This window comes from Coregonus clupeaformis, unplaced genomic scaffold, assembly GCF_020615455.1.
Source record: "Coregonus clupeaformis isolate EN_2021a unplaced genomic scaffold, ASM2061545v1 scaf1325, whole genome shotgun sequence".
Classification (NCBI taxonomy): Eukaryota; Metazoa; Chordata; class Actinopteri; order Salmoniformes; family Salmonidae; genus Coregonus; species Coregonus clupeaformis.
The window spans coordinates 80,669-152,757 of NW_025534779.1; the positions used below are offsets into that span (position 1 = coordinate 80,669).

At 44.7% G+C, this 72,089-nt stretch overlaps 3 pseudogenes; 2 read left to right on the forward strand and 1 right to left on the reverse strand.

The window, feature by feature from the left end:
• The first annotated feature begins 5,862 nt into the window (after positions 1 to 5,862).
• Positions 5,863 to 18,689, forward strand: LOC123486826 (annotated as a pseudogene).
• A 609-nt stretch (positions 18,690 to 19,298) lies between these two features.
• On the reverse strand, positions 19,299 to 24,578 carry LOC123486824 (annotated as a pseudogene).
• Positions 24,579 to 65,385: 40,807 nt separating this feature from the next.
• LOC123486825 lies at positions 65,386 to 66,333 on the forward strand (annotated as a pseudogene).
• The last annotated feature ends 5,756 nt before the right edge of the window (positions 66,334 to 72,089 follow it).

The following is a 72,089-nucleotide window of genomic DNA, read 5'->3' on the forward strand; positions in this document are numbered from 1 at the left end:
AAAGGTGCTTCAACAAAGTACTGAGTAAAGGGTCTGAATACTTATGTAAATGTTATATTTCAGTTGTTTTATTTTATTTACAGAACATTTGCAAACAATTCAAAAACAGTTTTTGAATTGTCATAATGGGGTATTGTGTAGATTGATGAGGGGGGAAACAATTTAATACATTTTAGAATAAGGCTGTAACATAACAAAATGTGGAAAAAGTCAAGGGGGTCTGAATACTTTCCAAATGAACTGTATGCATTGATCCCCCAGGTGGTTCAGGTTACGATTGGAGTACACAGTAATCTGATCCTAGATCTGTGGTTAGGGGCAAATTGTAAGACAGAATCCTTTTTTTTTTTTTAAACACTCAGTGTCCCCAAATTAAGGACAAAGTGCCATTTACTGGTTCTAAAGCCGACCAATCAGCTTGCTGCTGGCTCTTAACAAACCTTTGGAAAAATTGTGTTTGACCAGATACAATGCTACTTCAATGTGACCAATTGAACAACAGACTTTCAGCATGCTTATATGTATTTGTATTTATTATGGATCCCCATTATCTGCTGCCAAGGCAGCAACTACTCTTCCTGGGGTCCAGCAAAAATGAAGGCAGTAGTATACAGTTGAAATCAGAAGTTTACATTCACTTTAGTCAAATACATTTAAACTCAGTTTTTCACAATTCCTGACATTTAATCCTAGTACAATTTCCCTGTCTTAGGTCAGTTATGATCACCACTTTATTTTAAGAATGTGAAATGTCAGAATAATAGTAGAGATAATGATTTATTTCAGCTTGTATTTCTTTCATCACATTCCCAGTGGGTCAGAAGTTTACTACACTCAATTAGTATTTGGTAGCGTTGCCTTTAAATTATTTAACTTGGGTCAAACATTTTGGGTAGCCTTCCACAAGCTTCCACAATAAGTTGGGTGAATTTTGTCCCATTCCGCCTGACAGAGCTGGTGTAACTGAGCGTCTTGAATTTGTAGGCCTCCTTCTCGCACACGCTTTTTTTCATTTCTGCCCAAATAGGATTCTATAGGATTGAGGTCAGGGCTTTGTGATGGCCACTCCAATTCCTTGCTTTTGTTGTCCTTAAGCCATTTTGCCACAACTTTGGAAGTATGCTTGGGGTCATTGTCCATTTGGAAGACCCATTTGCACCAAGCTTTAACTTCCTGACTGATGTCTTGAGATGTTGCTTCAATATATCCACATAATTTTCCTTCCTCGTGATGCCATCTATTTTGTGAAGTGCACCAGTCCCTCCTGCAGCAAAGCACCCCCAAAGCATGATGCTGCCACCCCCGTGCTTCACGGTTGGGATGGTGTTCTTCGGTTTGCAAGGCGAACCACCTTTTTCCTCCAAACATAACGATGGTCATTATGGCCAAACAGTTCTATTTTTGTTTCATCAGACCAGAGGACATTTCTCCAAAAAGTTTGATCTTTGTCCCCATGTGCAGTTGCAAACCGTAGTCTGGCTTTTTTCATTGTGGTTTTGGAGCAGTGGCTTCTTCCTTGCTGAGCGGTCTTTCAGGTTATCGATATAGGACTTGTTTTACTGTGAATATAGATACTTGTGTACCTGTTTCCTCCAGCATCTTCACAAGGTCCTTTGCTGTTGTTCTGGGATTGATTTGCACTTTTTGCACCAAAGTATGTTCATCTCTAGGAGACAGAACGCTTCTCCTTTCTGAGCGGTATGACGGCAGCGTGGTCCCATGGTGTTTATACTTGCGTACTATTGTTTGTACAGATGAACGTGGTACCTTCAGGCGTTTGGAAATTGCTCCCCAAGGATGAACTAGACTTGTGGAGGTCTACAATTTTTTATCTGAGTCTTGGCTGATTTATTTTGATTTTCCTCCCATGATGTCAAGCAAAGAGGCACTGAGTTTGAAGGTAGGCCTTGAAATACATCCACATGGTACACCTCCAATTGACTCAAAGTATGTCAATTCGAGCCTATCAGAAGCTTCTAATGCCATGACATCATTTTGTGGAATTTTCCAAGCTGTTTAAAGGCACAGTCAACTTAGCGTGTATGTAAACTTCTGATGCACTGGAATTGTGATACAGTGAATTATAAGTGAAATAATCTGTCTGTAAACAATTGTTGGAAAAATGACTTGTGTCATGCACAAAGTAGATGTCTCTAACCGACTTGCCGAAAACTATAGTTTGTTAACAAGACATTTGTGGGAGTGGTTGAAAAAACGAGGTTTTAATGACTCCAACCTAAGTGTATGTAAACCTCCGACTTCAACTGTACATTATAATACCATTTTTAAACATTAAAATACATTTTACAACGGATTTCACAATACATTAACTGTGTGCCCTCCGGCCACTACTCTATTACAATACAGGGCACTCAACATGAGAAGGGCACTCAACGTGTACTGCACTGACACAAATGACTGATGATCTCCTGAAAGAAATTGTCATGGCTTTACATCTACCATATCATGGGTTGAGAGCTATCTATCCAATATAACACAGAGGGGCTTCTTTAATGGAAGCTTCTCTAATGTAAAACATGTAGTGTGGTATTCAAGGCAGCTGTCTTGTTCCTTTTACTGTTCTCTATATTTACTAATGGCATTAAACAAAACCTGTGGGTCTATGTATGCTGATGATTTCAACATTATATTGTCAGCAACCACAGCTAGTGAAATCACTGCAACCTAAACAAAGAGTTAGACTGTAAATTGTCAATGTCAAGGCATATTGATTCAATTGTTGTAAAGATGTGGAGAGGTATGTCTGTGATAAAGAGATGATCAGCATTTTCAACACCACAGTCGACCAAACAAGTTCTGCAGCCTCTAGTTTGATTTAATCGTGACTATTGCCCAGTGAGATGGTCAAATGCTGCAAAGAAGGACCTAGAAAAGCTGCAGCTGGCCCAGAACAGAGCAACACGTCATGCCCTTCAATGTACCCAGATGTCAATGTCAACAGTATGCATGTCGGTCTCTCTTGGCTCAAAGCAGAGGAGAGATTCTTTTTTTCTCATATAGCGCAACTGAACAGCAAACCTGATTTCAAAAAACAAATAAAGCAACTCCCTCACATCACAACACCACTCCCCATGTGACCAAATGTTTATGTGTATGTACTGACATGTATGTATAACTGATAGACAAACGCACACTTTAGTTGTCGTTTTTTAAATATTTATTTATTTATAAGTCTGTAATGTCTATGTTCATGTTTTAAATATATGTAAATTGTAAAGTATTTTTGTCTGTAATGTCTTTTTTTGTTATGTGTCAGACCCCAGGAAGACTAGCTGTCGCCATTGGCGTCGCCTAATGGGGATCCTAATAAAAATCATAAATCATAAAGGGAAGCCAACAGAGATGCTAATCAGATACCTCCGTCTATTCTCTGGGGGTAGAGCTGTGCACTGTGTGTGTGAGTGTACTTTTAGACTGTTGGAGGAGCATCTAAAATAGGTAGTCTATTTATACTCAGCTGCTATCTATGTTAAGAGCTGTCCAGCACTGAAATGGAGTGCATTACGTCCCTCTCTTCTCTTCCTCTTTTTTGTCCTTTCCTCTGCACTGTTAACCCTGACAAATACCTCTTCTTTCTTTCTTACCATACCTCCTCTTCTGTGGACTGTACCCAGCCAGAGACAACACACCCTGCTCTGGCTTGTACTCACCTCTAGTCTCTTGCATTTGGTTCTGGAACACACACACACACACACACACACACACACACACACACACACACACACACACACACACACACACACACACCAGCTAATTAATTAAACCTCCTGCTTTAATTAGGGTTTTAATCAGTTGCCTGGGGAACCTTGGCCCTTAGAATCTAAAGTCAGACTAAGTACACACACATGTACACACGTACGCACGCACACACAAGCACACGCAGGCAGAGAGACAAATATAATATAAATAAATAGCATAGAATTACATAGAGTAGAATAGAGTAGGCTGTATTTTTTAAAAGTATTGTTGAATCCTCCTGGCCTGGTCCTGCATTAAACAGACTGAAGTCTGTGGTTTCATTAGTCATTATCAGGATATTCAGCACATTATCTATTAGTCTTCAGTCTGTTCAGGAGAATGAGAGTGTAATCTGTGTCTCTGGAAAACGGCCCAAAAGCAAGGTCATGTCTTAAGCAGTCACTCATTAAACTGTAAGCCTACAGACCATCAACAGACAAGCTCTATCAATATCTGCCCTGTAGTCGCCTACCCCTAGCGGCTAAACACTACCTCTGGAAGGTTTGGAATTTAGGAAGCAATTCAATAGAACGTATCACTTGTATTCTACTGTATCTTCTGCATCACAATGTACAGTAGCCTATCTCAAGCCTATCCATGGACAAGCCAACAATGATGTAACTACCTCGATGTTGTTTTTATTACGGTGCAATGAATGAGTGCGAAAAATATAAACTCATTATGGATTGCTGTAGCGCAGGACTGTGGTAAGTGTTCGGTCCTTCCAGACAACTTTGGCGACATTTTCCATTTGGTTGTTGCTGGTAGTGCTACAGTACTTGTTAGTTACAACGTAGAACAAACAGTCGCGTGTTGCTGCACAATGTAACCACAATGTGAAGAGTAGAGAAGTTCCCACATGTCGCGTATTTCTGCCCAATCACGATGGTTCAAAGTTCCCGTAATCACGCCCCTGGGTGTGTCTGCCTTTTCGGAGCAATCAAATATTGTAATGTTGAAATGCTCTTAGTTTTCGACGAATCAAGGCGCTCCTTATTGCAAAAGGATCACCTACGGGAAACATTAGGTGCCCCCCTGATTACAAGAAGCAAGGTATGGAAACATCGCCGGGGCCAACGCTATTTCTTTAGCTGTCAAATTTGACCAAGCATACGTGTCATTTCTAGGACATAGAGCCAATTTGAAGTATACGTTTGAGTAGAAGTTGGGCGGGGTTTTGACACGTATTTTGTGAGTCGCTAGCCTAGAAACGTTAAGGCTTTTTGATAGACGTTGTCGGTCGATCATGGGAAGTAGCCTGTAGCCTGCCAGCTGTGTGTTACTGTATCTTACATTTTATTGCCATTTTGTAACCGATGTCTCGCTTGCTGTAGTTTGCTACTAGCCGGTATAAGTTGTCTGACTTGCAGTGCTGACTGAGCCTATATAAAGCCCGCAGTGAGTCGAGCGGGGAAGGTGTGTGTAAGGCACTGGGGGACAGTTTTTTTTTTTTTTTGTGACACACAGCTGAATACGGGCGAACAAACCAGGCAGGCGTTGGGTGAATAGGATGTATTGTCGCCTCATCCCTCCCCTCTCACCCTCCCTCTCTATCTCCCTCTGCTTGGGCGTGAACTGGTCATTGCATCTGTTGACTGGCATGATCATAAGATTTTGACAGCTGAGTCAAACGAATAAATAGATGTTTGCTTCACAGAGTCTTACTTTCAATCACTGTCATTTATTGCACTTCTTGACAGACATGTCATTAAAATAAAATATTCGCAGGGTAGCCTGGCTTAAGCAATCCTTTTAAATTAATTTAAATCCAGCCCATCACCATTGCTGTCCTTAGAGTGACGCGCTGTGTCACAGTGTTGGCCAGTAGAGCAGGGCTATTCAGCTCCAGACTTGCAGGGCCCAAAGCCCTTTGGTTGTCATCCTTCCCTGCCAATCAGGGACTGAGTCAGACCTGGCACACAAGGTGAGTGGACTCTGTCCAATCAGTCACATGAATCAGTCAATTAACTTCCAAGCAGAGAAGAGTCCCTCTAGACCTGGAGTTGAATAACCTGTCTATAGAGTAGGCCTATTGGTTTCCCAGTGTCCCATTCACCGTGGCTCGTGTTGTCGCCCACAGTACCAGAGTGTCATCGCGTCAGAATGCCACAGACCAACAAGTCCAGAAGTGCCTCGGCCAGTGGCTCTAATACCGGACCGGGCCGAGGGGAGGAAAGAGGAGGAGAAAGAGAGGCTGAGCAAGAGCCAAGGGTCCAAGTACAGGAAGCAGGGGATGGAGGAGGAGAGGAGAACACTGGAGACCCAGAGATCATCAAGTCCCCTAGTGACCCCAAACAGTACAGGTAACATCAAAGTTTACCTTACACACCAACGTGTGTGTGTGAGAGAGACTGTGTGTGTGTGTGAGACTGTGTTTGTCTTTCTGGCTCTCTTTCCATCTGAATTTCTGTCTGTCTGTGAGACTCTGCGGGGTGTCTCGTGGCGTAACAGGTCACATGTAGGCCAAGGAGCGGTGTAAACAGGACATCCTGCTGTCATTTAAAACCAACTGAAGCACACAGTAAACAGTAAACAGCTGGAGGGCCAAACTGTGTGTGTGTGGTTGTGTCAGCATCTTAGAATAAGAGAATAGTGTTTACCTCTGTCTAACCCCTCCCACAGGTACATCGAGCTGACCAATGGGCTTCGAGTTCTGCTCATTTCAGATTTCACTGGTCCCGCCTCCTCTGGAGATGACGAATCAGAGGAAGAGGAGGAGGAGGAACTGGGGGAGGAGGAAGAGGAGGAAGAAGACTCAGGAGAGGGAACAGAGGAAGAGTCTGACGAAGAGGAGGATGACAAGGACAGTGACTTTGAGGATGACGAGGATGGAGGGAAGAGGAAGAAGGGACACTCAGAGAAACAGGTGAGAGGGAGAGCTGGAGATTAGGGCCCAGAGTGACCTGAACAGGAAATAATAGCGCATTAGCAGCAATAGTAATAAGGATATTGATTATTGTTTGATTGTTTGTTTATGTGTGTGTGTGTGTGTGTGTGTCAGTCTGCAGCAGCGCTGTGTGTGGGTGTTGGCAGCTTCAGTGACCCCAATGACCTCCCAGGCCTTGCCCACTTCCTGGAACACAGTGAGTATGATGACCCCTGACCCTTAAGGATGAGATTGTTTGTTTTGTTGTGATAAATCTGATGCAATGCTGTGTTTGTGACACGAGGGGATATCAAAATACTTTCCTCTCCTCCCTCTCTCCTCTCCTCCTCCTGTAGTGGTGTTCATGGGCAGTGAGAAGTACCCATCAGAGAATGGTTTCGATGCCTTCCTGGAAGAAACATGGGGGCAGCGACAACGCCTCCACGGACTGTGAGAGAACCGTCTTCAGTTCGACGTCCAGAGAAAGAAATTCAGAGAGGCTCTGGACAGGTCAGCAACACACCATCATTATAGTCTCTGTGTCTTGTCTCTTGATTCGGATTGGTCTATCTGATTCTATCCATGTCTCTGATTGGTCCCTCTGTCTCTGTACCTGTCTGTGATTGGCTTTCTCCAGATGGGCCCAGTTCTTCATCTGTCCTCTGATGATCCGAGATGCCATCGACAGGGAGGTGGAAGCTGTCGACTCCGGTGAGAAGCATTCTGGGAAATTGTTGCTGTTGTTGTTGACCTTATTCAGACCTTATGCACTGGTTATGTAGTATCCTGTTCCCTTCTCACTTTCTCAGAGTACCAACTGGCCAAGCCGTCTGACTCTCACAGGAAAGAGATGTTGTTTGGGAGTCTAGCGAAACCAGGTCACCCCATGGGGAAGTTCTGCTGGGGTGAGGACAGACACATACACACAATTTCATATGTTTGTCTTTGTTTACCTTCTGTTAATTAGAGGCTCCTGGTTAGTCTGGAGAGCCGTCCCTGTGTTGTAGTTTAGAGATGTGATCAATCTATACAACGCTCTGTAGGACTACAAGTCGTTTACTGTGGTTGAGATATCGGCAGTAAGAGACAGGGTGTGTAGAACTGGAGAAGAGAGAATGAGACAATGGAATATTGAGGGGAGAGGATTGAGGAGAGGAGGAGAGAGAATGATCAGAAAGAGGCAGAAGGGCTAGGGAGGAACAGAGAAGGGGGGCTGTAGAGTCGTAACATTCAGGTTGCATCCTCTGTGTTGTTATGTTACTGCACCTGTTGGACTAGTTCACTACCTGTTGGACTAGTTCACTACCTGTTGGACTAGTTCACTACCTGTTGGACTAGTTCACTACCTGTTGGACTAGTTCACTACCTGTTGGACTAGTTCACTACCCAGAGAGAGAGAGCTTTTGGGTTGCATCTTCTGTGTTGTGTTGAAATATATTGTAAGTATTACTATACTGGCAGGACTAGTTTAGACTCCTGACAAACCCCTTTCAGCCCTGGCCTTCTGGAGACAATAGCACTGTGAGGAGAGGCACACACACACCACACAAATACACACACATACACACAGACTAACTACTCTGACTACTGTGTTGCCATGTGTAAACGAGACAGATGTTGTGTTATGGTGGTATGTGACTGAGCTGTTGTCATGGTTTCCCCAGGTAACGCCCAGACTCTGAAGACAGAGCCCAGGAAAAAGAAGATCAATGTTTACAAGAGGCTCCGCTCCTTCTGGAAGAGACATTACTCTGCCCACTACATGACCCTGGCTGTGCAGTCTAAAGGTGACACACACACACACACACACACACACACACACACACACACACACACACACACACACACACACACGACCCGGCCGTGCAGTCACACATGTAACTCTGTTGTCCTCTGTCGGTTTGTGTGTGTGTGTAGAGAAGCTGGACACTCTGGAGGAGTGGGTGAGGGAGATCTTCAGTGGAGTGCCCAACAAGTGAGTCTCAGCTGTACATAAATCCCTCACCATTCAACCATTCATATTATAATATGGCCATTTAGCAAACACTTACTGAACCCTGTTCCTCAGTGCTCAGCCCAAGCCGGACTTCTCTGAATTGCTGGATCCCTTTGATACTCAGCCTTCAACAAGCTCTACAGAGGTAGGAACACCTGCTCCATTGAGCTGACTTGTACAGAATTATCTCCTGATCTCCATTAGCACCGTACAGCTTCAGTTCAATTCATCTCAATGCTGTGTGTGTGTGTGTTTCAGTGGTTCCTGTGAGGAAGGTCCATGCTCTGACCATCACCTGGTCCCTGCCTCCTCAGGAGAAACACTACAGGTAAGAAACACAGCTACAGATAACAGCTACTACAGATAGTACAGCTACTACATATAACACAGCTACTAAATATAATACAGCTACTACAGATAATACAGCTACTACAGATAATACAGCTACTACAGATAATACAGCTACTACAGATAATACAGCTACTACAGATAATACAGCTACTACAGATAATACAGCTACTACAGATAATACAGCTACTACAGATAATACATCTACTACAGATAATACAGATAATACAGATAATATAGCTACTACAGATAATACATCTACTACAGATAATACAGCTATATAATACAGCTACTACAGATAATACAGCTATGTAATATAGCTACTACAGATAATACAGCTATGTAATATAGCTACTACAGATAATACAGCTATGTAATATAGCTACTACAGATAATACAGCTATTACAGATAATATAGCTACTACATATAATACAGCTACTACAGATAATACAGCTACTACATATAATACAGCTACTACAGATAATACAGCTACTGATAATACAGCTACTGCAGATAATACAGCTACTGATAATACAGCTACTACAGATAATACAGCTACTACAGATAATACAGCTACTACATATAATACAGCTATGTAATACAGCTACTACAGATAATACAGCTACTGATAATACAGCTACTGCAGATAATACAGCTATTACAGATAATACAGCTACAACAGATAATACAGCTACTACAGATAATACAGCTACTACAGATAATACAGCTATTACAGATAATATAGCTACTACACATAATACAGCTACTACAGATAATACAGCTACAGATAATACATCTACTACAGATAACTAGGTTCTAAATACTCTAGGTACCACATATACACTGCTACAGGTTGTTAACCCTCAGCTGCTACATCCACAGGAACTACAGTTGAGAGATACTACAGTTGATGATGCACCTCTCTCTCAGCCTCTCTGTCTCTGCCTCTCTCCGTCTCTCTCTCTCTCTGCCCCACCACATCCCGCTCTCTCTCTGTCTCTGTCTCTCTCAGGGTGAAGCCTCTCCACTACATCTCTTGGCTGATTGGTCATGAGGGCACAGGCAGCATCCTATCAATTCTCAGGAGGAAGTGAGTCAGAACTACAGTAGACAGGACTACATAACCCATAATGCACCGCTTTACAGCTATGTTTATGTGGTAACTGTACTTAGGTGTGCTGAGCTGTGTGTGCGTGTGTGTAGGTGCTGGGCCATGGCTCTGTTTGGAGGGAACAGTGAAACAGGCTTTGACCAGAACTCTACCTACTCCATCTTCTCCATCTCCATCACACTCACTGACGAAGGATTCCAAAACTTCTACCAGGTTGGTACACGCAAACACACACACACACACACAGCTATGTCTTACTATACTTGTGAGTATATCTTTTTGGGGACCAACAATTGATTCCCATTCAACATCCTATTTTTCCTAAACCTAACCCTTACCCTAATTATAACCCTAACCCTAATTATAAACCTAAGCCTAAAGTAGTATTTTTACAAGTGAGTACTGGCAAAATGTCCTCACTTCTCTGAATTTTAGTTGGCTTACTATTCTTGTGAGCACTTTTGGTACTCACAAGTATAGTAAAACGTACACACACATTATCTGTGTTTCTCTACAGGTGGCTCACCTGGTCTTCCAGTACCTCAAGATGCTGCAGAGCCTGGGCCCCCAACAAAGGTACATTTTACATTTTAGTCATTTAGCAGACGCTCTTATCCAGAGCGACTTACATCTTTTTTCATTTTTTTTTCATACTGGCCCCCCGTGGGAATCAAACCCACAACCCTGGCGTTGCAAGCGCCATGCTCTACCAACTGAGCTACACGGGTCTGTGTGTTTAGGGCTTCACTATAGGCATGTGAAATGCAGAATATGTTGTCTATTTATACAGTATATGAGTATCTCTCTCTCTCTCTCTCTCTCTCGCTCTCCCTCCCTCTCTCTGCCTCTATGCCTATCACTCTCTCTCGCTCTATGTTTGTAGGATCTACGAGGAGATTCAAAAGATTGAAGCCAATGAGTTTCACTACCAGGAACAGGTAAATACTAGGTTCTATAGGTCCTCTGTTTTTAATGCATTCTCCTCCTATCTACAAGTACAGGAATGAATGCACCCAACCAACCGATGCACTCCTGTGTGTTTCAGACTGACCCTATAGAGTACGTGGAGGATATCTGTGAGAACATGCAGCTGTTTCCTAAAGAAGACTTCCTCACCGGAGACCAGCTCATGTTCCAGTATTCACCTGAGGTACGGTGTGTGTGTGTTTAGGTGATCGTTGCGGCCCTTAACCTTGCTTACTAAGCTAACCTGGTGTGTGTGTGTGTGCTGTTTAGAGAAGGTGCTTTCTGTGTCCTTAAGTGTCCATGCACACAAAGACCTTTGAAATGTTTGAATCCTTCTTGAATGTAATGTGATTTGTTGATTCAAATAAAGTATTTATAGTGTGTGTTCAAATAAAGTATTTATAGTGTGTGTGTGTGTGTGTGTAGGTGATCAGTGCGGCCCTGTCCTTGCTGACTCCAGACAGATCCAACCTGTTGCTGCTCTCTCCAGACCATGAAGGCCACTGTCCCCTCAGGGAGAAATGGTTTGGGACACACTATAGCGTAGAGGGTGAGACACACACACACACACACTTACACGGGCCTACTACAGTGGCTTCAGAAAGTATTCATACCCCTTGACTTATTCCACATTTTGTTGTGTTACAGCCTGAATTCAAAATGGATTAAATACATAAAACATCTCTCACCCATCTACACACAATACCCCATAATGACAAACTGAAAACATGTTTTTAGAAATTTTAGAAATGTATTGAAAATGAAGTACAGAAATATCTAATTTACAGAAGTATTCACACCCCTGAGTCAATACATGTTAGAATCAATTCTAGCAGCGATTACAGCTGTGAGTCTTTCTGGGTAAGTCTCTAAGAGCTTTGTACACGTGGATTGTACAATATTTGCACATTATTCTTTTTTAAATTCTTCAAGCTCTGTCAAGTTGTTTGTTGATCATTGCTAGACAGCCATTTTCAAGTCTTGCCACAGATTTTCAAGCCGATTTAAGTCAAAACTGTAACTAGGCCACTCAGGAACATTCAATGTCGTCTTGGTAAGCAACTCCAGTGTATATTTGGCCTTGTGTTTTAGGTTATTGTCCTCCTGAAAGGTGTCTCTAGGATTTTGCCTGTGCTTAGCTCTATTCCGTTACTTTTTATCCTAGTCATGCCGATGACAAGCATACCAATAACATGTTGCAGCCACCACCATGCTTGAAAATATGAAGAGTGGTACTCAGTGATGTGTTGGATTCGGCCCAAACATAACACTTTGTATTCAGGACATAACGTTTATTTCATTGCCACATTGCAGTTTTACTTTAATGCCTTACTGGAAACAGGATGCATGTTTTAGAATATTCTGTATTCTGTACAGGCTTCCTTCTTTTCACTCTGTCATTTAGGTTAGTATTGTGGAGTAACTACAATGTTGTTGATCCATCCTCAGTTTTCTCCTATCACAGCCATTAAACTCTGTTTATTTTTTATTTTTAACCAATGGTGCCCTTCTTTGCGAGGCATTGGAAAACCATCCTGGGCTTTGTGGTTGAATCTGTGCTTGAAATGTACTGCTCGACTGAGGGACCTTACAGATACAGTTGAAGTTGGAAGTTTACATACACTTAGGTTGGAGTCATTAAAACTTGTGTTTCAACCACTCCAGAAATGTCTTGTTAAAAAACTATAGTTTTGGCAAGTCGGTTAGAACATCTACTTTGTGCATGACACAAGTAATTACTTAGAATTCACTATATCACAATTCCAGTGGGTCAGAAGTTTACATACACTAAGTTGACTGTGCCTTTAAACAGCTTGGAAAATTCCAGAAAATGATGTCATGGCTTTAGAAGCTTCTGATAGGCTAATTGACATAATTTGAGTCAATTGGAGGTGTACCTGTGGATGTATTTCAAGGCCTACCTTCAAACTCAGTGCCTCTTTGCTTGACATCATGGGAAAATCAAAATAAATCATCAAACATTATTAAAGTGACTAGTGTTCCATTTATGAAAGTGGCCAGTGATTTTGAAGTCTGTATGTAGGCAGCATCCTCTCTGTGCTAGTGATGGCTGTTTAACAGTCTGATGGCCTTGAGATATAAGCTGTTTTTCAGTCTCTCGGTCCCAGCTTTGATGCACCTGTACTGACCTCGCCTTCTGGATGATAGTGGGGTGAACAGGTCGTGGCTCGGGTGGTAGTTGTTCTTGATTATCTTTTTGGCCTTCCTGTGACATCGGGTGCTGTAGGTGTCCTGGAGGGCAGGGAGTTTGCCCCCGGTGATGCGTTGTGCAGACCGCACCACCCTCTGGAGAGCCCTGCGGTTGTGGGCGGTGCAGTTGCCGTACCAGGTGGTGATACAGCCCGACAGGATGCTCTCAATTGTGAATCTGTAAAAGTTTGTGAGGGTTTTAGGTGACAGGCCAAATTTCTTCAGCCTCCTGAGGTTGAAGAGACGCTGTTGCGCCTTCTTCACCACACTGTCTGAGTGGGTGGACCATTTCAGATTGTCAGTGATATGTACGCCGAGGAACTTCAAACGTTCCACCTTCTCCACTGCTGTCCCGTCGATGTGGATAGGGGGGTACTCCCTCTGCTGTTTCTATACTTTCTGAAGGCACTGTTTGTGTTTGCATTATTTGAGGACCAGATCATATCAACATGGTCCCAACATGTAGAGAAAGAGAGTGTCCTGATAGGTGTCTACTCTCTGTCCAGAAATCCAGCAGGAGTGGAGAGAGCGCTGGAACAGAGACTTTGAGCACAACTCTGACCTGCACCTCCCTGTTGAGAACAAGTTCATCGGTGAGTGTGTGTGTATGTATGTGTGTGTATGTGTGTGTGTGTGTGTGTTGTGAACATTCCTAATGTGTTTATTTTGTGTGTCTTCCTTCCAGCGACTGATTTCAGCCTGAAGCAGTCTGACTGTCCTGATACTGAGTTGCCAGTCAGAGTAGCTGCCAGTGACCGAGGATGTCTCTGGTACAAGAAGGACAACAAGTTCAACATACCCAAAGGTGTGTGTGTGTTAGGGCTGTGACGGTCATGGAATTTTGGATGACGGTAATTGGCCAGCCAAATGACACAGTCTCTGTAATAATTGTTGGAATAGTATTTTTTTTTTAATAGAATGGGTGTCCCCATTCAAGTCACTGATGGCATAATGGGTGGACTGGCAGCCATTGCGAGAGTACCCACAGGAGCAAAGCAGGAATTAAAAGCAGGAACAACTTTATATCAGAGTTGTGCCTGTTGTTCACACACGTACCTGCCCTCTCATTGGCTAGAATGGTCCCACCTGAACGCCTTCCAACTTTGAGGACATGTATTTCTATTGTTAGAGCGGTCACTCCACTATCTTGTCAATATAATCAAAAATCTTTGATTCAACTCAACTGACATTACAAAAAAATAAATGTCATTACAAGAGCCACATCAGTTATCATTTGAATCAACATTCTACATTACCATGGACATTATTACATCACAATACAGCCATTGCGAATGTACCCATGAGTTTACCAGTCAAATTGCCAGAGTTAGAGGTTCCAAGTATAGAGATCCTATAAAATTATTATTCTAATTCATAATTCTATGGTTCCAAGCCCGTTCTATTCATGTGTCCTGCTGCTGCCTAGGCAACCGAAGACTCATTTGCTACAACCAACACCTTGCTTGTTTCAACTAGGAGCAACAAAGTTTCATCATGTTGTTTAGAGTACATGTTACCGCAGAAATGGACTCAACCGCACAAATTCCAGGCCGTCCCTTCTTCAGTCAGCTGTTCGTTCCCCAAAAACAAAATGTATCACGGTTATTTTATTTTCGTGATGGTTTTCATCCATATGGTAATTGTGCCAGCCCTAGTGTGTGTGTGTGTGTGTTATAAAGTAGTTAGTTTTTTAAACAATCTTGCCTCAATGTCCACATGTTCTCTTAAAGGAAAATTCCACCCCAAAACGTTTTTTTGGTATTTGTTTCATTAGTCCATTGTTGATATAGTTCAAAATGTTTTCCATGTCAGCAGTTTATAGCTTTCAAAATAGAGAAATACAGCAGGCAAAATGCATCATACCGGCTGTATTTCTGTATTTTGATTATATATCTTGAAAACATGATTGCTGACATGCAAAACATTTTGGGACTATATCGACAAAGGACTAATGAAACAAATACCAGAAGATAGTTTTTGGGTTGAGTTTTGCTTTAACAGTGAACAATTTAAATGGTCAATAGCTATACTATTACATTGATCTTTCATTTATTCTCTCTCTCCTCCATTGATCTGTCGTTTCTACTCTCTCTCCGTTGATCTGATGTCTCCTCTCTCTCCGTTGATCTGACGTCTCCTCTCTCTCCTTCAGCGTACATCCGCTTCCATCTCATCTCTCCGGTCATCCAGCAGTCAGCCAAGAAGTAAGTCCAGGGTATAGTTAGCCATTAGCCAACAATTGTTTCACAGGTAGAGATTGTGCTAAAATCGTTAGCCTCTCGAGAATGCAGCCATAGCTAGGAACAGTTTTTCACAGTATTTGAATCCTGTTTCTCTCTGCTTATCTCTCTCTCTCTCCACTCTCTCTCATCCCCAACCCCCCTTCCCCCCTCTCTCACTCCCTCCCACCCCTCTCTCTTTCACCCCTCCCTCTCTCTCTCTCTCTCTCTCCCCTCCCTAGCCTGGTGTTATTTGACCTGCTAGTGAACATACTAGGTCATAACCTAGCAGAGCCAGCCTACGAGGCTGACGTGGCCCAGCTGGAGTACAAGCTGTCAGTAGGAGAACACGGACTGGTTATCAAGGTCAAAGGCTTCAACCACAAACTGCCTGTGAGTTAGACACAGACACACTGCACCGCACGCCACACCACACACACTGCACCACACTCACACGATGATGATGATGGTGGTGTTGGTATCTTCCTCCTCTGTAGCTCCTGTTCCATCTGATCCTGGACCATCTAGCTGACTTCTCTGCCTGTCAAGATGTCTTCAGTATGTTCTCTGAGCAGCTCAAAAAGACCTACTTCAACATCCTCATACGACCTGAGAAACTGGGCAAGTACGTCACGTGTGTGTGCAGCGGGGGTGGGGGGGTCTGTTTGTATGTGTGTGTCCCAACTCATCATTTTCTTCTCTCTCCACCCCCCCCACCCCCCTCCCTCCTCTCTCTCTCTCTCTCTCCCCCCTCCCTCCCTCCTCTCTCTCTCTCTCCCTCTCTCTCCCTCTCTCTCTCTCCCCCCTCTCCTATCTCCGTCTCCCTCCTCCCCCTCCCCCCTCCCTCCCCTCCCTCTCTCCCCTTTCCCTCTCTCTCCCTCTCTCACACTAAACACACACTCTCAGGGACGTGCGGTTGTTGGTCCTGGAGCATGGTCGCTGGTCCATGGTAGAGAAGTACCAGGCGCTGACAGACGGTGGTTTGACTGTAGAAGAACTGATGGAGTTCAGCAGAACCTTCAAGACCCAGCTCTATGCAGAGGGACTGGTGCAGGGGAACTTCACTAGCCAGGTGACTGGACCATGAACACACACACATTACACACCCTTTCCACCAAACCCTCTTGTATAATTTCTGATGTTGTGATCTGTTTTCTCTACAGGAGTCAATCCAGTTCCTGCAGTACGTCACTGAGTAAGTTTATACACACATGCATGCACGTGCAGGCACACACACACACACACACACACACACACACACACACACACACACACACACACACACAACTATCTTTATTGTAATCTCTCCCTGTCCTCTGTCTGTCTGTCAGTAAGCTGCAGTTCTCCAAGCTGCCAGCAAAGGTCCCTGTGTTGTTCAGAGTGGTAGAGCTGCCTCTGAAACAGCACCTCTGTAAGGTCAAAGCACTGAACAAGGGAGACGCCAACTCCGAGGTCACAGTCTACTACCAGGTACACACAGTCACACACTGGTACAATTCATCTGTTCATGACTCGCCTGTCATTCATTCACTCTATTCTCTCTCTCTCTCTTTCTCCAGTCTGGTGCTAAGAACCTCAGAGAACACACACTGATGGAGCTGTTGGTGGTGAGTACACCAACAACCATTCATCCTTTCATCCCCTAACCCCTCATCCCTTCTTCCTCTGACCTCTGTGTTGTTGATATTGTTGTCGTTCCAGATGCACATGGAGGAGCCCTGCTTTGACTTCCTCAGGACCAAAGAGACTCTAGGGTCAGTGTCTGTCTTTCACTCCTCTCTCTCTCTCTGGTGACTAAATAGCCCATGGAACCTATGGAAAGAGTAGGAGTGTTAACCCCCTTCCTCAGTGTCTCAACCTTCCTCAGTGTCCCAACCTTCGTCAGTGTCCCAACCTTCCTCAGTGTCCCAACCTTCCCAGTGGCCCAACCTTCCTCGGTGTCCCAGTGTCTCAACCCTCTCCAGCTTCCAATTGGCTCTGTCAACTTAACCCTCTCTCTCCTTCTCTCTCCTCCAGGTATCATGTTTATCCAACCTGCAGAAACACGTCTGGAGTCCTGGGCTTCTCCGTCACCGTGGAAACACAGGCCACCAAGTTCAAGTGAGATCCTCATACTTACTGTATGCACCAATGACTGCAGTGATTTTGATGTGGCCTTCCTGAGGCTAGAAGTACTATCTCTTAGGACCTGTAAATGCCTTGTCTCTTAAAGCAATGACAGAGGGCTCTCTCTGTCTCTCTCTCTGCCTCTCTCTGTCTCTCTCTCTCTCTCTCTCTCTGTCTCTCTCTCTCTGTCTTTCTCTGTCTCTCTCTCCATCTCTCTCTCTCCATCTCTTTTCTCCATCTCTCTTTCAGTACTGAGCTGGTAGAGTTGAAGATAGAGGAGTTTCTGTCTTCCTTTGGAGAGAAGTTGAGTGCTCTGACTGAGGATGCCTTCAACACACAGGTGTGTGTGTGTGTCTGAGTATATATGTCTTACACAGATGAGTTTACTTGTTAAGCTGAAGGTGTGTGTGTGTACAGGTGACTGCGCTGGTCAAGCTAAAGGAGTGTGAGGACACACACCTGGGAGAGGAGGTGGACAGGAACTGGGCGAGGTGCTAGCACAGCAGTATGTTTTCAACAGGCTTCACAGAGAGGTGAGATACACACACACACCGGACAATTCCGTTTTTCAGTTTTTCTGGTGTGTGCAGAATTTGACATTTTCTGTAGTTGCTGCAGACGTTTCATGTATTTCATGTGTGACTGTGTGTGTGTTTGTGTGCTTATGTGTGTGTGTGTGTGAGTAGATTGAGGCCCTGAAGCAGATGACCAGAGCAGAGCTGGTATCCTGGTATCTGGAGCACCGCGGACACAACTGCAGAAAACTCAGTGTACATGTAAGTGTGTGTGTGTGTGTGTGTGTGTGTGTGTGTGTGTGTGTGTGAGCAATGTAATCCATGTTTAAGAGCTGTGTGTGTGTGTACTCTAACATCGACCTAGGTGGTGGGTTTTGGGCCGGAGGAGGGCGACCCCCCTGGAGATGACAAGCAGAGTCGTCATGGCAACGGAGAGAGGGATGAGGAAGAGTGTGGCAGTTCGTCCTACGGAGAAGTGTCCAAACTGACCTTCCTCCCCGCCTCGCCCAAGATGGCCGCTACATCCATCATGGACATTCCTTCATTTACCCAGAGCCTTACCTCTTCCCATACCACAAGATCATCCAATAGACTACCAATATCTATTTTCTCAATATTTCTTTTCAAACTCTCTCTCCTTCATTGCCTGACCATAACATCATCTAATAAACTCAATGAGATACACTATCACTGTCTTTGGGGCTGACCTCTTTATCACACACAGGGGCGCAACTTTACATGTCCCCCACACATTCTGAAATTGCAATATATCACAGCTTCTTGTTCATTACTATAATATCTCATAAGGTTTAAAACTGCACCTCTATAAGGTGCTATGCATGTTTATCAGGCAATGTAACACTTCACAAGTGCATTTAGTAGGGTTACAACACTTTCTATGAATACAGTATGTAGTATACCTCTAATGGAGAATGCTTTAATGGGATGTCCTATCTCTGCATAATGTATAGCTTATGTAGACTTGTTATAAGCATTCATAACAGCTTATTGGCAGTCAGCAACCGGCTCCCTGCAACATTCAGGTAAGGGTCAAACATGGACGTGTCCTGGCCTGTCATATTCAACATGTCTCTCACTGCAGTCACCCTCCTCTCACACAACACACTAGGAATCAAAGATGGTCTACACACAGTTACATTAGATTTGTATTCAGCCAAACAAACTATTTTGTGTTTGGAATGCCACTGGTAAATCAGTTGGTGCTATTGACTCATAGAGTCAGGTGTGAGTACGCTGGTGTTCCTTTAAGTGCCCTGACCGACTGAAACTTCCCACACTGGGAACAGTGATATGGCCTCTCTCCTGTGTGAGTACGCTGGTGTATCTTTAAATGTCCTGACTGACTGAAACTCTTCCCACACTGGGAACAGTGATATGGCCTCTCTCCTGTGTGAGTACGCTTGTGTGTCTTCAAATTACATATCTGTGTGAAACCTTCCCACACTGGGTGCAGTGATATGGCTCTCTCCTGTGTGAGTATGTTGGTGTACCTTTAAGTCCCCTGATGATGAAACTCTTTCCACACTGAGAGCAGTGGTGAAGTCTTGGCTTCCTGTCTCTGTTTCTGGGTGGGAAGTGTGATGGGGGATGTATCTGAAGTTGTTGAACACAGCTGAGAGCCACTGGGTGGTGCTAGTGTTCTGTGATCTAATCCCTCCACTCCTCAGCAGCCTGACGTACTCTTCCCGTGGCATCTCTTTATGTGCTTGTAGAGGGAGATCCCCGAGCCGTGAAGGAGAACAGACAACCAGAGCAGGAAAAGATCTGAGACTGGAACGACTCATCTACACACCTGAAGGAAGAGGGAGGGAGGGAAGGAGAGAAACGGAAGGGGTGTTCAGAGAGGTCAAAGAGAATAGCAAAGCTTGACAGAGAACTGAAGGGGTGTTGAGAGAGGTCAAAGAGAATAGCAAGCTTGATAGAGAACTGAAGCAAATACTGAAAGAAAAAAGAGACTGATGATATCATTATATTCCACTTCACTTGAATAGAGAGATGGCAAGAGAGGGGAAATTGAACAGGTAGTTCTAGAGCAGTGGTAGTCACTAAATTTCTGGGGAGACACCTTTTCGGAAACAAACTCACTGGGTAAGTCGCCATAGCCAACTCATCGGAGAATGGGAGTTGGGGGTCAGCAAAGTCAAATTTATTCATATAAATTACATGCTATTTAGAATACTATTAACATGGACCATGAAGCTATTTGATTCACAATTTCTGTACATTTGGGGGTATCATTATCTCAATAAAAGCACACAAATATGTCAAATCAGATAATGCCAAATTTCAGTCTGAAGGAAGTGATGTTTTGGGGTGATTGAAATGCATCACAAAGGTATTGGAAAGTTCAGGAAAACATTAGGGATGCTCATCAAGCAATCGTGTGTATGGTCTTCTGTGGATAATCCATTTACCTCCACTAGTCATTTCAGTGCAGATAGATTCACATCACTCTGCCTTCCTAAACAAGGCCTGCACAGCCTGTGTGCGTCGTAGATGGAAACAGACATACGTGTTCCTGAGTGTCTTAGCTTTCAGGCATGGGGTCATAGTTGCAATAGCGCCAACCGTTCAAAAGCTAGAGCCACATTTGTCGGGAGAAAACTATTTCAAGACGCGCTAGAAAAACGCACACTCTCCGTTTCTAGCGCTATAGCGGATATCGGAGATTACTCACGTGAACCACGGTTCTATGAAGTAAGTGGTGCATTCAGCTGACTGAGGAAAACACACCTTCAGATTATTGCACAATGAATGTTCTAGAGGGTTGAGGAAAGGGAATAAGCAGAGAGGTAGAGAGAGAAAGCTCAAAAGTACCTCTAGCTGAGCTCTTTTTGTCCCAGAGGAAGTGGAAGATGATGCCCAGGTTCTGGGTACTCCTCTCCGTACCACACCAACATCTCCTCTTCCAACAGCTATATGCTTACAGCAGCGGTACAGAATCCCTCCTCAGTACTGGAAGGCACCAGACTCTGCTCTTCTTCACTACGGGCACAGTTCACATACCTGACAGAGAGAGGAGGAGTGGTAAGAGAGAGGGAAGGTATTTTATTAGGATCCCCATAGCTGTTGCAAAAGCAGCAGCTACTCTTCCTAGGGTCCACACAAAACATTAAACATTACATAATACAGAACATTAATAGACAAGAACAGCTCAAGGACAGAACTACATACATTTTTTTTTAAGTGGGAGAGACAATAAGAATTAAATCAATTTAGGCCAACTCAACATCATCGAACAAGATGAAAACACAGAAGGATAGAAAGATGTAGAGATTGGGAGAAAATAAGATGGGAGAGATGGAGAGAGGGATGGATGGAGAGATGGAGAGAGGGACAGATGTAGAGATGGAGAGAGGAATGGATGGAAAGATGGAGAGAGGGACAGATGGAGAGATGGAGAGAGGGATGGATGGAGTGATGGAGAGAGGGATGGATGGAGTGATGGAGAGAGGGATGGATGGAGAGATGGAGAGAGGGACAGATGGAGAGAGGGAGAGATGGAGAGAGGGACAGATGGAGAGATGGAGAGAGGGACAGATGGAGAGAGGGATGGATGGAGAGATGGAGAGAGGGATGGATGGAGAGATGGAGAGAGGGATGGATGGAGAGATGGCGAGAGGGATGGATGGAGAGATGGAGAGAGGGATGGATGGAGAGATGGATGGAGAGATGGAGAGAGGGACAGATGGAGAGATGGAGAGAGGGACAGATGGAGAGATGGAGAGAGGGATGGATGGAGAGATGGAGAGAGGGAAAGATGGAGAGATGGAGAGAGGGACAGATGGAGAGAGGGATGGATGGAGAGATGGAGAGAGGGAAAGATGGAGAGATGGAGAGAGGGACAGATGGAGAGATGGAGAGAGGGACGGATGGAGAGATGGAGAGAGGGACAGATGGAGAAATGGAGAGAGGGATGGATGGAGAGATGGAGAGAGGGACAGATGGAGAGATGGAGAGAGAGACAGATGGAGAGAGGGACAGATGGAGAGATGGAGAGAGGGATAGATGGAGAGATGGAGAGAGGGATGGATGGAGAGATGGAGAGATGGAGAGAGGGGTGGATAGAGAGATGGAGAGAGGGATGGATGGAGAGATGGAGAGAGGGATGGATGGAGAGAGGGATGGATGGAGAGAGGGAAGGGATGGAGTAGATGGAGAGATGGAGAGAGGGATGGATGGAGAAATGGGAGAGAGGGATGGATGGAGATGGAGAGAGGGATGGATGGAGAGATGGAGAGAGGGATGGATGGAGATATGGAGAAAGGGATGGATGGAGAGATGGAGAGAGGGACAGATGGAGAGATGGAGAGAGGGATGGATGGAGAGAGGGATGGATGGAGAGATGGAGAGAGGGACATATGGAGAGAGGGATGGATGGAGAGTGATTGATGGAGAGATGGAGAGAGGGACAGATGGAGAGATGGAGAGAGGGATGGATGGAGTGATGGAGAGAGGGATGGATGGAGTGATGGAGAGAGGGATGGATGGAGAGATGGAGAGAGGGATGGATGGAGAGATGGAGAGAGGGAAGATGGAGAGAGGGAGAGATGGAGAGAGGGACAGATGGAGAGATGGAGAGAGGGACAGATGGAGAGAGGGATGGATGGAGAGATGGAGAGAGGGATGGATGGAGAGATGGAGAGAGGGATGGATGGAGAGATGGAGAGAGGGATGGATGGAGAGATGGCGAGAGGGATGGATGGAGAGATGGAGAGAGGGAGAGATGGATGGAGAGATGGAGAGAGGGACAGATGGAGAGATGGAGAGAGGGACAGATGGAGAGATGGAGAGAGGGATGGATGGAGAGATGGAGAGAGGGAAAGATGGAGAGATGGAGAGAGGGACAGATGGAGAGAGGGATGGATGGAGAGATGGAGAGAGGGAAAGATGGAGAGATGGAGAGAGGGACAGATGGAGAGATGGAGAGAGGGAGAGGAGGAGGAGAGAGGGAAGATGGAGAAATGGAGAGAGGGATGGATGGAGAGATGGAGAGAGGGAAAGAGTGGAGAGATGGAGAGAGAGACAGATGGAGAGAGGGACAGATGGAGAGATGGAGAGATGGAGAGAGGGAAGAGGAGAGATGGAGAGAGGGATGGATGGAGAGAGGGAGAGATGGAGAGAGGGGGTGGAGGAGAGAGATGGAGAGAGGGATGGATGGAGAGATGGAGAGAGGGATGGATGGAGAGAGGGATGAGATGGAGAGAGGGAGGGATGGAGAGAGATGGAGAGATGGAGAGAGGGATGGATGGAGAAATGGAGAGAGGGATGGATGGAGATGGAGAGAGAGGGATGGATGGAGAGATGGAGAGAGGGATGGATGGGAGAGATGGAGAAAGGGATGGATGGAGAGATGGAGAGAGGGAAGATGGAAGATGGAGAGAGGGATGGATGGAGAGAGGGATGGATGGAGAGATGGAGAGAGGGACATATGGAGAGAGGGATGGATGGAGAGAGTGATTGATGGAGAGATGGAGAGAGGGACAGATGTAGAGATGGAGAGAGGGATGGATGGAGAGATGGAGAGAGGGACGGATGGAGAGATGGAGAGAGGGATGGATGGAGAGAGTGATTGATGGAGAGATGGAGAGAGGGACAGATGGAGAGATGGAGAGAGGGACGGATGGAGAGATGGAGAGAGGGATGGATGGAGAGATAATAATAATAAAATAATATGCCATTTAGCAGACGCTTTTATCCAAAGGACTTACAGTATGCGTGCATAATTTTTTTATGGGTGGTCCCGGGATGAACCCACACCTTGAGGTATAAGAAGTGCTTACCAGCTGAGTAAGAGACCAGAGATGGAGAGAGGGACGGATGGAGAGATGGAGAGAGGGATGGATGGAGAGATGGAGAGAGGGATGGATGGAGAGAGGGACAGATGGAGAGATGGATAGGGAGGGACGGATGGAGAGATGGAGAGAGGGATGGATGGAGAGATGGAGAGAGGGACAGATGGAGAGATGGAGAGAGGGAGATGGAGAGATGGAGAGAGAGGGAGGGGATGGAGAGAGGGACAGATGGAGAGATGGAGAGAGGGATGGATGGAGAGATGGAGAGAGGGAATGGTGAGAAAAGACAGCACCCATCCAGGGGAGGATGTTTTGGCCTCAAGCACGTACCTGTGTTTTTGTAGATCTGAGGACAATTGCATCCAGCAGTTATTTCACCCAGCCAATAGAACTTGGTGTTGCGCTTTAATAGACAGATAGTCAGACAGACAGACACACACACTCCCCTCACCACCCAGGAGTATCACTCGCATGGCCAGCTTTGTCGTTAGCTCTCCTAAAGAAGACCTTGGGGTACGGTGTGTCGGGAGTTGAAGACCAGACCACTCCAGGATGGCTGAGGTCCTGACCTCAGGGGATCAGGGTGAGTAGGCCCTGCTGGGGACTCCCCAGGGGGAGGGGGTGTTGGGATGAAGAGGGGGACCGTGGAGCTCACACTCCACATGAAGAAAGACTTGCACTCTCACAGACTGATAGAGATGAGAAGCAGATTCTAGACAATATAACATAACATTAGTACAGGATTATATGTGTATGCTAACAGTAGATAAAACAAGAATTAGGGGGAATTTAACAAAGATCACAAAAATATGCATCATAAAGACCTAAAATGGGTTATGAAGGTTTACATAGAGAACACTGTATTTAGATTGAGACTCACAGAGGTGATCTCGCCTCTCAGCCCCCCTCTAGTATATGATGGCTGTGGAGTACACCTCGAGGTATTCACCTCTGACATCTGAGCCTAGCCATGCTCTTCATCTGCTCTGAGACACACCCTGGGTCCTGTAAGGACGAGGAGAGGAGGAAAGTTACAGAGTAACAACAGTGGTGTGGCTACACCTGAGTGGGAGTGTATTACTAGATCATGTGTTGAGGATTACTAAATAGGATAGTTCATGGAATTAGACAACATTAATAAAATATCTCTCCCCCGCTCCCGCCTCCTCCCCCCCCACGTTACTCATCTCCGCCCCGCCCCCCCTCTCCCCCACTGTTCCACTCCATCTCCCTCGCTCCCCTCCCCCCCACTCCACTCATCTCCCCGCTCCCGCTCTCCTCCTCCCCCCCACTGTTCCACTCCATCCCCCCCTCGCCTCCCGCCCCCTCCTCTCCCCACTGTCCACTCATCTCCTTCGCTCTCCCTCCTCTCCCCACGTCACACCCCACCCCGCCCCCCCCCCCCCCACTGTCTCCACTCCATCCCCCCTTCCCTCCCCCCTCCCCTCTCTTCCACTCTGACTCATCCCTCCTTCGCCCCCCCTTTCTCTCTCTCCCTCAGGCTGTTTCCTCTCTCCCCCTCTTTCCTCCTTTCTTTGTTTCCGCCCGCCCCTACTCCCCCTCTCCCTCTCAGTAGCTCATCCAGGTGATTGTATTGAAGGTTCTTCCATTTTGTAACGTCCAACATCACATCAGGTGTAAATAGTCACCACTGGTCATGTGGACTGGCGCGAGGGGTAGACCTTATAATATAATATAATATATAATGCCATTTAGCAGATGTTTTATCAAAGATTAAGTATGGAATTTTGGTGTATGGGTGGGGATGAAACCTATAAGTCTACTAGCTGAGGCTACAGAGGACCACCTTGTGGTCACCTGTGTGGCAGTGGGAGTGGCTAAGTTGGGGGTCACCTGTTTGTTAGATGTTCTGGTATTTCTGAGCTAGTCGAGGTTTTAGGTGTGGCTGAGGGGAGAACGTTGGTTTTGGTTGGGGATGAGGTTAGTGGTACAGTAGGGGTAAGGTCTCTGTGTGAGGGTTTTGCTGAGGCTGAGATAGCAGGGAGATACAGGATCGTAGTCACAGATGTTTAGGTGTTCTGGACTGAGGGAGTTTTGATGTGGAGGCTGTAGGAAGGGTTATGGACTGAGGGGGTTTAGGAAGTGGAGGCTGTAGGAAGGTGCCCTCTGGACTGAGGGGGTTTAGAAGTGGAGGCTGTAGAAGGTGTTTGGACTGAGTGGGGCTTAGAAGTGGTTGTGTAGGAAGGTGTTGGACTGAGGGGGTTTAGAAGGGAGGTGTAGAAGGTGTTTGGACTGAGGGGGTTTAGGAGTGGAGGCTGTAGAAGGTGTTCTGGACTGAGGGGGTTTTAGAAGTGGAGGCTGTAGAAGGTGTTTGGACTGAGGGGGTTTAGAATGTGGAGGCTGTAGAAGGGGGAGAGGGGTAGAAGTGGAGGCTGAGAAGGTGTGGACTGAGGGGGTTTAGAAGTGGAGGCTGTAGAAGGTGTTTGGACTGAGGGGGTTTAGAAGTGGAGGCGTAGAAGGTGTTCTGGACTGAGGGGTTTAGAAGTGGAGGTGTAGAAGGTGTTCTGGACTGGGGGGGGTTTAGAAGTGGAGGTGTAGAAGGGTTGGACTGAGGGGGTGTAGGAAGTGGAGGAGTAGAAGGTGTTTTGGACGAGGGGGCTGAGAAGTGGAGGCTGTAGAAGGTGTTCTGGACTTCTCCCTTCTCCTTTGAGTTTTAATCCTGCTGTTGTCTCTATAGGAGTGAGGGGGATCCATTCTTCCTCCTCCTCTTCCTCCACTGTGTCACTAGGTCCTGTTGGGGGTGGCTCCATGCTCTCTCCTTCCCCTCCCGCAACGCCTCAGAAAACACAGGGATCAGCGGCTGCAGACCTGGGGTGTATTCAGAGAGGTGGAACAATGGAACTTTGCACATAGAAATATAACCCAAAGAGCGGTCAGATCCGATTATTATAGACAATTATATTGTTCTACACAACACATTTCTATTGAGGCTAATGTTGAAACAGGCCCCTGAGGAACAACAGAAAGCATCATTCTTCATCACAATAGTCATGGCAAGATATATAGTACTATAGCCAGCATGGCCAAGTGGTTCCTTTCATGTTTCTGTAGAGCTTTTCTCCCATTTAGCCAAACTGGCCCATTCACTGGGAGAAATAACCTTCATGTTTACAGTCATCCAAGAGTTAGCACCAGGGGGCGGCCTGTTAATAGGGCGATAAGGAGGAGCAGCCAAATGGGGAAAAGGAAGGGATTTTTTTTAATAATATATCAAAAGTAGTATCAGTGTGTAAACTACACGCCTGATCCGCCACAGTGCCACACTGCTACCCAAATGCTCGAATCAGGCTAAAGTGTGCTTAAATGGCTCCTTTTTGGGGATCAGTCAGCTGAAAATCGCCCAGAAGTTGTAAGACTCCCATGTAAAATCGAATTTTTTCAAATTCAGATTCAATAAATTAATGGGTGTTGTGGGTTGCACTTACGCAAACGTTAGAACATGAACGTAAGAGAAAAGAGGATTGTTTGAAAGAAGTTTTGTCAGGAAAAAGAAGATAAATTGGCAACGAAACAATTAGGACCTCCCAGACCAAATTTCTAATAATCCAACAGGTTTTTAAAAGGGGAAAAGTCTACACCCGAGGATTTTCCAAAAATTGGTAGAACGAAAAAGACATTGCCACTCATCAACTATGAGGGTAATAGGTGGCACAACGATGAGGAGGGAAATCACAAGTATGGAGAACTGAGACCAAGTAGAGATTTGGACAGGGGATATGGTATAATAAAGGCAGGCTTATTCAGAGTAAAGATATCTGGGAATCGTCACGGACCCGTATAAACCAGGAGCTATAAATAAGCCCCATTACTTACCATATAGATAAGAGAAATTGCTGCAGCTAATATATTTTACATCCTGGCCCTACATAGTTACTATTTGCATCACTTACCAAAATATTACATGTGGTCATATATGCTTGGAAAGTGGAGATGCCATAGAACGTCAAAAAAGTAAACATTGCTGGAGACACATTGCCGTTTTGGAGAAGACATGAGCGAAAGATTTGTTGTGGCAAATGAATGGGAGGGAATTGAGGAACTCACGAGCAAGATATATGCACTCAGCATTGAGTAGTCATGACTCTATAGATTACGATTCGATACTGGATTATTGGACATATGTCGTTGCAGAGGGATCAGAAAGCCATGAGAACGAGGTTGATCAGTCATGGAAATAAAAGTGTTTGAAAACAAATTGGCTCCCAGACGTGAAAAAGATTGAGAACAAGCTATGAAGAACAATAATGGTGTTTTTGGTGCAGGTAAGACAACTAGCGCTAAAATATTGGATATTGTAATACATATATCGTAAAGATACATGTAACCGATTTCTTTCACCCCAATCCCTCAAATTAACGGTAAATAACGAATTGTTTGCCCCACATTTAGCTAAGATGATTAGCTAGCCAGCTAAAATGTTTTATTTAGTTAGCAAGTGGATCTAAATAGTTTACTGTAATAACATGTGCCCAAAAATGACGGGTGTTCAATTGTGTTGACATTTAAATGAGCGATGCGCACTCCATGAGTATCCACTTTCTGTAGTCACTGGTAGAGGCATGGTGCTTGTAACGCCAAGGTAGTGGGTTCGAATTTCCTCGGGACCACCCATACACAAAAATGTATGCACGCATGACTGTAAGTCGCTTTGGATAAAAGTAATGGATATTATTATTATTATTATTATTATCTGAAGATGAGCCCCAAACATTGTGTGAAGAGATTTTATGCAAATAAATGAAGTAGGTTGAATCTAGTAGTTCTGATCTTCTGATTGGTCCTGATGAGTTGGGCGAGGTCTCCAGGCTACTGTCACTGTTGCATTGGCTCTGGGAGTCGGGCTCTCTGTTCAAAGGTCAGCCTAGAGAGAGGGGATTTTGGTGTGTGGTGTGTGTGTGTTTAACAGGGATGATGTGTGTGTGTGTGTGTGTGTGTGTGTGTGGTACAGTGATGATGTGTGTGTGTGTGTGTTTGTGTGTGTGTGTGTCCTCAGAGCAAGAACTCGTGAGTTGGAAGACACTGAGAGGCTATAGGCGTGGGTGTTGTCCTTGGCCACCTGCCGACAAGGCCGACAAGATAGGACTTTGTCATTGTTATTGGATAGGAACAGAACTTAACCATCTGACCTAAATAGATCTTAGCACAACATTTTACTCAACATATATATTCCATATTCAATATAACAAATATATTTTTTACTAGATATTAGCAAGAACCGCCACATCCTCAGCCGGCTAATCCAGTGTGGAAGTTTATCTGGAGGTTTGAGTTAGCTTTGCGAGGCAAAGATGAAACTGAGGGTCCACCAACCCTGGTAAGCCAACACTTGAGATAGGCAAAAATGCTTGATTATTAATTTTAGTTGTTGCTGGACATATTTTTTAAAATGTGTGTAGGTACTCAAATCATCAGAAAAATTGCCCCCTGAGTAATTTTTTCAGGAGCCGCCACTGGTTAGCATTAATACAGACGTGCCCACAGACACACATATGGCAGCATGCCTAGTTAATTTAATTAGCACCAAGACATCCGAGACTTAATAGATGAGAAAACAAATTTTGAGTTGGTGCTACATACTAAGGTTAGGCCTACTGTTGTACTTTGAACCACCATAAAAATCATCTCTCTGCTGGTGCTAGCACGTGTTCGCTTTTTTGTCCTCTGCTGCCTAATAAAGCTAAAAACAAATACAATGTGAAGCTGCTAATTTACCCGTTACACTGAATGCCTAAAATCACGTACAATAAAAGCACACGTAGGCATACTACTGTTGGTCACTGCCCAGCCCAGGCGAGCACTTAGGATTTGTTTTCTACCCGAACGTTCTGAGGATATGAGCCCACACATTTCTGGTAAATAGGCCTGGGACTAGATAACTAGTGCACGCAGTTAGACATTTCGAATTGAAAGTTATCGTTGACTGTCTTTCTGACACTGTAATAAAATACCTTACTAACCTATCATGTTTGGGTCGTGGGTGCCCAGTGATGGTAGGCCAGCAGAAGTTTTCTTAATATTTACTTTTCTTGGCAATACAATTGAGCCCTGCCGGGTTCTGCCTTAAGTGCAAGGTCAGTGACGTAAGCCCAGTTTATGCCATTTAACGCTTTCATAGCGGCCTTTAACCCTACACCATCCTCGGGTATAGGATAGACATGGTTGTTCCTGGAAGCTGATCATAGGCCAGTTTGAAGTTATGGAATGAGAGGTTTGCAAGTTAGAATGAGAGGGTTAGGTAATCTGATTCTAGATACATTCTTAATTCATTCCTTACTTAGATCGGTGTATTGGGTATATGTTGGGAACAGTGTTAGATATTACTTGTTAGAATTATTACTGCACTGTCGGAGCTAGAAGCAGAAGCGCATTTCGATTCACCCACAATAACATCTGCTAAACACGTGTATGTGACAAATAACATTTGATTTGATTTGATTTAGATCAGCAGAATTCACCCAGAGCGCCGTTAGACATCCATACAGTAGCATATCGCAGTCTGTTGCGTTTTCCCCAAAGGGAGTAGCACTACCCGTAACAGTAGCCATTCTCCCAACCCCTAGCGGTGGATGGATAAAGCCTCCCCGACCACACGCGACAATCTCTGCCCGGATCCAATGTCTCGTGTCCCTGCAGACACCATCTGGGGGAGATGCCATGAGCTATCAGGTGGGTTATTTCTCTCACGCCTTCGGCGTCTCAGTACAGGTGAGAGTGTGGAAACAAGGGATAACGGAAAATAAGGATAACATGAGAGTTCGGTTATAGCGCGAATTGACTACAAGCTGCTGGAGCGAATGTGGGGAAACGATTTGTGCTATCGTACGGTGTAATACAGTAGGCTAGATAGTGCACTATTGACCATCTCACCATCACACCGACAGTGTCGCAGGGAATAACCCAACCACAGGTTTGGGAAATACCAGGATACGGGCTTATCTGACAGGTACGTAAAAATAATAATAATACAATAATTGGTCCTGGGGTGTCCCCACGGTGTGTGTGTATGTGTGTGATTACATTAATTATTACTAACTGGTTATTAGTTGTTATTATTCGTAACACCTTACCTATTATTTCACTGTAGCTGATATTATGTTCATGAATAACCCTGGCATCACTGACCCAACTGTCTCAGTTTTGCCCTTAGATGAGTGACACAGAAGTGCTATCAGTTTATAAAAGGTAGTGTAGGTCTATACCAGGAAACTATTCTACATCAGTACATAATGGCATTGTGTGTGGGGTACAATTAATGTTATAGGAAGGGGAAAACGAACAGAAACACTGTTTTGAATGCATCATTAATTCAAAGGCAATGTTTCAAGACTGTTGAAGACAAGTAGTGGTCCAGTATGTTTGTGCTCTCATGTCTCAACCGTTCTGACAATGTTTACATTGACCTGTGTTTTGCTGAAGATGTCATGTTCCTCTTCCCAGGGGGCTGTGCAGTGTCATCCACTCCTGACCTACAGGATGCCATCCCCCTATGCTGATTTTTACCACAGGTGAGATATTTGTGTGTGCGTGTTCATATCACTAAATTGTTGCATATAGCACCTTTAACGCAATAAAAAGTCAACTCCAAACACTGGGACATATAGTTAGAGTCTATTGGCAGCCATACAAGACCTGGTATGAGTGAATTCCCTGTGAGAACTTTCTCTCTTCTCTCCTCCTCTTCTGCCATTGTTCATTTCTGCAGGTGGTGCGGCTGTCCTAGACACACACACACACACACACACACACACACACACACACACACACACAGAGAGAGAGAGAGAGAGAGAGAGAGAGAGAGAGATTAGGAACGAGTGTGTATTCTACTTACACGGAGAGAAGAGTGCTTTCAGAAGAGGGGGAGAAGAGAGGGAGAGGAGAGGAGAGAGGGAGAGTCTCGCCTTGACTACCTGGGCTAAATTGTCCCCTGATGGAAAAATATTGTTGCAGGGAATGGGATTTTTGAATAATTGAACGCTTAGGGCTTTAAAATTGCAGGCTCACCGAGATTTATTCCTGTGAAAAGTTAGAAACCTTTTTGCACACACACACACACACACACACACACACACACACACACACACACACACTCGCAACGAAATATTAATATTCATTATATTTCAAGAGAAGATATAGCGAGGATCTACAATGATATTGCAAGCTCTCTTCTCCCTCTTCTCCTCTCTTCTCTTCTCCTCCTCCTCTCTTCTCTTCTCTTCTCTTCTCTTCTCTTCTCTTCTCTTCTGCTTCTCTTCTCTTCTCTTCTCTTCTCTTCTCTTCTCTTCTCTTCTCTTCTCTTCTCTTCTCTTCTCTTCTCTTCTCTTCTCTTCTCTTCTCTTCTCTTCTCTTCTCTTCTCTTCTCTTCTCTTCTCTTCTCATCTCTTCTCCTCTCTTCTCTTCTCCTCTCATCACCTCTCTTCTCTCCTCTCCTCTCTTCTCCTCTCCTCTCCTCTCCTATAGTGATCCCATTTTTCTCCTCTCCTCCATGGTCTCTCTTTTTCCTCCTGGTTAATAGTTAATGGAGTTTTTGGCAGATCCCTCCTGGGACCACAGGTTCCTTTTAGGTCATACAGTACAGGAGTGTGTGTGTGTGTGTGTGTGTGTGTGTAATCTTCACAGTCAAATCCCACAGCACTTTCTGACACAGTGTGTGCTGTGATGGTCAGAAAGGGTAGAGGGGGTGAATCTTAAACCCTATATTTTATTCCAGGCTTAACTCTCGCTCTTCCTTTTCCTCCCTATCTCTCTCCATTGTAATGAGCCCCTGTTGTGTGATGAACTGCTTGGACATGGTCCATAGAGGAGAAGGAGGTAGAGAGGTAGAGAGAGAAGGAAGGCAATTGGGAGAAGGAGAGAGAGATGGGAAGAGAGAGAGAATAGAAATGGAGACTTCACATTGCTTTTAAGGGCATTAAACTGCCCCGTGCTGAAAGAGATATAATTTAGAGCAGTGGTGACATAGAGGAGGAGCTGTCTGATGGACACAGATCTCTGCACGCGACGCACGCTGATTTGTAGAATGCCCCTTCTATCTCTCTCTCTCTCTCTCTCTCTCTCTTTCTCTCTCTCTTTCTCTCTCTCGCTCCTCTCTCTCTCTCTCTCTCTCTCTCTCTCTCTCTCTCTCTCTCTCTCTCTCTCTCTCTCTCTCTCTCTCTCTCTCTCTGTCTCTCTCTCTCTTTCTCTCTCTCTCGCTCAATTCAATTTCAATTTCAATTTAAGGGCTTTATTGGTATGGGAAACATATGTCGTTACATTGCAAAGCAAGGAAATAGATAATAAACAAAGAAGTAAAATAAACAATCAAAAATGTACAGTAAACATTACACTCAAAAAAGTTCCAAAATAATAAAGACATTTTCAAATGTCATATTATGTGCAATCTCTCTCTCTCTCTTTCTCTCTCACCTGTGATAGGAGGACTGACTGTAGATGGAATTGATGAAGAGATCCATGTTTTATCTTCTAACTCTTCTTCCTGCAGGAGATCCAACCAGAAGAGGTTTGAGGCTGCCACACCCAAGACCTCACAGGACCCCCCCTTCTCTGGCCCCTCCCCCTCTCCACCCTACCTGTCTCCTGATGTGAGTTCTGGGCCTGTATCCACAAAAAGAGTCTCGGAGGAGTGCTTTGTGATCAGGTCAGTTTAGCCTTTTAGTTCATGATAAGATTGTATGGACAGATCCTAGATCAGCACTCCTACCCTTAGGCACATGGTAGATATGGGGCCTGGCCTGAGTTCATTTAGATCATTGTTCTTTCCCAACCAAACTAATTTAGGTCCTTTGATTGTCTTTTGTCTTGCAGGTATATAGAACCCATTGCTGGAACGTAAGTATTACACTCCCTTTAATGCGCTGTCAGGGTTTAGCAGCTAAGAACATACAGTATAACTACTTCTGCATTCCCCCCACCCCCCCCCCCCCCCCCCCCCCCCCCCCCCCCCGTCTCTCTCTCTCTCTCTCTCTCTCTCTCTCTCTTTCTCTCTCTCTCTCTCTCTTTGTCCTCTCTCCTCTCTCTCTCTCTCTCTCTCTCTCTCTCTCTCTCTCTCTCTCTCTCTCTCTCTCTCTCTCTCTCTCTCTCTCTCTCTCTCTCTCTCTCTCTCTCTCTATCTCCCCTCTCTCTTTCTCCAGGGTTTGATGGAGAGTTATAAACTGTTGAATGTCAGCAGGAACAGTAGTAATAAGCGGAGGACTTCTACGCCACAGTCATCCTGCTCTGTGGCATGTAGCAGTGCTGTGCTACTGCAGGCTCCAGGTAACTGTGTGTGTGTGTGTGTGTCTGTCCATGTGACTGTGTGTGGTGTGTGTGCATGTGTTTCCAGTGTGCGCGTGTTTTATCTGCACATTTCTTTCATGAACAATAAATGATCGGAACAAAACCTCACCCCCTTCACTAATTCCAGTACTACTGCTGTAAGAGAAAATGAGTCGGAAGTGGACTTGGCCTCCGTGGCTGGAGGAGATGGGAGGAGGGGAGACTCAATTGGAGGTTAGGCTCACTTTGCCTGCAATGCGTGCAGCACCCCTGCAGGATGGACACCCTGGCTGTCACCCCTCTCTGCCTGGAGCCCCTGGAGGTTAGAGTACAGCACTAACACAAAAACCCTAGACCTAAACCTTGAGCCACAGTAGTAAGTTGATGCCCCACATCGAATTGGAATGACTCATTGTTCAATCATTCTATTTCTATGGTGATTGTGTGTGTGTTCCAGGCCCTCCCCCAGCTACTGCCCCACCTGCTCCCCCTTCACGGCTAGCCTTCGGGACTTAGTGACGAGCTGCACAACGGAACAGAGCGGCTGGGATTCCATACGTATCACTATGACAAACCCGAGTGTGTCAATCACTGCCCCTGTCAGACCACCGCCGCCCAGGCCCCCTTCTTTTGTTGACCAGCCCGGCCAATCCCCTTTGAGCTACTATAGCCCTGTTGACACCCTACCCCTAACACACCCTGCACTAACAGACGCCCTACAGCACACGGTTTGGCTTACACACACACTGGGACGTCACACACACACTCCATACAAACACACTCCTTCTCCAGGGAAAGAGTACCCACGCATCCAGGGGAGAGAGCCACACACTGAACCCACAGACAGAGCCTCCGGATCGGGACAGAACCACGGTCGCGTTTTGTCCCTTGTCTGGTGCAGCGGTGTGGAAGTCTGTAGGCCATCTGGTAACCCTACAGTGGAGGGAGATGTTGTGGTTTTAACTATGGGAGATTAATACAGATGATGTGAGAAGGTAGACTGGAACAGCAACACTGTTGTTTCTCTCTTTCTCTTTCTCAATGTCTTTCTCTCCCTCCTTTTTCCATATTGTTCTCCATCTCTCTCCTCTGCCTGAAACCTGATAATGTGAAAGAGGTGACTGACATGAGGGCTATATGTGTTTTCATTGTAGGTTTGGTTTACGTCTGGAAAGTGTCAATACAAGTACATTCAACGACTAAAGCGCAAATCATGTATTTTTAAAAAGGAGCAGTATGAGTTTAAAAAGGAGCAGTATTTCCCTTGTTTTGCCCCTTTGACCCTTAGGAAAAAAACATGTATCAAATTTGAAGTTTCCACATTTGGATTTTTTCATGTTTTTTTTTTGTAAGGGGATGCATTATGTATCATCCTGGCTACAACAATACAAAAACACACTAACATTTTTACACAATCGAGGGCATCTGTTTGTCCAATTCAATCATGTTTCACTTAGTCGCTTACCTTTCAGTCCTTAAAACAAAAAAACAGAGTTACTGTTACACTTACTAAAAGTTGTTAATTATGACACTGTTGATAATATATAGACTAGTATTGATAAAAGAGATGTTTTACTGTTTTCCACAATGCACTTTCCCTTTTCTCTGAGAAGGATCCCAATGGCACTGTATTCCCTATAGTGCACTCCTGTTTGACCAGGGCCCATAATGGGTCTGGTCAAAATGGAGTGCACTATCTAGGAATAGGGTACCATTGGGTCAAGCCGTAGTCTTCACATCTTAGTCTTCCTCACTTCTCGATCCTTTTGTGATTCTTTGTTAGAGAGTTTATGGGGGAAATGGACATCTATCTGTTCATGTGTGGAGTTTACTGTAAAAGACCACTCAAAGTTTGTGTTCACTGCTATGTAGTCAGATATTCACACAAAGACACTGCTGCCTGTAGTCTGGCAATGAAGATACTTTATATTAAATTCACTAATTCTATAATATACAGTCCCAGTCGGAAGTTTGGACAACCTACTCATTCATGGTTTTTCTTTATTTTTACATTGGCAAAATAATAGTGAAGACATCAAAACTATGAAATAACACATATGGAATCAGTAGTTACCAAAAAAAGTGTTAAACAAATCAAAATATATTTTCTATTTGAGATTCTTCAAAATAGCCAAACCTTTGCCTTGATGACAGCTTTGCACACTTGGCATTCTCTTCAAACAGCTTCATGAGGTAGTGTCACCTGGGAATGCATTTCCAATTAACAGGTGTGCCTTGTTAAAAGATTGTTTTGTGGAATTTCTTTCCTTCTTAATGCGTTTGAGCCAATCAGTTGTGTTGTGACCGAGTGAAGGTGGGGGTATACAGAAGATAGTCCTATTTGGTAAAAGACCAAGTCCATATTATGGCAAGAACAGCTCAAATAAAGCAAAGAGAAACGACAGCCCATTATTACTTTTAAGACATGGTCACTCAAGAACTTTGAACATTTCTTCAAGTGCTGTCGTAAAAACCATCAAGCACTATGATGAGACACATGTCTCACATGAGGACCGCCACAGGAAAGGAAGACCCAGAGTTACCTCTGCTGCAGAGGATAAGTTCATTAGAGTTACCAGCCTCAGAAATTGCAGCCAAAATAAGTAAGCTTCACAGAGTTCAAGTAACAGACACATCTCAACATCATCTGGACTAGAGGAGACTGCGTGAATCAGGCCTTCATGGTCGAATTGCTTAGCAAAGAAACCACTACTAAAGGACACCAATAAGAAGAAGAGACTTGCTTGGGCCAAGAAACACGAGCAATGGACATAAAGGACCGGTGGAAATCTGACCCTTTGGTCTGGAGTCCAAATTGGGAGATTTTGGGTTCCGACCACTGTGTCTTTGCGAGACGCAGTGTAAGTGACTGGATGATCTCCGCATGTGTAGTTCCCACCGAAGGCGGAGAAGGAGGTGTGATGGTGTGGGGGGTGCTTTTGCTGGTGACACATTGTCTGTGATTTTATTTAGAATTCAAGGCACACACTTAACCAGCATGGCTACCACAGCATTCTGCAGTGATACAACCATCCCATCTGGTTTGGGCTTAGTGGGACAATCATTTGTTTTTCAACAGAACAATGACCCAACACACCTCAAGGCATATTGTAAGGGATAATGTTGGACCAAGGAGAGTGATGGAGTGCTGCATCCAGATGACCTGGCCTCTCCACAATCCCCTGATCTCAAGCAATTGAGATGGTTTGGGATGAGTTGGACCGCAGAGTGAAGGAAAAGCAGCCAACAAGTGCTCAGCATATGTGGGAACTCCTTCAAGACTGTTGGAAAAGCATTCCAGGTGAAGCTGGTTGAGAGAATGTCAAGAGTGTGCAAAGCTGTCATCAAGACAAAGGGTGGCTACTTTGAAGAATCTCAAATATAAAATATATTTGGATTTGTTTAACACTTTTTTGGTTTCTACATGATTCCATAAGTGTTATTTCACATAGTTTTGATGTCTTCACCATTATTCTACAATGTAGAAAATAGCATAAAAAATAAAGAAAAAAACCCTTGAATGAGTAGGTGTGTCCAACTTCTGACTGGTACTGTGTATATTTTACTAAAAGTGGACTCTGAAAAGACGACATCATCATACACAGCAGGGCAACTTCCTGCTTACAGACAATTTGCACTGTTCGTTGAGAACATGCCCATATTGGGAAGAGCCAGTGACAGATTAGCATTTTTGCTGTTGATGATGTCTCTAAACAGGAGTTGTGTATTGGGATGACGCCATGTAGCTGGAGTCTACCTTTAAAATGAACTCTCTGAAGAAAAATTCCAACGTTTAACACACAATGTTCCTTTTTGGAAGATAAATAAATATTTATATCAGCCTGAACTGCGTCTGTCTCCTCTTCACCCCAACACCATTATAAACTGGGTGGTTTGAGCCCTGAATGCTGATTGGCTGATAGCCATGGTATATCAGACCGTATACCACTACAGGTATGACAAAAACATTATATTTTTTACTGCTCTAATTGTTTTTGTAACCAGATTATAATAACAATAAGGCACCTCGGGGTTTGTGGTATATGGCCAATATACCACAGTAAGGATAAAATGTCTCCAGGCACTCCGGCTGTTGCGTCAATGCAAAGAACAGTTCTTACGCTTTTGATCACAACGGCAAACGTCATTGCATTTGGTACACCAGAAGTACATTAATTTCCAATGGAACGGCTGCATTTGCCATGCAGCATTACAGTTTGCAGAGGCAGTTGCAGTGCGTTCTGTGTGGTTGCGCAACGGTTGGATTTGCTCGAACGGATGGGTTAAACTGTATCTGACGTAAACGGGTTGACAGAAATGGTAGCAGAAGGTGAATGCTGAACTTTTGTTGCACACATATCTAGATGATGCTGACTATTTTTGTGCAATGACGCAGTCGGTGTGTTGTGCTAGCCGTGGTATAATGGCCATATACCACACCTCTGTTTGCCTATTGCTTAAATATACGCCATTGAGCAGACACTTTTATCCAAAGCGACTTACAAATAGTGTGTGTGTATACATTTATTAATCCCCGGAATCGAACCAACTACTCTGCCGTTGAAAGCACTTTGTACTCTACCAACTGAGCACCACAAATTAAAAGCAGACTCAGAAATAAATCAAATCAAATCAAATTCTATATGGTCACATAGCGCCGAATACAACAGGGTGTAGACCTTACACGTGAAATGTTTCCTTACGAGCCCTTAACCAACAATGCAGTTCCAAGAATAGGAAGTTAAGAAAATATTTACAAATAAACTAAAGTAAAAAAAAAAAACATCTAAAAGTAAATCAATAACTGTACATAACAATAACGAGGCTAATATACAGAAGGGTACCTGCACTGAGTCAATGTGGGGGTACAGGTTAATGAGGTAATTTGTAAAAGTGACCATGCATAGATAATAAACAGCGAGTAACAGCAGTGTAATACACTAATACATAGCGGGTCTTCCAGGACGCATAGCGGATCTTCCTACTTCCTACTCACAGAAATAAACAACAACACAATGCTAATCTAGATGCCAGTAAGTGATCGTTGACAAAACCTGGATATCCTGTAGGGGTTTTCTTTAAAAGTAGTTGTATGGTGTAGTGTCCATGAGTTGTGTGAACAAGACTTGTTCATGATCACCTGTCTCCCTCTGTTGTTGGCAGATGGAATAACAAAGACAGCACTGCAACCTGGAGTCAGACTAGGCAGTTTTAAAACGGTAATAGTAGAACAAATAGGTAGTAACAAAGGATCATAAATGGTCAAAAATAAGTAAAGACAATTTCATATGTTTGTCTTTGTTTTTGCCCTTCTGTGCTAATTAGGAGGCTCCTGGTTATGGTCTGGAGAGCCAGGTCCCTGTGTTGTAGTTTAGAGATGTTGATCAATCTATACAACGCTCTGTTAGGACTACAAGTCGTTTACTGTGGTTGAGATATCGGCAGTAAGACAGGGTGTGTAGAGCTGGAAGAGAGAATGAGACAATGGAATATTGAGGGGAAAGGGAGAGAATTGAGGAGAGGAGGAGAGAGAATGTGATTAGAAAGAGGCAGAAGGGCTAGGGTTGCTTAGAAGTTGTAACATTCAGGCTGCATCCTCTGTGTTGTTGTGTTATGCACCTGTTGGACTTTTCACACCATGTTGGACTAGTTCACTTGCCTGTTGGACTAGTTCACTACCTGTTGGACTAGTTCACCACCTGTTGGACTAGTTCACTACCTGTTGGACTAGTTCAACCCTGCACACTGACAAAAAGGAGAGAGAGAGAGTGAGATAGAAAAGAGAGAGAATTCTGCAAACATCCTCTGTGTACAACGTAAAACACCAAATAATGCATGCAGAGCAGAATTAGGCCAACACCCGCTAATTATCAAAATCCAGAAAAGAGCCGTTAAATTCTATAACCACTTAAAAGGAAGCTTGCCTCAAAACCTTCCATAACAAAGCCATCACCTACAGAGAGATGAGAACTTGGAGAAGGAGTCCCTAAGTATTGTCCTGGGCCTCTGTTCACAAACACAAACAGACCCCACACAGCCCCAGGACAACAACAACAACAACAACAAACAACACAATTAGACCCGAACCAAATCATGAGAAAAAACATAAAGAGAATTACTTGACACATTGGAAAGAACAAACAAAAAAACAGAGCAAACTAAAATGCTATTTGGCCCTAAACAGAGAGCACAGGGCAGAATCCTGACCACTGTGACTGACTTGTTGACTATGTACAGACTCAGTGAGCATAGCCTTGCTACAGAAAGTGTGCCGCCGTAGGCAGACCACGGCTCTCAGAGAGACAGGCTATGTGCACACTACGCCCACAAAATGAGGTGGAAACTGAACTGCACTTCCTAACCTCCCCACAATGCTATGACCACATATTAGAGCATTGGCCACAATTTCCCTCCAGATGTACGCGATCCACAAAGAATTCGAAAACAAACCCCATTTTGATAAACTCCCTTATCTACTGGGTGAAAAACCACAGTGTGCCATCACAAAGCTGCAAAATGTGGTGACCTGTTGCCACAAGAAAAGGGCAACCAGTGAAGAACAAACACCATTGTAAATACAACCCATATTTATAAGTTTATTTTTTTCCATTTGTACTTTTAACTATTTGCACATTGTTACAACACTGTATATACATAATATGACATTTGAAATGTCTTTGTTCTTTTGAAACTTCTGAGGTAATGTTTACTGTTAATATTTATTGTTTATTTCACTTTTGTTTACTATCTACTTTCACTTAGCTTTGGCAATGATAACATACGTTTCCCCATGCCAATAAAGCCCTTAAATTGAAATTGAAATTGAGAGAGAGAGAGAGAGAGAGAGAGAGAGAGAGAGAGAGAGAGAGAGAGAGAGAGAGAGAGAGAGAGAGAGAGAGAGAGAGAGAAGAGAGAGAGAGAGAAGAGAGAGAGAGAAAAGAGAGAGAGAAGAGAGAGAGAAGAGAGATAGAGAGCTTTTGGTTTGCATCTTCTGGTGTTGTGTTGAAATATATTGTAAGTATTACTGTGCCTCTGGCAGGGACCCACAGTTTAGACTCCCGACAAACCCTTTCAGCCCCTGGCCCTGGAGACAATAGCACTGTGAGTGAGAGGCACACCACACACACACACACACACACACACACACACACACACACACACACACACACACACACACACACACACACACACACACACACACACACACACACACACACACACACACACACACACATACACACACAACACGAAAAACACAAAAACACTAAACACTCCAGGGTAAATATCCTAAATACCAGGCATAGAACAGCATGAATCCTCTCAGTTGACAACCACCAGGGCATCGTGAATATGCTGTAAAAGTTTGACTGGGGGGGGGTTTCAGGTTGGAGAAGTGTGAATCTCTTTTAAGGGGAGCCAATAGAGGAGGGACTGAGAGGAGGGTGAGAGAATGAGAGCGGGGAGGACAGAAGTAGGTGTGCCTTCTGTCACACACACCTCATATATAAACCCTGTCAAACCTGTCACTCTTCATATGTGTGTTTCTGTGTGTGTGTAGTCCACTGCTGTACCTGCCTGCTAGCTGGAGTGTGTTTGTGTCTATGTGTGTTTCATACATGTTGGACTATGACCTTGGACTTTAGCTTTGGACTACCTGGGTTTTAGCTTAGCAGACTTTCCCTGTTTCTTACCTGAGGTGGTTTACACAAGCTTTCACCTGTTAAGCCGAAGCTCACCAGGTTTTTCAAAGGTACCGTCTCATACCTGCTGGAGTTAAGCTGTCTCCGGTGTTGACCTGTGTATATCTGACTGACTGGGAGTTACTACCTCCCTCTCATCTGTTGGAATTCACCTGTTAGAGGAGCTCAGCACCTGTTAGAGGGAGCTCTCCAGCACCTGTTAGGGAGAGGGAGCTCAGTACCGTTAGAGGGAGCTTAGGTACCTGGTTAGGAGGAGCTCAGCACCTGTTAGAGGGAGCTCGTACTGTTAGGAGGGAGCTCGAGTACTCTGTTAGGAGGGAGCTCACCTGTTAGAGGGAGCTCATTACCTGTTAGGAGGGAGCTCAGCACCTGTTAGAGGGAGCTCGGGGTACACCGTTAGAGGGAGCTCGGGGTACCTGTTAAGGAGGGAGCTCAGCACCTGTTAGAGGGAGCTCAGTACCTGTTGAGGGAGCTCAGTACCTGTTAGAGGGAGCTCAGTACCTGTTAGGAGGGAGCTCAGTACCTGTTAGAGGAGCTCAGCTGTGTATCAACAAGCGCTTCTCTCTGCTACTGGAGTTACCGTGTGAAGGAGTTTACCTGTCTGACTGGAACACCTGTTGGAATTCCTGACCAACTAATTAATTGGAGCTTCTCTCTCTACGGGGTTCACTTACCTGAGAGTAGAGACCGCATCCTCCAGCTGTGTGTGTGTGTGTGTGTGTGTCAGGATGATGGAAGAAGTGTCTATCAGGGTGGCGTTTGACCTGCCCACATCGTAGACCAGATGGCCGAGGAGGAGATACTCGGCCTGCCTGATGGCCGAGTCTATACCCAAACACACGGTAAGACCACAAGCAGTATACAACCATAACACAACCATAGCCAAACACACACGGTAAGACCACAACCATAATAACAACCATAGCCAAACACATGGTAAGACCACAACCATAACACAACCATAGCCAAACACATGGTAAGACCACAACCATAACACAACCAAACACCAAAACACACGAAAGACCACAAACCATTAAGGTACAACCATAACACAATTGCTGCTGTGTCGAGAGCAGTGGTCATACAACAACAACAACAACAATAGAAGAACAACAATCCTCTACTGCAGTATCTATAGGACAGCCCTCTATTGGCCATGCAGGACTAAACTTTTCTGTACCATCTCCCTGCTCTAAAGGATGACATTCACAACAAGGACCAGGGTTACTAACATTTGCACCAGGTGTAAAAGATTGAACCTGTTGTTATCTTTTTTAGGAGGTGTGACTGTTACATATGAAAATGATTTTCTTCCATGCGTTCTCTCTCTCTCGCTCTTCTCTCTCGCTCTTCTCTCTCTCTCTCTCTTAATTCAATTCAAGGGCCTTTCTTGGCATGGGAAACATATGTTTACATTGCCAAAGCAAGTGAAACGGATGAACAAAAGTGAAATAAACAATAAAAAGTAAATATTACACTCACACAAGTTCCAAAATAACAGAGACATTTTTAAAGGTTGCAATGTCTATATACAGTGTTGGAACAAAGTGCAAATAGTTAAAGTACAAAAGGGAAAATAAATCAACATAAATATGGGTTGTATTTACGATGGACTTTGTTCTTCACTGGTTGCCCTTTTCTTGTGGAAACAGGTCACAAATCTTGCTGCTGTGATTGCACACTGTGTTTTTTACGCAAATAGATATAGGAGTTTATCAAAAATTGGATTTGTTTTCGAATTCTTTTTGTGTGTCTGTGTAATCTGAGGGAAATACGTGTCTCTAATTTGGTCATATATTTGGAAGGAGCTTAGGAAGTAGTCTTCTTCTTCTTCTCAATAGCAAGGCAATGCTCACTGAGTCTGTACATACGTCAAAGATTTCCTTTGGGGTCAGGTATTCTGCCACTCTGTACTCTCTGTTTATGGCCAAATATAATTCTAGTTTGCTCTGTTTTTTGTAAATGATTTCCAATGTGTTCAAGTACATTACATACCAGTCAAAAGTTTGGACACACTCATTCAAGGGTTTTTCTTTATTTTTACATTGTAGAATAATAGTGAAGACATCAAAACTATGAAATAACAATATGGAATCATGTAGTAAACAAAAAAGGGTTAAACAAATCAAAATATATTTTATAATTTGAGATTCTTTAAATAGCCACCCTTTGCCTTGATGATAGCTTTGCACACTCTTGGCATTCTCTTCCTCAACCAGCTTCACCTGGAATGCTTTTCCAACAGTCTTGAAGGAGTTCCCACATATGCTGAGCACTTGTTGTCTGCATTTCCTTCCTCCCGCAGTCCGATATCCCAAACCATCTCAATTGGGTTGAGGTCGGGGGATTGTGAAGGCCATGGTCGTCTGATGCAGCATAAATCCATCACTCTCCTTCTTGGTAAAATAGCCCTTAACAGCCTCCGGGAGGTGTGTTGGGTCATTGTCCTGTTGAAAAACAAATGATTGTCCTACTAAACCCCAAACCAGATGGGATGGGCGATCGCTGCAAATCGCTGTGGTAGCCCATGCTGGTTAAGTGTGCCTTGAATTCTAAATAAATCAGAACACAGTGTCACCAGCAAAGCACCCCCACACCATAACACCTCCTCCTCCATGATTTACAGTGGGAAATACACATGCAGAGATCATCCGTTCACCCACAAAGCGTCTCACAAAGACACCCGTTGGAACCAAAAATCTCAAATTTTAGACACAGACCAAAGGACACATTAACACGGTCTAATGTCCATTGCTCGTTTTTCTTGTCCCATGGCAGTCTCTTCTTCTTATTGGTTTCCTTTAGTAGTGGTTTCTTTGCAGCAATTTGACCATGAAGGCCTGATTCACACAGTCCCCCTCAGAACAGTTGATGTTGAGATGTGTCTGTTACTTGGAACTCTTGAAGCATTTATTTGGGGCTGCAATTTCTGAGGCTGGGTAACTCTAATGAACTTATCCTCTGCATGCAGAGGTAATTCTGGGTCTTCCATTCCTGTATGGCGGTCCTCATGAGAGCCAGTTTCATCATAGTGTGATGGCTTTTGCGACTGCATTAAAGAATCTTTCAAAGTTCTTGAAAGTTTTATATTGACAGACCTTCATGTTGAAAGTAATGATGGACTGTCATTTCTCTTTAGCTTATTTGAGCTGTTCTTGCCATAATATGGACTAGGTCTTTTACCAAATAGGGCTATCTTCCCCCACCTTGTCACAACACAACTGATTGGCTCAAACGCATTAAGAAGTAAAGAAATTCCACAAATTAACTTTTTAACAAGGCACACCTGTTAATTGAAATGGCATTCCAGGTGACTACCTCATGAAGCTGTTGAGAGAATGCCAAGAGTGTGCAAAGCTGTCATCAGAGGCAAAGGGTGGCTACTAAATATATTTTGATTTGTTTAACACTTTTTGGGTTCCCCAAAAGCAATTCATGTGTTATTTCATAGTTTTGATGTCTTCACTATTATTCTACAATTGCAAAAATAGTAAAAATAAAGAAAATCCTTGAATGAGTAGGTGTGTCCAAACTTTTGACTGGTAGGTATATTTGTTTCTCTCTCTCTCTCTCTCTCTCTCTCTCTCTCTCTCTCTCTCTCTCTCTCTCTCTCTCTCTCTCTCTCCCTGTCTGGATCAGTTAGAATTCCTGTCCCACTCAGACTTCATATCACTCCATCTCTGTTTGTGTGATATAACTCTCAATCAAACTTGGTTGCTGACTTATGTATGATGAGCCTGTGGACCTTCTCTCTCAAACTTGACTGTTGCTGTTCTTACAGGTTCGCAGTAAGAAGGCCAAGCTGAGAGAGAACCAGCATAACAACAGAATGACCATGATAGATAGATACCAGGGTAGGACCAAACCGTTAGCACTATGATACGTATTAATTACCTAACCCTCCCCCACCTCTACCCCACCACCCAACAATACACAGATACAGGTACAGCAGAACCCCACCCACCATCACTACTCCCCTCCCCACCTAAACAGGTAGACGTCATAGCCACCCCCCTTACACCCCCAAAACCAGCACTCTCTCTCTTTACCCTCAAATCCTAACCGGACTGTTTGTTCCACATTCTAGAGCAATCTATAAGGGAGAACCTAACTGTGTTCCAAAGTTCCTGTAGCGTTCTATGGAGGTAGAACCTAACTTTGTGTTCTCTGTTCTGTGTGTTCCGCAGAGGGAGAACTGTCAGCTGCAGCTGGCCAGTGTCCCGTCTGGGAGGAGAAGATGTTCCTGGCCCACAAGACTGATCAGCAAAGATCTCCCTGAGGACCCGGAACTGGACCAGGTGACAATCACTCAACTACCCACATCAACCCCACATTAACCCTTAGCCCCCACTTCCAGTCCTCCCCCTAGCCCCATACGTCCTGAAGTCACTCCCCCAGCCCCCCACCTCCTCGGAGGCACTCCCCAGCCCTCTAACTGTAGGCACTTCCCCTAGCCTCCTACCTCATTTGCACTTTCCCCTATGGACAATAACATTTTTCTACACTCTTAGAAAAAGAGTTCCAAAACGTTCTTCAGGCTGCACAGGGAGAACCCTTTTGTTCCAGGTGAAAAAGGGTTTTACATGCGAACGCAAAAGGGTTCTACCTCGACCAAAAATAGTTATTCAAAGGCTTCTCTGTTTAATGTTCTGAGATAGCACCTTTTTCTAAAGAATGTAATCTAATCTAGCTAACTACCTCCTAGATACTCCCTGGCCCCTGTCTCCACCCAGGCACTTGTGTGACAGACAGACAGACAGACAGACAGACAGATGAGACAGACAGACAGACAGACAGACAGGACAGACAGACAGACAGACAGACGGACAGACAGTGGACAGACAGACAGACAGACAGACAGACAGACAGACAGACAGACATGTCTGAGTGTGTTGGTGTACCCACAGGCGGAGGACAGAGTGGATGAGCTGACCAAAGAGGCTGTGCTGAAGACCAGAAAGAGAGATTGAAGGACGCGGAGGTAGAGAAGAGAGGGGAAGGAGGAGGAGGCTGCTCTGGTAATCTCTTCTATTCTATCCATCCGTCCCTGTATGTTTACATACTTCCAAGGTAATTTGGATATGAAGTTATTCTATATTTATGGTAATAATGTAATATTGTATTCTATTTTATGGTAATAATGTAATATTGCATTCTATTTATGGTAATAATGAAGTTTGGGTTAATGTAATATTGTATTCTATTTATGGTAATAATATAATATTGTATTCTTTTGTCTGTTGTCTTTGTGTTGTATTCTATTTATGGGTAATAATGTAATATTGTATTCTATTTATGGTAATAATGTAATATTGTATTCTATTTATGGGTAATAATGAAATATTTAATTTAATTTAATCTATTTACCGTTTCACAGTTGAAGGAGAATGTTAAGGAAAGAGCTGGACAAAGCCGATCCAGAGGTGAAGAGGAGCTCAGGCATCATCTCCAGACTCAAACAGGTACAACACGCACGCAAACACACACACACACACACACACAACACACACAATCCTAATACTGTTTGTTCCCTCCTGTCTGTCAGATCTGTTCCCAGCTGACCAGTCCAGGTGGGAGACAGCAGGCAGCACATCAAGAGGACCTGGACAAACTCGGGGGTGAGATGAATACTGTATGGCACCATCTGATGATGTCACAGTTTGACAATCACACAGTTTAATGATGTAATTTGTTCCCGAATGGATATCACCCCTCACTCCCTGCATGTTCATAATAAAACACTTTTTGAACTCTCTCTTGTCACACCCCTCACCCCTCTCTTCCTCTCTCAGAGAATGCCGTGCTGGCGTGTTCTCGCTGCCGACAGGCTCTAGATTCTCCTATTCACGGAAGTTGCTCCGTTTCCACAGCCCCGGACCAGAGAAGTATCAGCACCAGAGAACCAGACCCAGCAGAGAGATCAGGAACAGAACAAGACCAGCAGACTACTGGTAGCAGGGAACAAGACCAGGAGAAGGTGTGTCTGAGTGGCCAGGTCACAGAGCTGGAGAAGGAGCTGGCCCAGACTAAACTACAGATGGTGGAGGCCAAGTGCAAGATCCAGGTCAGTTTATGGCAGCGCACTACTACACACTTCAGAGTGTACACTACACCACTTCATAGTGTACACACACACTTCATAGTGTAACTAACACTTCAGAGTGTACATTACACACTTCAAAGTGCACACCAACACACTTCGCAGTGCACACTACACACACTTCAGAGTATACATACACTTCATAGGCACACGACACCTTCAGGAGTGTACACTACACACTTCCAGAGTGCACACTACACACTTCAGAGGGTACACTACACACTTCATATTGCACATGTTCATAGTACATACAGTGGGGGGAGAACAAGTTTTTGTTACATTGCCGATTTGCAGGTTTTCCTTACTTAAAAGCATGTGAGAGGTCATTAATTGTTATCATAGGTACACTTCAGACTGTGAGAGACGGAATCTAGAAAAAATCCAGAAAATCACATTGTATGATTTTTAAGTAATTAATTTGCTATTATTGCATGACATAAGTATTTGATCACCTACCAACCAGCAAGAATTCCGGCACTCAAGACCTGTTAGTTTTTCTTTAAGAAGCCCTCCTGTTCTCCACTCATTACCTGTATTAACTGCACCTGTTTGAACTTGTTACCTGTATAAAAGACACCTATCCACACACTCAATCAAACATGACTCCAACCTCTCCACAATGGCCAAGACCAGAGAGGCGTACAGGACATCAGAGATAAAATTGTTGACCTGCAACAAGGCTGGGATGGGCTACAGACAATAGGCAAGCAGCTTGGTGAGAAGGTAACAACTGTTGGCGCAATAATTAGAAAATGGAAGAAGTTCAAGATGACGGTTAATCAACCTCGGTCTGGGGCTCCATGCAAGATCTCACCTCGTGGGGCATCAATGATCATGAGGAAGGTGAGGGATCAGCCCAGAACTACACGGCAGGACCTGGTCAATGACCTGAAGAGAGCTGGGACCACAGTCTCAAAGAAAACCAGCAACACACTACGCCGTCATGGATTAAATCCTGCAGCGCCACGCAAGGTCCCCCCTGCCAAGCCAGCGCATGTCCAGGCCCGTCTGAAGTTTGCCAATGACCATCTGGATGATCCAGAGGAGGAATGGGAGAAGGTCATGTGGTCTGATGAGACAAAAATATAGCTTTTTGGTCTAAACTCCACTCTGTGTTTGGAGGAAGAAGAAGGATGAGTACAACCCCAAGAACACCATCCCAACCGTGAAGCATGGGAGGTGGGAAACATCATTCTTTGGGGATGCTTTTCTGCAAAGGGGACAGGACGACTGCACCGTGATAGAGGGGAGGATGATGGGGCCATGTATCGCGAAAGATCTTGGCCAACAACCTTCTTCCCTCAGTAAGAGCAATTGAAGATGGGTCGTGGGTGGGTCTTCCAGCATGACAACGACCACCGAAACACACAGTCAGGGCAACAAAAGGAGTAAGAAGCATCTCAAGGTCCTGGAGTGGCCTAGCCAGTCTCCCTTGAGACCTGAACCCAATAGAAAATCTTTGGAGGGAGCTGAAGGTCTGTATTGCCCAGCGACAGCCCCAGAAACCTGAAGGATCTGGAGAAGGTATGTGGAGGAGTGGACAAAATCCCTGCTGCAGTGTGTGCAAACCTGGTCAAGAATCCTACAGGAAACGTTATGATCTCTCTGTAATTGCAAACAAAGGTTTCTGTACCAAATATTAAGTTATGCTTTTCTGATGTATCAAATACTTCATGCAATAAAATGCAAATGAATTACTTCAAAATCATAAATGTGATTTTCTGGATTTTGAGTTCATCTACCACAGTTGAAGTGTACCCACGATAAAAATTACAGACCTCTACATGCTTTGTGAAGTAGGAGAACCTGCAAAATCGGCAGTGTATCAAATACTTGTTCTCCCCACTGTGCTTCATGAAGTACATACTCCTTAATGCACAGTACACACTTTTATGTGCACAGTACACACTCCATAGTGAATATGATGTGTTGTGTTGTCCCCGTGTAGGAGCTAGAGCACCAGAAGGGGGTGCTGCAACGTGATCTCCAGACAGCTAGGAACAGCTGGCTCAGTAAGACTGTGAGCGCCATGACGGTCAGCCGGAGGGGGCCTGCAGAGCAGTCCAGCCTGCCCAGGGGAGAGCCTCGGCGATGGGGCGTTCTCTGCCCAAGGCCTTCCCCTCTCAGCCTGGAGTTCCAGGAGACTGTCATGGCCCCCAGGGAGGCCCGGGGGAGACGTCTGACAGAGAGATGGAAGGGAGGAGAGACAGCAAGAGGACAGATTGAGGGTTATTATGATGTTGAGAAGTTCAAGATGCAAGAAATTTACTTCTTAGACATTCTGTGGAGATTTTATACCAAGTATTTATTGGATCATGAGCTCGTAGGTTCATTCTAACAAACGGACATGGCTTTAGCCCTATCGGCCGTTGAACTAACTTGAACAAAGGAAACACTCTACCTTATATACCCTTCCATTACCCCTCTTCCTGGCATACATCTGGTAAGTCTCCATGGGCACTCCCCTGTCTTTGATGTTCATTACTCTTTACCAAGTCACTATCCTGCTCATCGCTCATGCTATCCTAAACATCACTAATCTACCTTGACATAAGGAATCAGACTTAACGACCCCAAACCACTTATCTCGTAACTCTACCTCTGTCCTCACAATACTATGACATGACACATCATTACAAGGGTATACATATAGTATTGGAATGATTATATGCTGTATCTTATGACTGTTTGTTTCTGCATTCTAGTCCCTATTTTGGTTTTTATTTGTTTGTGTCATTTTTTACTTTCAATCTTTTCTTGTACAGGAGTATTATGTGTGTTTTATGTATTACTTTGGCTGCATTGTTGTCTCTTTCATAAAGACGAGTGAATAACTGAATCAATTATCAAACTGTACTTTCCAGTGCTAAACTCCTTTCGTGCACACACATGCAAATGCAAACACACACACCAACTTCCAGACAGACACATGTGAAAAATGTGGTGAATTTTCTAAACTCTTAGAACAAAAACTCCAAACTGTTAACACTTTTAATGCACCCAGTCTTACATTTCAAAACCTTTCCTTTGTAAATACATCTTTTGATTTGATTGTGATTTGATTTGTTACATAATAGTACGTCTCTGATCTTGTCAATATCAGAATTTTTCAATCTTACTGTGAAGTAAAATCATAATAGTATCATCATAGTAGTACGATTCGAGATATATCATACTTTTATGTTTCTACTTTACAGACATAACATTTTCATTAAGTAGTTCTCGAAATCTGCTTAGTAGACAAAAAGTTCACATGTAAAGTCAGCTAGGTCACCCGTGATACAAGTCAGTATTCGACATCCATCCATGTCTGAGGATGTTGTGAGATGACGTGGAAACCGGCCACTAGGGCAACAGGAGCACTGTTGCAACTTCAGGTGAGGTTTCGGTTTTCGTAAGCATCTGCCTCGATTCCAAAGGTTGGAAGTTCAAATCCAGCAATAGAAAGTTGTTTTTGAGATTGTTTCAGCCTATCCCAAACCTTAACCCTATACCTTAACCATTTGGAGTTCATGCCTAACCTTAATATTTCGGAGTTAATGCCTAGTAACAACCTTTTAAATACCTTGAAAATTTGATAAAGTTAAACAACTTGAAATGTGACGTTTAAGAAACATGGATGAACGTCTAAATCTGAAGTGAGACTGTGAGAGCTAGTTTGTGTAAGGACAGGTTTAGCAAACATGTAACTGATCATCAATGATCAGTCTGATTAAGTAATAATAATATAATAATAATAATAAAGAAATAATATCAAGTAATAGTAAAAATGTTGTAACAAAAAGAGAAGAAAATCATATGAGTTAGCATTATATTGTAAAGGCAATTACGTTATACGAACATGTATTGCAATGTCAAAACATATTTCTAGATGAAACACTGATTAAGTTTGGTGAAAATGAGACTGTATGATTTTTGTGTGTTATACTTAGTCAATTGAAAATCTGCTTAAAGTTTTTGAAACAACTGCCTTTTTGATGATCTGTTTTGAGTTTTGTACAAAAGAGTAGTAAAAATGTACCACATTGCCCTACTTGTGAAAATTGCACCAAAGCGATAAATAAACTATGTCCATCTTATAAACAAGGACTTTATTAATCAATAATTTTCTTTGTACTTAGTCAAAATAGACAGAGACAGAATGGAGCACAGATGAAGGGAACAAGTTGAGCTGCGTCTTAAATGACACTCTATTCCTATAAAGTGCAATACTTTTTGACCAGAGCAACGTAGGACTGACACATAGGATTCTGGCCAAACAATATGCATTGAGGAATAGATTGTTATTTGGGGATACTACCTTTATGTTAGACAACAAACCCCCCATTACACAATCACCAGGGTCACGTTCAGGACAGGAGGGCAACATACTGAAAGTAAAGCTGACACGATTCCTATTTACTCTACATGTCCAGATAGAGACATGTTTGTTGTTCATCATACAATACAACGTTCCACAATCTGAATGTGCTCCGCTTCGACAGGAGCAAAAGCTTCTGTTCTCTCTCTCCTATTTCGCTGTTTATCCTTTTCTCCTCTCCTCTTCTTACAACACTTAAGAACATGAAGTTGCAGGTCGTCCACGCGGATAACCCGCACAGCGTTCCGACACGGCAACCCTTGCGAACAGCGCACTGCTTCGCCCGGCGTCACACTGGAAAACAAACAAACAGTAAAAAATTTTATTTGATGATGATGATGATGATGATGATGATGATTGTGGCATCTGTCTCCATACTATTTGATTCTGACTCCACATCTACGCCGGACTTTCAGAACCAGATTAATCCTAGCAACTCCTAAACTATAGATAGAAAAACAGGCAATATAAGGCTAGACTCAATGAAGAAATAAAATGCCTGACACAGATAGGTTAACGCTACTTCAAAAACGGTTGATAATAGGACTTTAACCCACTTTAAAATGGTTGACCATGTCTATTCTTACCGACGGCAGCCAGCCGAGCTTCTTCTCTGATAACGGCATCCGTTTGTTCTTCAGTTTCTCCAGAACCTCTTAAAGCTTCAATCTACATGACAGAAGAACAACAAAAACGATGGGCTGGATATGGATATAGCTAGAAAACAAGTAAAAAGAGAGGATGCATAGGCTAAACTAACACACTGACAAACGCACAAACCAAACAACTTCACAAACATAAAAAAATAAAATTTACCAGATCCTTCTCTTCTTTGTGATTTGTGGGGGGAACTCTAGAGCGCGAGTCTCAAACTCCAACGAGGTGTCGCCTTCAGCGAGACAGAGACACGTGCAGCAGGGGAGGCGGCGAGGAAGAGCAGTACAACGCTGGCCATGGTGCTGAAACAACCAGAAGGGATGAGATACAAAGCGGAGACTCTGCAGGTGGTTAGGCAGGGGCTTGGTGAACACTGGGCGGGTGAAGTGGGCTATAATTCGGGGTGATAGACGCGGGGGCTTGATTTTATAGAGTTTGCTGACATCATACAGCTACTGTAATATGTATGAACACTGTAATATGTATGACCACTGACAGTGAGCCGAGCGGACAGAGGTAACCACTGACCGGAGAGCGTCACACGCACATACACGCGCCAGAGGATGATGTGATGGGGAGGCGTTGTCTGATGAACACCTCTGTTCACCTCTTTCCAATAATCACAGGTCACAGCCCCTGGCTGTTGAGACCAATCTTTAATCAGCATCCAATTTCCTCTTGGGTGTGTGTGTATGCCTAACCTCTCATTTGGTCATTTGGTCCAGGATACCTGTGGTACACATGAGCAGGCCTGAGACTCTACATCACAGGCTAATCTCACCAGACCACTTAAAGAACCCACGTCTCTCTCTCTCTCTCTCTCTCTCTCTCTCTCTGTCTCTCTCGCTCTCTCTCTCTCGACGCACACGCACACGCACACACACAAGACATTTCTCAAGCAAGAATTCTGCTTGGGAGTGGTTTTAAGTGGGGGAGGGGAAAACCGAAACTAGCTGTTATTGGCAGAGAAGTTTGGAACTCTCTTTGTCTATTAATCAATTTACCGCATTGTGATGTCACCATGGAAAGCTGAAACTCCCGCCCATGCAAACCTGCTGATTAGAAGGTCCTGTAGATTATATTTTCAACCAGCAACTATCAGGAAATAACGCTGATCGTTTCATCAGCTGTTGTTGTACAATACAGGGGCGCAACTTTGGTTTTAGAAATGGGGGACATAATAATAATAATTCTTATATTTGTGTTTTTATGCAAGTCTGATAAACACTCCAAACAGCCTACCCGACCGCTCGGAGGCGTCCACATGGTCCTAAAGCACACCCAGCCTCGGTTCTCGTATCACATTCCAATGATAAAACTGGGGGGGGACAGAATGTGGGCAGGACATGTCGTTGTCCCCCCCCATCCCCCAGTGAAAGTTGCACCCATGAGTACAATATGATATAAAACACAGGAAAACTGAATGTTGACTGCACTGGGCCTTTAAAAGTTAACCTTTGATCCATTGTGCAACCGCAGCTGAACCAAAGTAGTCAACACTAGAAAATAAAGATAAGTCAGATATGAAGACAGCTGTGTTGTGTGGGCATTTGTGCATGTGTACTTTTGTGTGTGTGTGTGTGTGTGTGATGTGTGGTGTGTGTTCTAGTTTTGTCTGAACAGGATTCTTTTTCAGATATCAGCACCTGCTAATATCATTGGAACTAATCCAATATTTACTGATGTTCGTTGGTTGTTGGTGGATTTCATTGCCTAATACTTTGAATACATAATTATTGGTGAACTATATTAGCTTATGACCTGAAGTGACTTATTTACCTGATGTCATAAATCCATACTGCCAAGATTTGTCCTGACAGTCACTGGCATGTAGCCTATCCTAATTTATGCTGACAGTGTTGTTGTTTCTCGACAGTGTAAAGACACAGCACATCAGTTGCAACCTTGCAGGTGACTCAGTTTCCAATTCCCGTTACTGTAGGATAGTATTTTGACTCATTTAGTCATTTAGCCTATAAATCCACATCTAGAAGCTTATTTAACTACAGTACTAGGCACAAAAAGTTGAGAATTGGGCCATTTCGCCTCATGGCAAGCTTGAGGTACAGTATGTTCCAGCTTTAGCTTTCGGTCTTTTCTGTCCCAGAACTGGGGCCCAGAGTTTTCTTTCTGTCTTTCTGTCCCCAGAACTGGGGCCCAGAGTACTTTCTTTCTGTCTTTCTGTCTCAGAACTAGGGTTTGAGAGTTTTTCCTCTAGTCTATTTCCAAAGCAGGAGTTTCTCTCTCTGAGGTATGTGGAAAACCAGTAGAATGCTAGCCTTAGTATGCTATTTAGATGCTTGTCTTTCCTACCAGGTGTCTTTCATACCATAGTTCAGGACAGATACCAGGTATGTAGAGGCACAATGCAGACAACCGGTTAAGGAGGACCATTCGTTGTTATCTTTGTTGAATGCAATAAAATGTATCGTTTAGACCAAGCATTCTGATTGGTCAAAGGGCGACCAAGCCATGCCAATGCTGACATTATACCATAACTAGATGGAATCCCACACTACCTGAACTTTGAAATCCTGTGTTGAACAAAGATTTTACCTTTCACGAAAAAAAGACACTTGAGAATGTTCTGATATCAAAGTAGCATTGTTGCTGTTCATTGGTTGCTTGGTGGACTTCATGCCTAATATTTTGAAGACAATTATTGATTAAATATATTAGTTTATGACCTGAAGTGAATGATTTACTTGACACTGTTGTTGTTTGCCTCGGAAACAGAGTAAAGACACAGCACATCAGTTGCAGTCTTACAGGTGTGTCAGTTTCCAATTCCCGCTTAACTGTAGGCTAGTGGTTTTTCTTTACAGTTAGTCGTTTCTGTTACTGCAGGCTAGTGGTTTTCTTTACAGTTAGTCATTTCTGTTACTGTAGGCTAGTGGTTTTTCTTTACAGTTAGTCATTTCTGTTACTGTAGGCTAGTGGTTTTTCTTTACAGTTAGTCATTTTGCCTGGATTAAACATCTAGAAGCCTATTTAACTAGTAGGTGTCACGGTTTCGGCCGAGGCTGCCTCTCTTCCTTGTTCGGGCAGGCTTCGGCATTCGTTGTCTCCGGAATACTAGCTGCCACCGTTGTATGTTTCATGTTCGTTTGCTTTGGTCTGTTTGTTGTGACACCTGTTCTCGTTTAGCGTAATTAGTGTCCTATAAGTTTCCTCGTTGTGTTTGTCTAGTGTTGTGTGTGATTGATTTATTCTCTGTCGTTGTGTCGTGCTTGTATTTGCTGATTCGCTGGTTGAGCTTCACTCCACTTTGTTGGAGCGACGCACATGTTTAGTGCGCCTTTTGTTTGTGTCGCCTCGTGCGTAGTTTCGCCCTTCGGGCAAGTTTTGTTCGTATTTTCCTTGTTGGAATTTGAACTAAAGTCTTTGGACTATACTTCGGTGTCCTGCGTGATTCCACCACTACTTACCCACCTACAGCATTCTTGACAGAATCACACACCATCAAGAATGGAATCAGCAGGAGCCGCAGCAGCCCAGGCGACGCTGGAGGACAAGGTCCGTGAACAAAGTGACCAGGATCCTGCAGATGGGGTCCGCACTGCAGGAGGTGATCACCACCATCCGAGGCTGGGGACTCCTCCACCGCCATCCTCCCTGCCAGCACCATCGGCCAGTCAGCCCATTCCCGTGCTCCGGGAACCCCGAGGAGTTCGACTCTCGGTCCCGAGGGCCTACGATGGGACGCGGCCGGGTGTCAGGGATTTCCCTTCCTCCAGGTGGAGCTGTACCTGGCCACCGTGCACCTGGCGCCCTCGGGACATGAGAGCGTGTCCGCCTGATCTCCTGCCTTTCCGGAAGGCGTTTGGAGATGGGCCAACGCGAGTGAGGAGGATCGACGCGGATACCATCACCTACGACGAGTTCTCCCGCCGCTTCAGGGCGGTGTTTGGACCATCCCCGGAGGGGGGAAAGCGGCGGGGAGCGTCTGGTCTTCCTCCGGCAGGGGAGGAGGAGTGCCCAGGAGTTCGCCCTAGAATTCCGTACTCTAGCGGCAGATGCAGGGTGGAATGAGCGGGCTCTCGTCGATCACTACAGATGTAGTCTGCGAGGACGTCCGTCGGGAGCTGGCCTGTAGGGACACCAGCCTCTCGTTCACCAGTTGGTCGACATGTCCATCAGGCTGGATAACCTGCTAGCTACCCGCCGGACGTTCCGAGGGGGTCCCGTCCATTTCACCCCTCCAGCGCCTCCGAGCCGTGCCCCATGGAGCTCGGGGCGCTGGCCGGCTAGAGAGAGGAGGGGTCGGGCTACGAGGGGGTCCATCTCCTGCACCAACTGTGGTCGGGGAGGACACACGCGGCTAGGTGCTGGGGATGGCCTCCTAGGGGAGAGGACGACAGGTCCCGCACTGGGGATTCCTTCCAGGTGGTAGGCGCCCCACTCACCCAGAGCTCTCTGTTGCACATTTCTGTATACCCGAATGCGTTTCCACAGGTAGCACCTCATTCCCAGCATAAGGCGCTGGTAGATTCAGGCGCGGCTGGGAATTTTGTTGATAAGAAGTTTTGTTTACGCCTTAGGGATTCCCTTCTTCCTGTTGATGTCCCTTTCCCCGTTCATGCCCTAGATAGCCGTCGTTGGGTGCGGGCTTGATCAGGGAGGTCACTGCGCCACTTAGGATGTGTAAGAGGGGGTCATCAGGAGATGATTCAGCTATTTCTGATTGACTCGCCTGCGTATCCGGTGGTGCTGGGCATGCCCTGGTTGAGTACCCATAACCCATCTATTTCGTGGCGAGAGGGCTCTGATGGAGTGGTCTGCCCAGTGTGTGGGTCGATGTTTGGGCGTTTCCGTGGGCTACCTCGGTGGGAGAGTCCAAACCAGGTGCCCGCATTGCACGTTCCCCCTGAGTATGGGGATTTGGCTATTGCGTTTAGTAAGTCGAGGGCGACGCGGTTGCCGCCCCATAGGCAGGGGAGATTGTGCGATAGACCTCCAGGCAGAGCTGCGCTCACGGAGCCAGTGTGTATCCTCTGTCTCAGGAGGAGAAGAAAGCTATGGAGACTTACATAGACGAATCTCTGAGACAAGGATACATACGACCTTCCACTTCCCCTGCGTCCTCGAGTTTCTTTTGTGAAGAAAAAGGATGGTGGTTTACGCGTGCATCGATTACCGTGGTCTCAATCAGATCACGGGTGAAGTACAGTTATCCACTCCCGCTGATTGCGACCATGACTGAGTCAGTTGCATGGGGCGCGTTTCTTCACTAAATTAGATCTCAGGAGCGCGTACAACTTGGTGCGCATCAGGGGGCGATGAATGGAAGACAGCCTTTAGTAACACCTCGGGCCATTACGAGTATCTTGTCATGCCATACGGGTTTGATGAACGCTCCGTCCAGTTTTCCAATCATTCGTGGATGAGATCTTCAGGGACATGCAGGGGCAGGGGGTGGTTGCCTGTACATAGATGACATTCTGGTGCCATAGCCTACCCGTGAGCTACGAGCATGCTGTGGTGCGCAGAGTGTTGCGGGAGGCTGGTGGAGCACGACCTGTATGTTAAGGCAGAGAAGTGTCGTCTTTCCAGGAGTCGGTCTCCTTTTTTGGGGTATCAGTTGTCTCGTCAGAGGGTGAAGATGGAGGTAGACCGGGTGTCGCTTCGTGCGTAATTGGCAAACACCAACCACGTGAAGGAGTGGTGCAGCAGTTTTTGGGGTTTGCCAAATAACGGAGGTTTATCCGGTTTTGGACAGGTGGCAGCTCCCATCACGTCTCTTTTGAAGGGGGTCTGGTGCATCTGCAGTGGTCTGCCGAGGCGGACAGGGCGTTTGGGGAGGTGAAGGACCTGTTTACCTCGGGCCCGGTGCACTGGCGCATCCGGATCTCTTTGCCATTTCAGGTAGAGGTGCGGACTGCAGTCGAGGCCGGTATAGGAGCCGTGGCCTTCATAACGGTCAGGCGCGTGCCACCCAAACTCCGCCCTGTGCTTTTTTATTCCAAGAAGCCCTAGTCCGGCAGAGCGAATCTATGACGTAGGGGACAGGAGCTGTCTAGCCGTGGTACAGGCCCTAAAGGTGTGGGAGGCACTGGCTTGAGGGGGCTCAACACCCTTTCCTCATCTTGACGGACCACCGTAACTGGAGTACATCGGCGGCAGCGAGAGGCTGAACCCTCACAGGCTAGATGGAATATGTTTTTGACCCGGTTTACATTTTAAGATCACGTACATCCCTGGGTCACAGAACGGTAAGGTAGATCGCTGTCTCGGCGGGTATGACACTGGAGGAGAGGTCCTCGTGGAGCCCACTCCCATACTCGCCGGAGTCGTGTCTGGTGGCACCGGTAGTGTGGGAGGTCGATGCTGAGCTCGAAGGGGGCAAAGCGCACCGACCCTAGTCCACCGCAATGCCCGGAGGGTCGGAAGTACGTTCGCTCGAGGTTCGGGATCGATTGATCTGTGTGGGCTCACACGTCACCCTCCTCTGGACACCCTGGTATCGGCCGGACAGGACTGTCTTAGTGCCAAGTACTGGTGGCCCACGTTGGCAAGGGATGTGAGGGTTTATGTTTCCTCCTGCTCGGTGTGCGCCCAGTGGAGCGCCTAGACATCTGCCTAGGGGTAAGTTACTACCCCTGCCCGTTCCACAACGATCATGGTCTCACCTCTCGGTGGATTTCTTACTGACCTTCGCTTCTACAGGGGAACACTTATACTGGTCGGTGTGGACCGGCCTGAGGCCTGTCGTTTCTCCCCATGCCCAAGCTACCGGCCTGCAAACTGCCGAAGCACTATTCACCCACAGGTCTCCTGGCACTACGGGGTACCCGAGGATATTGTGTCTGATCGAGACCCCAATTTACCTCCAGGGTCTGGAGAGACCTTTATGGAGCAGTTGGGGGTCTCCCGGTGAGCTCACCTCGGGTTACCACCCGGAGAGTAATGTGGGCAGTGTGGAACGCGTGAACCAGGATGTGGGTAGGTTTCTTAGAACATACTGCCAGGTGGACCGGCCGGAGGAGTGGGCAGAGTCTCGTTGCCTGGGCCCAGAGATGGCCCAGAATTCCCCTAAGCCATTCCTCCACCAACCTAACCCCCTTTCCAATGTGTGTTAGGTTACCAGCCGGTTCTGGCACCTTGGCAGCAGAGCCAGATCGAGGCTCCTGCGGTGGATGAGTGGGCGCGTGGCGTTCGGAGGAGACATGGAACGCTGCACACGCCACCTGCAGCGGGCCCTCCCGACGTCAGTAAGGCGAGCGCGATCTCCACCGCAGTGAGGGACCGGTGTACGCACCTGGTGATCGAAGTCTGGCTCTCTACCAGAAACCTGCCCCCTCCCGCCCTGCCTGTCGGAAACTGGGTCGGCGGTTTGTAGGTATTTAAAGTCCTGAGAAGGTTGAACGAGGTGTGTTACAAATTACAACTACCTGTTTCGAATATAAAAGTATTAACCCCACCGTTCCATGTGTGTCCTTCTCAGGCCCGGTGGTAGAAGGCCCACTCCAAGAAAGTGAGATCAGGGAGACTCCTCCGCTCCATTGGACATCCGAGACGGTGTATCTGCGTGAGGTCCATCTTGGATTCGAGACGTCGGATGGGGGTCTCCAATATCTAGTGGAGTGGGAGGGGTACGGTCCGAGGAACGGTGCTGGGTGCCGAGGAGAGACATTTTGGACCCAGTCTCTCCTGACAGGAATTCCATCGTGGGCACCGACGCACTCCTGCTCCGTCCTCCGGGTCGTCCCCGAGGGCGGAGTCGGCGCTACGTCTGGAGCCGCTGTAGCTGCAAGGGGGTACTGTCACGGTTTTACCGCCGAAGGCTGCTTCTCTTCCTTGTTCGGGCAGGCGCTTCGGGCGTTCGTTGTCTCCGGAATACTAGCTGCCACCGTTGCATATGTTTCATGTTCGTTTGCTTTGGTTCCTGTTTTGCTGTGACACCTGTTCTCGTTTTAGCGTAATTAGTGTCCTATAAGTTTCTCGTTGTGTTTGTCTAGTGTTGTGTGTGATAGATTTATTTCTGTCGTGGTGTTGTGCTTGTATTTGGCTTTTATTCGTCAGGTTGAGCTTCACTCCACTTTGTTGGAGCGTTTGACGCACATGTTTAGTGCGCCTTTTGTTTGTGTCGCCTTAAGTAGCGTAGTTTCGCCTTCGGGCATAGTTTTTGTTCGTATTTTTCCTTTTGGAATTTGAACTAAAGTCTTTTGGAATACTTCGGGTGTCCTGCGCTTGATTCCACCACTACACCCACCTACAGCATTCTGTGACAGTAGGCATAAAGGTTAGAATTGGTTTCCACATACAACAAAAAGTATGTTGACCTTTTCCAACAGTCTGACTTTGAACATCTGTAAGAAAACCAAAATAAGGGAGACATACAGTTGAAGTCGAAGTTTACATTACACCTTAGCCAAATAATTTCAAACTCAGTTTTACATTTAATCCTAGTAAATGTTATTCCCTGTCTTAGGCAGATTAGGATCACCACTTTATTTTAAGGAATGTGAAATGTCAGAATAATAGTAGAGAGAATGATTTATTTCAGCTTATTTATTTCATCACATTCCCAGTGGGTCAAGAAGTTTATACACTCAATTAGTATTTAGGTAGCATTGCCTTTAAATTGTTTAACGGTCAAACGTTCCAGGTAGCCTTCCACAAGCTTCCCACATTAATAAGTTGGGTGAATTTTTGGCCCATTCCTCCTGACAGAGAGCTGGTGTAACTGAGTCAGGTTTGTAGGTTTTTGTAGGTTTGCTAGGTTTGTAGGCCGCTTTTTCGAGTTCTGCCCCAAATTTTCTATAGGATTGAGGTCAGGCTTTGTCATGGTCACTCCAATACCTTGACTTTGTTGTCCTTAAGCCATTTTGCCACAACTTTTGGAAGCATGCTTGGATCCATTTGCGACCAAGCTTTAACTTCCTGACTGATGCCCATTGAGATGTTGCTTCAATATTTCCACAATAATTTTCCTTCCTCATGATGCCATCTGTTTTGTAGAAGTGCACCAGTCCCTCCTGCAGCAAAGCACCCCACAGCATGATGCTGCCACCCCCGGGCTTCACGGTTGGGATGGTGTTCTTCGGCTTCGCAAGCACCCCCTTTTTCCTCCAAACATAACGATGGTCATTATGGCCAAACAGTTCTATTTTTGTTCTCATCAGACCAGAGGACATTTCTCCAAAAAGTAAGACCTTTTGTCCCCATGTGCAGTTGCAAACTGTAGTCTGTCTTTTTGGCGGTGGTTTGGAGCAGTGGTTTCTTCCTTGTGACTTGTGCTTTCAGGTTAATGTCGATATAGGACTTGTTTTACTGCGGATATAGATACTTTTGTACCTGTTTCCTCCAGCATCTTCAAAGGTCTTCGCTGTAGTTCTGGGATTGATTAGCACACTTTTCGCACCAAAGTACGTTAATCTCTAGGAGACAGAAGAACGCGTCTCCTTCCTGGGAGCGGTATGATGGCTGCGTGGTCCACATGGTGTTTATAATTCCGTACTATTGTTTGTACATAATGAATGTGGTACCTTCAGGTGTTTGGAAATTGCTCCCAAGGATGAACCAGACTTGTGGAGGTCTGCATTTTTTCTCTGAGGTCTTGGCTGATTTCTTTTGATTTTCCCATGATGTCAAGCAAAGAGGCACTGCGTTTGAAGGTAGGCCTTGAAATACATCCACAGGTACACCTCCAATTGACTAAAATGATGGCAATTAGCCTGTCAGAAGCTTCTAAAGCCATGACATCATTTTCTGAAATTTTCCAAGTTTTTTAAAGGCACAGTCAACTTAGTGTATGTAAACTTCTGACCCACTGGAATTGTGATATAAGTGAAATAATCTGTCTGTAAACAATTGTTGGAAAAAAGTACTTGTGTCATGCACAAAGTAGATGTCCTAACCGACTTGCCAAAAACTATAGTTTGTTAACAAGAAATGTGGAGTGGTTGAAAAGCAGTTTTAATGACTCCAACCTAAGTGTATGTAAACCTCCGACTTCAACTGTAATTACTGTTTGGATAACCTTATTAACTATTATGTATACATTTTTTTACAAATATTTTTTTACTTTTTGTTTTTACTCTTTATGCATGCGACTGCAGAGAACACCGGAAGAAGAATTATCACTGAATTATCACAGTGAATTATTGTAATGTTTGTTTATGTGTCAATTAGTCCCAAAGGGATGGGTTGCCAACTGACGATTTGACACAAAATTAAAATTGCATTAATTCGCCCACACATTAATTCATAGGATGCCACTTTTCCAACAAGTCAGTTTATCAAATTTCTGCCCTGCTAGAGCTGCCCCGGTCAACTGTAAGTGCTGTTATTGTGAAGTGTAAACGGTCTCAGGAACAACAACAAAGGCTCAGCCGCAGTGGCAGGCCACACAAGCTCTATAGAATGGGGGAAGCAAGTCCCTGCAGCAATGTTCCAACATCTAGTGGAAAGCTTTCCCAGAAGAGTGGAGGCTGTTATAGCAGCAAAGGGGGACCAACTCCAGCATTATCATGTTGAAACATGAGGTGATGGCAATGAGCCTCAGGATCCCGTCATGGTATTCTGTGCATTCAAATTGCCATCAATAAAAATGCAATTGTGTTCGATGTCCGATTTTATGCCTGTCCATACCACAACCCCACCACCACCATGGGGCACTATGTTCACAACGTAGACATCAGCAAACCACTTCCACCACACGATGCCATACATGTGGTTGCAAGTGGGAGAGCTATGGTAGAGAGAAATGAACATTAATTTTTGGAAACAGCTATGGTGGACGTTTGCAGTCAGCATGCCAATTGCAAGCTACTCAAAACGAGAATCGGGATGTGTGAAAATAAAACGAATTTAGAGTGGTTTATTGTCCCCAGCACAAGGTGCACCTGTGTAATGATCGTGAGTTTAATCAGACTTGATATGCCACACCTGTCAGGTGATGGATTATCTTGGCAAAGGAAAAATGCTCACTAACAGGGATGTAAACAAATGTGCGGCAAAATAATTGATAGGAAATAAGCTTTTTTGGCATATGGAACATTTCTGGGATCTTTTATTTCAGCTCAAGAAACCAACACTTTACATGTTGCGTTATGTTTGTTCAGTGTAGATGTTTTTATTAAACCTAGTATGTTATTTATTGTGTGTCTACCAGGTGTGTTATAATTGTGGATCAGAGAGTGGTAGTGTAGGAGTAGTGTTGTTGTTAATGAATTTGTTTCAAGTTGACAACGTGGCTGGTTTACTAAAAGGGAAAAACATTCCATTCTATTAAGTTTAGCATTAATACAGGCTTTTACAAACAGTTGTCATTAAAAACCCCGGAATTACTTTTCTGTTACAATAAAAAACATAAATGTTCAAACTAAACTTCAAAGTAATAAAAAAAGGAATATGCTAAATTTGTACATTCTATTTGATTCCATTCTATTCAAAGGCAGCTTCCATCGCTACTCTCGAAATCAGCATTCCATAACCACTGCAACCGCTAGGGACCCACCATACTTGTGGCCTACAAAAAGACTGGGTTTGGAGCCGGAGGTTACATCAGTAAGGACTATGCCGAGACTGGACAGGCGATCCACGATGATAAGGCCTTCTCTACAGCATGTCTGACCAGAGAGAAAAGCCACTGCGTGGGTGTCAGTACCAATGGCCAGTACTGTTTCCCAGATGCAGCCTAATGTTGTTGTGGTTTCTGAATTGCAATAAAGCACAGGTAGTTGTATCCCAGGAAATCATTACAAAGTAATGCTGCAGAGATGTATGGCAACAACCTGGTGTTGACAGAGTGCAGGGCTCCACAGAGTGGAGGGTGAGTGACAGTCACCTAGACACATTTCACATGGTACCCTTACTTCCTTTATAGCTGACTACTTTTTCTACTTTTTTAATGTAATGAACAGGATTAGATTTACAGACCTTTCAAGTGAGAAAACGCACTTTGGAATCTGGAGTGGGTTATTACTGTGTTTGAACATAACCACACACATGCCTGTACACCACATACCAAAATATAGACGTTATTATTGAAAGTTGCAGGAATAGAGAACAGTTGAAGGGAGACCATCCCAGGAACTATAGGCCTGAGGCAAAGTCAGTGGTTTAGCTGTGAGTTTGTTGGTGGGTCAGGTCGGGGCTGGCAAGTCCAGCTTCTTCAATTCCATCAACTTTTCTTCAGAGGAAACATGCCAGGCCATCGCTGGCAGTGCAGACAGAAGCCTCACCACACAGGTAGGTGTGTGTGTGTGTTGTGTGTGTGTGTGTGTGTGTGTGTGTGTGTGTGTGTGTGTGTGTGTGTGTGTGTGTGTGTCTGAAAGCAACATTTTATGTGCTGACTATCTTGTCTTTCCATAGTTCCGTACCTTCTCCATTAAATCAGGAAAGGCGGTAAGCCTCACCCCAGGTCCTGTGTGACACCATGGGCCTGGGGGAGGCTACAAGGGTTGGAATGGATGACATAGTCAGCATATACAAGGGCCACGCTCAGGACAGATACCAGGTATGTAGAGGCACAACGCAAACAAACCGAGGGGGACCATTCGTTGGTATCGTGTTGTTGAATGTATAAACTGATCGATTAGGGACCAAGCATTATGAATGGTCGCTGGGCGACAGAGTCGCGCCGATGCTGACAATATACCCGCAACTAGATGGAAACCCACACTGCCTGAACTTTGATATCCTGTGGTTGTATTGCTTTTCACAATAGAAGAAATCCGAGAAAGTTCTGATATAGCAAAGAAGTGTAGTTTCTTCATTTCACTAAGTTCAGCTCACCCCAGAACGTTGGACCAGTTCTGATCCTGACTCATAATTGTGTCTCTGTTTGTCATTTACAGTTTAACCCCACATGGCTCCCTTTGCAGCCGGATGTATCTGGAAATCGCAAGCATGCAACTCTGAATCCACCAGATCCACTGTGTGGAGGACGTGGACGCCAGCAGTTTCTCTGATGTCTGCTAAGATGGTGGATAAGTTGGCTGCTATCCGCAAGAAGAGCAATCAGAAACCGTGCCAGGGAAATAAAACCAATGCATCGATTGCTGCCATACCTTGTCCATAGACTGCTTACAGGGTTAGAAACCAATGTGTCATTTTTTGTAATTTGGGTGAAATATTCTGCTGGGCAATTCCACAATGTGTTTGTGTGTCTTTCAGACCCAGGAGTTGGAGTGCGCCTGAGCATTCCTGTGTTTGTATTCAGCCAGTGAAGAACTACAGCCAGGAGTGTGATCTGACTGTGACACTGATGACCTGCTGCCCAGTGCTCTGAACCAGATGTTTAACTATGCTGACTACTTCTTCGAAAAATCAGCCAGAGGAGCCTGAAGAGCTGCACGCATCGAAGCCCCCGCCCCAAACCTGAGTCAACAGAGACAAGTACTGTTACATGCACACAATAATGCGAAGACACGTAGTAGATTAATTTAATAATTTTGATTTAAATGTTTACTTGCTTTGCCTAGAATAACTATTTTCCTAATGATCCTGTTTGCATGGACACATCTGATATCACACTATGTGATGGCACACTGATAAATGCAGAAAGTTGCAATCAAAATAAACGATCTACCACACAAACCATGTTCGGTTTTGGGAAGAATATTTGATTCTGAGTTGGACATGTAAAGTTTGTATGTGAAAACTACTTAGAAGACGTGGAATTCAGTTGTTCAAACTCACTTTACTCCCACTAAAGACGGAGGATCTTTCAAGGTGCTAAAGGTATAACAGATGAGTAATACATCACTGAACGGTATTGGTGTTTGCTTACTTCGATTTTGACCTTTACGCCAATTAAGATAAGCAGAGTAAGGTGTTTAATGACTATATACTACTGCCATAATCAGTTTAATATCAAATTATTAGTGTGGATGTAAACATACTCAAAGAAGATTGTTTGACTTACCTATATTTCCTGGGTGGGGATGGGGTATGGAATAGTATAAGGTGGTTGTGTATTCAAACATTAACGGCATGTTAATAATGTCAGATGGATTGAGGTAGCCTCACCTGCACTCCGCCAGGTCAGCCAGGAGGTGGGGCAATCCATCTATAGTCCCGTTTCCCCAGCTTCTAAGATACTACTGTTGTGGAAATTCAACACAGGGACACTCAAAGTAATATTCAATGAATCATTGTTTATTAACAGCAAGCTGGATAGGTCACAGTCAAACCTTAGATGCATAAATGACCGGTCTGAAGTGAGTTCCGGGCAGTCCGGATCTTTATATACTGCTTACAGACACGTTATAGGATAGGGTTGTGGCATGTGGTGAAACCATCTTATATCTTAACTTATAGGACATATTTGGTGTTCTGCCAGATGGTGGCTAAGGATGGTATGTGACCCCCCTCATATCTTTACCAAGCACAGGCAGGGAACCAAGGATTATTTATGACACTAAGACAAGATGAACATTTTCAAGGCTGTTCCTTCACAAGATAAAATCATCCATCACACTACTTCTCATTATTCAAGACATTATCAGCATTGTTGTTACTGGTTAATGGATTTACCATAGTCCTTTAATATTTAATTAAAATGATTTACTCTTCTGCTTAACTCAAATGATTGTTGTAAAATTTTTGCTGTTTGTACCAGGTAGTATTCAACATGAGTCTTATGTTGGATGTCTCTCACTGTCTGTGCCAGGCTGCATCTCGTATATGAGTTCAAGTGTTGGATATCTCTCTACTGTCTTTCTGAAAGTTTGGACAACTGTAGAGCAAGTTGAGTGAGTAGGCCCTAGATATGTGACAGATATTTATTCAGTAACTAGTGTTGTTATATGAAAATACTAACACAATTATAAATGAGCAGTATACAGTTGAATGTTTATCTGACCAATAGCAGCACAGACTCTTGCAGAGATGTGTTGGTAGACAACCTTACTACATACACATATGTATTTAATTACAATATACACTGAGTGAACAAAAAAACACCTCCACACAGACGACCAGTGAATCCAGGTGAAAGCATATGGACCCTTATTGATGTCACATTTTAAATCCACTTCAATCAGTGTAGATGAAGGGAGGAGACAGGTTAAAGATGGATTTTTAAGCCTTGATACAATTGAGACATGGATTGTGTATGTGTGCCATTCAGAGGGCAGCTGAAAGACAAAATATTTTAAGTGCCTTTGAATGAGGTATGGTAGTAGGTGCCAGCACACCGGCTTGTGTCAAGAACTGAAACGCAGCTGGCTTTTTCACAATCAACAGCTTCCCCATGTGTATCAAGAAAGGTCCACCACCAAAGGACATCAATATTAGGAAGGTGTTCCTAATGTTTTCTATACTCAGTGAAAATTGTAACTGGAAAGTCAGAATGGAATAGCCTCGGAGAATTAAGATAAAAAGGTTTATAAAGCAATAACTAAAAGTTACCATTTAACAATCTAGATCAGTGTATTGTCTGATCCTAACCTTAACCATTAGGAAGGTCAAACCCAAAACCCACTTCAGATCAATAACACACCTACACCCCTAGTACTCAGACTCCTGATACCCAGCCCGATCATCAAAGTAGTCGTCAGTGTAGGAAGATTGGACATCGGCAGTAAGCAGGAGGACAGTTCTGTGGATGTCAGCTCAAACTCACGACTGTAGTTCTTCACTGGCAGGACACACGACTGGGACACACTCCAGACAAACACTCACCTCGCTGGGTCTGAAACAAACACACACATACACACACGGTATGAGCACACGTAGAGACACACACAAATGCATGCACACACACGCACACACATTCACGCACACACACACACACACACACACACACACATATGGTTGACGTATAAGGTGTATATGTGTGAATAGTGATTATTCAGACTCAGCCATGCACTCACCATCCCCCCTCTATGTAGTGGCTGAGGCAGACGTTGGCTGTGGCCTTTTCACTAGAGGACAGGTCTCATCCACCTTAGTAAGGAGGACCAGCTGGGGAACAACTAGTGACACAAAAAAACATGTTAACACACACACATGCACAGACACGCACAGACACGCAAACACTCACTTCCTTCCATATCAGCTGTTGATCTCATGGATGGCGGCGAGCTTGTCCACCATCTTGGCAGAGAGCAGAGGACTTGCAGCGCCCAGTACGAGACCACACAGTGGATCATGTCCTTCAGGCTGGGCGACTTACAGCAATGCTCCAACACCATCCGCCTGGACAGACATGGAGGGTTGAACTGGGGGAGAGAAACAGGATATCAGTCCTCAAGATAAAGACAGTGCCTTCGGAAAGTATTCAGACACCTTGATTCTTTTCCACATTATGTTCAACACCGTAATATGATGTGATTTCACTCAGCAATCTACACACATACATAATGACAAAGCGAAACAGCTTTTTAGAAATGTTTTTAATTTATTTAAAATAAAAAACAGAAATACCTTATTTACAAAAATTAGACCCTTTGCTATGAGACCTGGGGAATTGAGCTCAGGTGCATCCTGTTTGCATTGATCATCCTTGAGATGTTTCTACAACTGGATTGGAGTCCACCTGTGGTAAATTCAAATGATTGGACATGAACGGTAAGGCACACATCTGTCTATATAAGGTCCCACAGTTGACAGTGCATGTCAGAGCAAAAACCAACCCATGAGGTCAAGGAATTGTCTGTAGAGCTCCGAGACAGATTGTGTGAGGCACAGGTTGGGGAAGGGTACCAAAACATTTCTGTAGCATTGAAGGTCCCAAGACCACAGTGGCTCATATTCTTAAATTGGAAGAAGTTGGAACCAACAAGACTCTTCCTAAGAGCTGGCCGCCCGGCCAAACTGAGCACCGAGGGAGAAGCGGGCCTTTGTCAGAGAGGTGACCAAGAACCCGATGGTCACTCTGACAGAGCTCTTGAGTTCCTCTGTTGAAATGGGAGAACTTTCCAGAAGGACAACCATCTCTGCAGCACCTACACTAATCAGGCCTTTATGGTAGAGTGGCATGGTAGAAATTATATTGGAAGAGCGACTGCAGATTCTTTCTGCAAGCAACAACTTTATTATAAGATTTGCAAAATGAAGTTAATCAACAACCACTCAAATGGTTCATGGTTGAAAAGCTCACGAACAGAGTGGTTTTCTTTATAGAAAGTATATCCTCGCATCTATGTGACAGTTAGCAGATGTGCAGAACAGGCCCTGGGAACAGAGTTGCATTTCACCATTCTCGTTCCTCCCTGCAACCCCACGCAGCTACATTCCTGCCGATCGCTAACACAGGAGGTACATACTGCGGTGTATCTAAATGACTCATAAATCTGTAGCTCAGATTTATACACATGACAAGTTTGTATCAGTAAATAATACTAGAATATAACAATGGACACCCTTTAAGTAAAAAACAGCATAGTATGTTAATTAAACAGTATATATGTAATGGATATAATTTCCTCCACAGTGCCAGACGGAAGCCAATTTTCAATAAAGGGCACATGACAGTCCGCAGGAGTTTGCTGCAAGGTAATGTATACTTTTTGGCATGAGAAACAAGATTCTCTGGTCTGATGAAACCAAGATTGAACTCTCTTTGGCCTGAATGCCAAGCGCCACGCCTGAAGAAATCCTGGCAACTATCCCCACGGGGAAGCATGGTGGTGGCAGCCATGCTGTGGGGATGTTTTTCAGCGGCAGGGACTGGGAGACTAGTCGATCAAGGCAAAGATGAAAGGAGCATCAGAGAGATCCAGATGAAACTCGCTCAAGAGCCGCCTTTCAGGACCTCAGACTGGGAAAAGGTTCACTTCCAGCAGGACAACGACCCTAAGCACACAGCCAAGACAATGCAGGAGTGGTTGGACAAGTCTCTGGAATGTCCTTGAGTGGCCTGTAGCCAAAGCCTGGACATGAACCCGATCGAACATCTCTGGAGAGACCTGAAAATAGCTGTGCAGCAACGCCTCATCGAACCTGACAGAGCTTGAGAGGATCTGCAGAGAAGAATGTAGTTCCCAAATACAGGTGTGCCAAGCTTGTAAAGGCCATACCCAAGAAGACTCGAGGCTGTAATCACTGCCAAAGGTGCTTCAACAAAGTACTGAGAAAATATTGAACATTTATGTAAATGTGATATTTCCAGTTTTTAATAGAATACATTTGCAAACATTTCTAAAGATTTGTTTTTGCTTTGTATTATGGGGTATTGTGTGCAGAGATTGATGAGGGGAAAAAAAATTTATCAATTTTAGAACAAGGCTGTAGCCCAACAAAATGTGGTGAAAGTCAAGAGGTCTGAATACATTCCTGAATACACTGTATACTGCTACTGCCACCATTGCTACTATCAACCACATGCTTTTCCTACCATGAGGCTGGTGCTACTTTAAGTCGGAGGACAGGCCTGGTTGTAATGCGGAATGATGGTATCAAACATATGAAATCATAGATAATTTCATTATTCATCTTCTCTTCTCCACCAGCCACCACTGCCACACATTTGCCAGTTTTACTCACCTGGTACCGGTCTTAAAATGCGTCAGGATACGGGTGATGTCATCTATATCCAGCCCTGCGCTGGGTCCTTCCTCCAGGCCTATGGTGTCACATAGGACCAGAGGGAGAGCCTTCCCACCCTGCTCTGCCTTGATGCTGTAGGGCACGAACTGCTGGAGAGAGAGAGCGAAATGTTAAGTCAGTACAATAGTGATGCTCCAGAGGTTTTGTATAACCAGTAGTTTTGAAAGTAGTGTTCACGCAGCCAAAAATGGGTCCTGAAAATGTTGCACAACATACAATATGTTTTGTAAGTGCTTAAAGAGCAATTCCAATCGCTAACTCCTTATGCTCATTATCTCCATATGTGAAAACAACGTATTTCTTCGTTCTTGTAGAAAAAAAAATAGAAAGTTAAAAAGTCTTTACTTGTTCTATGCAGTGGGGGGTGGTTTGGATGGTTGAGGGAGTCGGGGGACGTGAGTGGATGGGTTAAGGGGCAGCTCGGGGACTGTGGGAGTGGTCTTGGATGGTTGAGTGGGGGGACCAGGGAGGGTGGATGGTTGAGGTAGTGGGAGTGAGATGGTTGAGGGGAGTGGGGAGGGGAGGGTGATGGTTGAGGGGCGGGCCTCTGGGGGGACTGTGAGGCCTGGATGGTTGAGGGGTAGC